Below are 72,089 nucleotides of genomic sequence, written 5' to 3' on the forward strand. Positions count from 1 at the left end.
TTTGAATTCCTCCATTTTAATGTTTAGTGTGGGGGCATGTTTTAGATTCAAACTAAGCTTCTGCAAATATTTGTCAGAACTGTACACATTTGTAAAGTGTGATTACCACTGCAGGGGGAAAGGAATGGGATTGTCATCTCTTAACATCAGTGTCTAATGCAGTTTACAGAGGCAATCAGACTCTGAGCCAAGAATGCAGCTGTTGGCTTCATTCACACACTAGAAATATTGCACCAAAATAAACTGGACTGCCCATTGCTAAAGGGTTGTATCCATGGTTTGAGAGACAAAGCTAATGAACCAATTAATCATTGCTTGGTCTCATAAATAAATTCTGTGGGAGGTGCATGGCTTCTGATTCATTTCCAAGAACATTCCTAGTTGTAGTTTAGCTGTCGAAGTAGCCTTTGAGAGTTTTATTGTCCACAGTTCTCGTTTGAAAAGACTCAAGGTTTTGTTTGTGTATTAGCCGACAATGAGTTTTTCAAATGTTTCAAAATAAGTTACATGCTTAAAGTGGTGTCATTTCTTATCGAATTTGAGTATTCTTCATGGAGTCAAAGGATGATATTACCCTGACAGGAAATGTTCTCAAGATTGTGTAAATCAACTACTTCTGCTCTCTCAAGAAGTTAAAGTGGTAACTGTGCAGAAAAATAGAAATAATATAAAAAAAATGGAAAGTTACGATGAAGTGATAGCTTTCCTGGGAGAATGGGGATATTACCAGTGGACTATTTTCTTTTCCCTAAGTTCCATTGTTATTCCAAATGGCTACTTAGCTCTTTTGATGGTGTTCCTGGCAGATACCCCTCAACATCACTGTCGTCTGAACAACTATTCAAATGTGTCCTTCACGAATCTAAGTTTTCAGCTGCCAATGGAGGAAATGGATGGAGAGAAAACTTACAGCAAGTGTACCAGGTACCGAATTGACAAGGACGCTCGTTTCAATGGCACAGCAGTAGAACATTGTGTGGATGGTTGGGTGTTCAGCACAGAGAGATACACTTCAACGATTGTCACTCAGGTAAGAAGACTTAAATTGACGCGTCACCCTTGCACATTTTTGCACAGTGCTTTACTTCCACGATGACCATTAATTAATCCACTATTTTAAAATAGTACCTAAAATTTACCTTACTCACAGATAACACCCAAAATGTGACTCACGTACATACTTAGTAAAGAGATTGTTGTGAGGTTGAGCAGAAATGATTAATGAGGTGCATTTGTATATGAATGTGAGTAATTAATGTGGCTAGGAATGAAGTGACATTACCACACATGTACATAATGCGAACACCACATGTAGAACATTCCTTGTGGATGGAGTTAATGAACTTTTATGAAGCTTTTGTTTCCTGTAGAGACATAGAAACAGATTCTTTGGCTCAACTCATCCATGGCAACCAAGCTGCCTTTCTGAGCTTGTCTCATTTGCCTGTACAGTATTTGGTTCATATCCTTCCAAACCTTTCCTTTCGAAGACCCCATCCAAATAACTGTTAAATGTTTTAATGGTATCTGTGTTCTTCCTTTGGCAGCTCATTCCATGTACCCGCCATCCTCTGTGTGAAATGTTTGCCACTCAGGTTCCCTTTAAATCTCTCCACTGTCACCTTAAAGCTATACCCTCGCCCTCTAGCTTTAGATTTCCCTACTCTGAGGGAGAAGACTGTGACCATTAACTTATCAATGCCCCTCATGATTTTATAAACTTCCACAGCATCAGGCCTTAGCCAGTTACACTCAGAGGAAAAATGCCCCAGACTCTCCTTTATAAGTCAAACTCTGCGGTCTTGCTAACATCCTTTCTGCATCCTTTCCACTTTGATGACGTCTTTCCTGTACCTCGGCGAGCAGATGTGCACACAACTTGTTTTGTCACTAACTGTGGAGAGGACTGGACTGATTTGTCTTGTGGCAGGCCTAATTGGAAGGAGATGGATTATTAAGGCAGCAGATCCAGAATACTTTTACCTTTCCTGAATTCAATGGAAAAATGGTGATTGTTGTGTTGGGAGAGATGGTTGAACAGTTTTGGGGCATGAACTACATGAAATGGATTGTGAAAGAAGTTCATGATTGCCATTTAGAGTCATAGAGCACTACAGCAGAGAAACAGGCCCTTCAGAACACCTTGTCTGTGTTGAACTATTATTCGGTCTTGTCCCTTTGACCTGCACCTGGACTATAGTTGTCCATACCACTCCCATCCATGTACCTATCCAAACTTGTCTTACATGTTGAAATTGAACCACTTCCACTGGCAGCTTGTTCCACACTCTCACCACCTTCTGAACAAAGAAGTTGCCCTTCATGTTCCCTTTAAATAGTTCACCTTTCACTCTTAACCGATGACCTCTTGTTCTCGCCTCACCCAGCCTTACTGGAAAAAGCCTGCTTGCATTTACCCTGTCTATACCGCTCATAATTTTGTATTCCTCTATCAATTCTTCCCTCATTCTCCTACATGCCGGGGAATGAATAAACATGAGAATAAATAAATATTCTACAACATAGACTCAGGTAAGCATGGAATGAGACACACATTCATTTGCTCATTCCTATCTCTGGATGCTGTTGGTTGGTTGTAAGGCCTGAAGAGAAATCAGAAGAAACTAGACAGCTTGCAACAGGAAGAACTTGGAAGCTTTGGAAAAGGTGCAGATGAGTTTTACTAGCACACTGCCAAGCTTAGAGAGTATGAGCTACAGGGAGAGGATGGGTAAACCTAGGAAGTCTAAGACCAGAGGCCACAGCCTCAGAGTAGAGGGATGTACATTTAGAACAGAGATGAGGAATTTCTTTAGTAAGAGAGTGGTGAATCTATGGAATTTGTTGCTGTGAAGGCCTAGTTATTGGGTATATTTAAAGCAGGGGTTGACAGATTTTTAATTCTGGGAGAAAGCAGGAGATTGGGGCTGAGAGGGAAATGGATCAGACATGATGAAATGGTGGAACAGAGCTGATGGGCCAAAATGGCCTGATTCTACTCCTAATCTTGTGGTCTTATGGGTTGTTTTCTCTGAAGCATCAGAGGCTGACAGTTTATAAGAGTGTTAGATACACGGATGATGGAGGGATATTGGTCAAATACAGACAGAAGAGATTTTATTTAATTAGGCATTGTGTTTGGCATGTACATACTGAGTCAAAAGGTCTGGTCCTGTGCTAGATTACTTTAAGTTCTGCTTATGCTCTGACTAGTTCACCACCATTTGTGAGGGTTTAAGCAAAAAGTCTGCTAGATCCCATTGAAAGAAAAAAATGTGTTTTCCGCCAACCCAAAGAATAAGTATTGGTCTATGGACTAACCTGCTGCCATTGGTGTTAGTGGGCTGGTGGTACTAACATGAAAATTTGCCTGAGTATCTGGATGCTCCACTGGCTAACCTCCCCTCCTCCACGGCCCTAAATGCCAACTCATTAAAACATACTACCTTGCAATGTACAGCATCTACAATGGAAAGGAGGGAATCAAAGAGCAAAAGTAATTGTATGTGTATGTGGGGGTTGCTGGGAGGAAGGAGGTATGGGACATGTTTTGCTCTTGTTCATTTATGGCTTGCTATGCTCTGTTTTGTTGTGTTCTGTGCCGTTCTGCTGAGCATTATGGGCACGCTATGTTGGCGCCAGAATGTGTGGCAACACTTGCAGGCTGCCCCCAGCGCATCCTCGGGTGTGTTGGTTGTTAATGCAATCAATGCATTTCAGTCTCAAAGCTCAAAGGAAATTTATTATCAAAGTACATATATGTCATCATATACTACCCTGAGATTCATTTTTTTGCAGGCATTCACTATAGAACAAAGAAATACAATAAAATCAATGAAAAAAATGATGTACATGTGATAAGAATCTGAAAAGCAATAGGTATTTCTGTGGCATCACATGTGACTCCAGGATGACATCTTACCTCCCTGGTTTCAGAGTGAAGGATGTTACTGGAGGACTACGAAATATTTGGAGGGGTTGGGAGAACACTCAGAGATTGTGATCCATATTGCTGCCAATGACATAGAAAGGGAGATGATATCACAGGAAAGGATCCTTTAAATATGGCAGCAAAAAGAGATCTTGGCATTATAGAATTTCATCTTCAGACTGTGGGTGACAAACAGGTTCTGAAACGTGTGTCCTAAATTAGAATAAAGGCAAATTATAATGGTGCAAGGACAAAATGGACTGGGAAAGTAGATTAAAAGGTAAAATAACAGATTAGCAGCAGCAGTTATCTAAGGAGATATTTCACATAAATCTCAGCAAAGGTATATTGTATCTCAATGAGACTAAAGTCCCATGAGATGATGAGCATCCCTGGCCAACTAAGGAAGGTAATAGAAGTCACATGATATTTGAAGATTAGTGATAGGCCAGTGGATAGGAATTTTAATTAGAAAGCAACAAAGAATGACGGAAAGTTGTAGAAATGGAAGAGATGAGTATCATGTACGTTGCAAATACATGATGGTATTTATGTATTTTAACCTGTAACTTTATTGTTATACAATTTATTCTTATAACTGATGAACTTTTATTTGTTACATGTTGTGCCAACACAACACAGCAAATTCCTAATACATTTAACTATATATGGTGAATAAAGTTGATCCTTAATTTTTGATCGTTGAAAAGTTAAAAGGTAAGGATGACAGCTGGGAACCAAAAATCCCAGTATGGCCAACATAAATATCATTGGCTCATTCTGTGGCCTAAATTTTTATGATTTCATAACTATAAGCATGAGCACCTCAATGAAATTCTGAAATCTGAAAGCAGGGATCTGTGAAAGAAGATTGCTATTCTTGAATGGGAGTGTAGGCTCGGTCCTTGAGCCTGTGAAATATTCTAAATATGAATGGACGTACAAAACATGCATTCATCATTTGGAAGGTTTCTCCACTGTACGCTTTTATAAAGCCAATAGTCTTGAGATTCCTGGCCACCCACTCCACCGGTCACATTTGAGCTATAGACTGATAAGGCATGAAAATGGCTACCATAGCCTGCCAAGTCTGTGATGACAATCAATATCTACCTACAGTGATCCTACATTTTATCAAATATTGAAACAAACTATGGAAAATATCCTAACTGGTTGCATCATGGCCTATGACAGCAGTCGCAATGCACCGGAGTGGAAGATGCTGCAGAAAGTAATGGAAACAGCCCAGAATGTGGTGGGCAAAGCCCTCTCTGCCACTGACACTGAAAGGAGGTGGCATGCATTATCTGCCATCTGAAGGCCATAGGTTTAGGGTAAGAGAGGAGCAGTTTAAAGGAGAACTGGGGGCAAGTTTTCACATAGAATGTGGTGGTTATGCAGAACTAACTGCCAGGAGAGGTGCTAGTGGCCAATTTTATTATAATTTCTACATGGTGTTTGGAAAGGCACTTGGGATAAGAAAGGAGTGGAGGGATATGGGCCCAGTGGGAGTAGTGTAGGTAGGGCCTGTTTCAGTGCTAAACTGTTCTGCGACTCTCTTCATACAGATATTTGAATTGCTATTAGTAACAACATTAGAAATCAACATGAACTAGTTTAAAAAATTAAATATTGGAATATATTAATGTTTCCTTGATGTGTTTTAGTAGTTAATAAATAACATAAAATGTTAACCTCTGTGCCTTAATTATCTTCAATGCCACTCTGTAGTGGGATCTAGTTTGTGACCAGAACTGGAAAGGACCATTTACCACATCAGTATTTTTCATTGGAGTGCTGCTTGGCTCAATAATCTCTGGACATCTTTCAGACAGGTACAGGATACAGTAAACAGAACATGGTGAAAATCCAATTTGCATTTGTTAATGTTTAATTGTTGGTGCTCTCTGAAGATTGCCATCACAGTGATGAATTATTGGAGCATGTCTTGGTTTATCAAAACAAGCGAGATTACCTGAACATAAATAAACTGGAGGAATACCAAGCAAGAAGTTTACTATATGCTGTAATATAATTCAAATTAATTTCTCAGGACTTCATTTATAATATGCATTCAACAGAAACAGGAAATAGCAACAGGAGAAGGCCATTCAGTCCATTAGGTCCAGTCCAACACCCAACATGGCTGATCATGGATTTTAGTACACTGTTCTGTTACAGTCTGCAACACCAAAACATAAAACTAATCGAAAGAAAAACAGAGCTGGGGATAACATGTCTACTTTATTTTGCTTTTTAGAGAGGTGCACAAATATGACGTGGTGGTGTAATGCCATTCATGTAATATTACATATAACCTGTAATGAATTACAGTATATGAGTAACAGAAGTGGTTAATTAATATATATTTACAATATTGCTCAAAAATTACTGAAATATTAAACACATAACACTCCTCCCTGCTTAGCTCTAGACTCCAACTCAATATACGATGCATCTCAACACAAATATATAACGTATTACTCCCTAGTCATCTTATATACACAGTATACTATATAATACAACTACTATATAGACATCCCCCGCTTAGTAAATTTTAAATTGTCCTACTCAGGCCTAAAGATGTAATTGTTGTACAGGATTTCTTACTCTTTTCTGGCAAGTGGGGGATCTCCCTGCCTGGCAGGTGAGACTTGTGGCTGAGAAACAATCTTACTTCTGGAGGTTTAACCAATGTGGTTGTAGGAGTTTCTTCTGGATCTGTAGTAATGAGTTCAAGGGCTAAAGCTCAGTAGCCAGGCTTGGTAGGAACCTGTTATAATGAATGACAAATCCTAAAAAGGATCACAACTGTGACACGTTGTTTGGTCTTGGGTGATCCAGCACTGCTTGAATTTCCTCAGCCCACTAGTGTAATGCTTGGCACCAATGGTGTGACCACAGTTAAGTGTGCTTGGATTAAAGAATTCACACTTATCATATGATGCTTTGAGCCCATAAACTTCTAATCTTTTTAGCACTGTCTGACGTTCCGGAGATGTTTCTTGTCATCTTTACAGCTAACAATGATGTCATCCAGGGTGAGTACCTGGGCAGCCGACTTTTTGTAGTCATTGCCATTGTCATGTTTTATGATTCCAAACTATAAATCTAATTGAAAGAAAAACACTGAGCTGGGGATAAGAAATTTATCTCATTTTACTCCTTAAGACCATAAGACCAGAAGACGAAGGAGCAGAAGTCGGCCATTTGGCCCATCGAGTCTTCTCTGCCATTTTATCATGAGCTGATCCATTCTCCCATTTAGTCCCACTCCTCCACCTTCTCAGCATAATCTTTGATGCCCTGGCTACTCAGATACCTATCAATCTCTGCCTTAAATACACCCAAAGACTTGGCCTCCACTGCCGCCCGTGGCAACAAATTCCACAGATTCACCACCCTCATGCTAAAAAAATTTCTTCGCATCTCTGTTCTGAAATGGGTGCCCTTCAATCCTTAAGTCATGCCCTCTCGTACTAGACTCCCCCACCATGAGAAACAACTTTGCCACATCCACTCTGTCCATGCCTTTCAACATTCGAAATGTTTCTATGAGATCCCCCCTCATTCTTCTAAACTCCAAGGAGTACAGTCCAAGAGCGGTCAAATGTTCCTCATATGTTAACCCTCTCATACCCAGAATCATTCTAGTGAATCTTCTCTGAACTCTCTCCAACGTCAGCACATCCTTTCTTAAATAAGGAACCCAAAGCTGCCCACAGTACTCCAAGTGAGGTCTCACCAGCGCCTTATAGAGCCTCAACATCACATCCCTGCTCCTATACTCTATTCCGCTAGAAATGAATGCCAACATTGTATTCGCCTTCTTCACCACCGACTCAACCTGGAAGTTAACCTTAAGGGTATCCTGCACGAGGACTCCCAAGTCCCGTTGCATTTCAGAATTTTGAATTATCTCCCCATTTAAATGATAGTCTGCTCGTTTATTTTTCTATCAAAGTGCATAACCATACACTTTCCAACATTGTATTTCATTTGCCACTTCTTTGCCCATTCTCCCAATCTATCAAAGTCTCTCTGCATGCAGACTCTGTTTCCTCAGCACTACTGACCCCTCCAGCTATCTTTGTATCATCAGCAGACTTAGCCACAAAGCCATCTATTCCATAATCCAAATCGTTGATGTACTACGTAAAAGGAAGCGGCCCCACCACGGACCCCTGTGGAACACCACTGGTAACCAGCAACCAACCAGAATGGGATCCCTTTATTCCCACTCTCTGTTTCCTGCCAATCAGCCAGCGCTCTATCCACGTATGTAACTTTCCCATAATTCCATGGGCTCTTATCTTGTTTAGCAGCCTCATGTGCGGCACCTTGTCAAAGGCCTTCTGAAAATCCAAATACACACCATCCACTGCATCTCCCTTGTCTACCCTACTTGTAATTTCCTCAAAAAAATTGCAATAGGTTTGTCAGGCAGGATTTTCCTTTAAGGAAACCACGCTGAGTTCTGCCTATCTTGTCATATGCCTCCAGGTACTCTGTAACCTCATCCTTGGCAATCGACTCCCATCACTTCCCAACCACCGATGTCAAACTAACGGGTCTATAATTTCCTTTTTGCTTCCTTGTCCCTTTCTTAAATAGCGGAGTGACATTTGCAATCTTCCAGTCCTCTGGAACCATGCCTGAATCTATTGACTTTTGAAAGATCATTGCTAATGCCTCCGCAATCTCTACAGCTACTTCAGAACACAAGGGTGCATTCCATCAGGTCCAGGAGATTTATCTACCTTTAGACTATTCAGCGTCCTGAGTACTTTCTCTGTTGTAATTGTGACTGTGCACATTTCTCTTCTCCGACATCCTTGAGTGTCTGGTATACTGCTGATGTCTTCCTCAGTGAAGACATGCAAAATACTCGTTCAGTTCCTCCGCCATCTCCTTATCTCCCATTACAATTTCTCCAGCATCATTTTCTATTGGTCCTATATCTACTCTCACCTGTCTTTTACTCTTTATATACTTGAAAAATCTTTTAGTATCCTCTTTGATATTATTTGCTAGCTTCCTTTCATAGTTCATCTTTTACCTCTTAATGACCTTCTTAGTTTCCTTTTGTAAGCTTTTAAAAATTTCCCAATCCTCTGCCTTCCCACTAATTTTTGCTTCCTCTCCTTTACTTTAACTTTGTCTTTGTCTCTTGTCAGCCACGGTTGCGTCCTTTATCCATTCAAAAATTTCTTCTTTTTTGGAACATATCTGACTTAGAAACATAGAAACATTGAAAATAGGTGCAGGAGTAGGCCATTCGGCCCTTTGAGCCTGCACCGCCATTCAGTATGATCATGGCTGATCATCCAACTCATAACCCTGTACCAGCCTTCTCTCCATACCCCCTGATCCCTTTAGCCACAAGGTCCATATCTAACTCCCTCTTAAATATAGCCAATGAACTGGCCTCAACTGTTTCCTGTTGCAGAGAATTCCACAGATTCCCCACTCTCTGTGTGAAGAAGTTTTTCCTCATCTCGGTCCTAAAAGGCTTCCCCTTTATCCTCAAACTGTGACTCCTCGTTCTGGACTTCCCCAACATTGGGAACCATCTTCCTGCATCTAGCCTGTCCGATCCCTTTATGATTTTATACGTTTCAATAAGATCCCCCCTCAATCTTCTAAATTCCAACGAGTATAAGCCTAGTTCATCCAGTCTTTCCTCATATGAAAGTCCTGCTATCCCAGGAATCAATCTGGTGAACCTTCTTTGTACTCCCTCTATGGCAAGAAAACACAGCGATATAGGGGAAGGTATGAGAGGTGCGTGAAAACACGGCGATATAGGGGAAGGTATGAGAGGAGCGAAAAAGAGACTTGCACCTTCTTCACTTCTCGGATAAACTCCAGCCACTGCTGCTCTGCCATCCTGCCCACTAGGGTCCCTTTCCAGTCAACTTTGGCCAGTTCCTCTCTCATGCCACTGTAATTTCCTTTACTCCACTGAAATACCGACACATGGGATTTCGGCTTCTCTTTCTCAAATTTCACAGTGAACTCAATCATGATATGATGACTGTCTCCTAAGGGTTCCTTCACCTCAATCTCTCTAATCACCTCTGGTAAATTAGACAATACCCAATCCAGTACAGCTGATCCCCTAGTGGGCTCAACAACAAGCTGTTCTAAAAAGCTATCTCGTAGACATTCTACAAATTCTCTCTCTTGAGATCCAGTGTCAACCTGATTTTCCCAATCCACTTGCATGTTAAAATGCCCCACATTAAATTATCACAACACTGCCCTTCTGGCAAGCCTTTTCTATTTCCTGTTGTAATTTGTAGTCCACATCACTGCAGCTGTTAGGAAGCCTGTATATAATTGCTGTTACCTAACCAGCAACAATGAATATTAATTGAGACAGGTTATATAAAAACAACCAAACATTTACTAAACACGTATAAACGATAAGGAAAAAAAAAAGGAAAACTTTTAACCGGGGGTTAACAGGTACACAGCTGTTCACCAACTCGCCACTCGGCTCTAGTTCTTAAAGCGTTAAATGCGAAAACAGTTCTTAAAGCGATACAGTCAGATATAGTTCTTAAAGCGATAACTTCAAAACTCCAACAGTTTTACACATTCAATTGGGAGACACTTCTCTAGAGAAAGATTTCTTCACCGACGCACCTTTACTGTTGGTTCTGTCCACAGGATTCCCGATGCCAAAAATAAACAGTTTAAATCAACTGACCTTAAATTCCTTGAGAGAGAGAGAGCGCCTTTTTGCATGAACTCATTGCCCTATTGCAAGAGTTATCTCAATGCAGTTTCTCTCCAATGAAGACTCAATAAGGTCGATCCTTTATTAAACTGCCAAATGATGCCGACTTCTCTCGATCCTTCACTTCGATGAATTCTTCACTCTCCCTTCAAAACTGTCGGAATTGAGTAAATTGGCACTTCCAGCCACAAATTCCCAGTCCAAGTAATATGGAATCTTTCAACAGAATGTACAACCGTTTTAAAAATGAAACTGCGTCACAAAAACAAACGCAACAGAAACGGAGATACAGCACGTTCTACCTGGAAATCTACAAACTCAGAAACTAACTGCGTCACCTGGGTCGACCCTTATATAGTCACGGGGCACATGTCATCACGTGACCTCACACCGGTGGGAAAATTACATCAGGTGACCCCCAAAAGACCATTACATCATTCTCACAAAAAAAAACAGATCTCTTTGAACATGTAACACTGCCATCAGGGTCTTTTTACCCCTGCGATTTCTTAGCTCAACCATAAAGATTTTGCACCTTCCGATCCTATGTCACCTCTTTCTAATGATTTAATATCATTTCTTACCAATAAAGCCACGCCACCCCCCTCTGCCTACCTGCCTATCCTTCCGATACACAGTGTATCCTTGGATGTTCAGCTCCCATGAGGCATGCATCCTTTAGCCACGTATCAGTGATGGCCACAATATCATACCTGCCAATCTGTAGCTGTACGACAAGATCATCCACCTTATTCCTTATGTTGCGTGCATTTAAGTATAACACCTTAAGTCCAGTATTTGGTACTTTTGGCTTTGTTTGCACGGCAACTTTATTGCACTGTAACTCATCCCAATGGCTGCAAATTTGCCCCATCACCTGCTTGTCCTTCCAGATATCTTTACTGCTCACTACCTTAGATTTATTTCTGTTTTCCCCCTCCTCTACTCTATCATTCCGGTTCCCATCCCCCTGCCAAATTAGTTTAAATCCTCCCTAACAGCTCTATTAAACCTTCCTGCCAGGATATTGGTCCCCTTCGGGTTCAGGTGTAACCCATTCTTTTTGAACAGGTTCAAGATTCTTCTTGAACTTATAAGAAAAAACACGGATCTTGATTTTCTAAAGTGATGTTTGTTTGTTTGTTTAAAGGCATGGAAGAAAGCCGGTTCTCTTTGGAGCTATAGCCATGCGGTCAACTGCATGCTTCCTGCAACTGGCCTCTCAGAGTTGGGAAATGTTTTGCATACTGCACTTTTTTGTTGGCCTTGGAGATGTCTCAAGTTACTTAACAGCTTTTGTTCTAGGTAAGAAAGTGTCGCATGTACTGCAAAGATAATAAAAACAGGAAATGCTGTCGGTACTCAGCAGGTAAGGCAGCTTCTGCAGAGAGGGAAACAAAATGAATTTTAGTGACCAATCTCCTCTCAGAGAGTTTTCCAGCACAGAAACAAGCCCTTGGGCCCACCATGTTCATGCTGTTCGCCGTGTATCTATCCATACCAATACCATTTACTAATGCTTGGTCTGAAGCTAGTGCTCATCTTGATGTTGTGAGAGTATCTATTTCCACCTACTCAGGTAGTCCGTTCAGATTCCAACCATTCTCCAGGTGAAAAGGTCACACACTACCCCAGCAATGCGTTCTTTTCTTGCAGCTGCAGCCATGTGTATGCTGAAATATATTGTGTGTAAAGATAAGGAACAATTAGCTTTATTTTCACATGTACTTTGAAACATACAGTGGCATGCATTGTTTGTTTCAAGTCTTGTACTGGATTTGTGCAAGTGTCGCCACACTTCTGACACCAACATAGTATGGCCATAATTCACCAACCCTAACATGTAATCTTTTTAACGTGGGAGGAAACAGGAGCACCCAGAGGAAACCCATGTGGTTTCGGGGAAAATGTACAAACAACTTACAGACAGCAGCAGAAATTGGAACCCCAAAACACTGATTGCTGTAACGCAATTGTGCTAACCTCAACGCTCCAAGAATAAAGAGTATATCAATTGCTGACGTCACAGGTTGTACAATAATATAGATCTACATGTAGCATTTAACATGAAATGTTTTGAAATAATTGTTCTGGCTGACACTGGGCTAGAAATTTCATTGGACTTTCCTCAGCTGCACTGCAATTCCTAATGTTTCGTCTAGCATGCTGTCTCTTCAAACTTGCAAAATAGTTGACTAGCATTTTTGATTACCAGCGTAGTTTTCATTGTACTTAAGCTGGTAATTGAAAATTTGTAAAAAGACATTAAGCTAAATGGCTAATTCAGTTTCTTTTCCAGTTTATATTTGGCTAATGAAATATGAATGCTTCTAACATTTTCTGTGTTGCAGTACTGTGCAAAAGTCTTAGGCACATATATATAGCCAGGGTGCCTAAGACTTCTGCACAGTGCTGTAGAAGTTTCATGTATTGCACTGTAGTGCTGCTGCAGAAAAAATTACTGACACATGTGAGCGATGATAAACCAGATTCTTATATGTGTCTCTATTGTGGACTGAGAGTGGGAAGGGGGCAGGGAGAGGGGAATCATGGTTGGGAAAAGGGGAAGGGAGAGGAGAGGGAGTGGGAAGCACCAGAGAGACATTCTGTAATGATCAATGAACCAATTATTTTGATTCCAATGACCTTGCAGATGTCTCAGGGCTGTGTGTGTCTGCATCTGTGCCAACCCCTGCTCCTTGCATTCCTTCTCTGCCACCTGTCCCACATTCCTCTGACAGAGCACCACCCTCACCACTCCCAACATCATTTGCTCCCGCCAGATTACAGATCTTCACTTCATGGTGACAAATACGGTACTACGCAAAAGCCTTAGGCACCCTAGCTATATGTATATGCATAAGACTTTTGCCCGTACTATACTTGCTGCATATGAGGTGATAGGCATGGCCAACTAATCTGACAAAATAGTGTAGCTGTCAGTGGTGGATCTCTTCTAATTAAATTTCAGTTGAGGGTTCATCATAACACTAATTTAGAGAAAAAAACAGGGTTCTCCCAGTATCTTAGCTGTTATATGTAGGTACTCAAATGATCAAAACACCCAATTAATGAATGGTGTCTTCAACTCTTGCTTGTGGACTGAATCAGATGGTTTCCCCATTTTGTCCACAGAACAGTCTATTCTTTATTCTGATCTCTTTAGCAAAGAGAAAAGGCAAGCACTCACATTTTGCTTAGTATTTACAATTCATTGTAACTATGAATCAGAGAATAGTTGAAAAGCTTTCCCTTGTTAGATACTTGTGATAACCTACCAACCTTGATTAGAAGGGTGGTTAAGAAGGTGTATGGTGTGTTCACCAGTCGGGCGACTGAATTCTAGAGTCGTGAAGAAATGTTGCAACTCCTTAAAACCTGGTTAGACCACATTAGGAATATTGTGTTCAGTTCTGGTTCTCATTATAGGGAGGACGTGGAAGCTTTAGAGAAGGTGTGGAAGAGATTTACCAAGATGCTGTCTGGATTAGATATCATGTCTTATGAGGATGGGTTGAGTGAGCTAGGGCTTTCTCTTGAGAATGAAGAAGGATGAAGATTGAGCTGATTGAGGTGTACAAGATGGTAAGAGGCATAGGTCAACTGGATTGCCAGAGACTTTTTCCCAGAGTTTAAATAGCTAATACTGGGGGCATGATTTTAAGGTGATTGAAGGAAATTATAAGGGGGATGTCAGAGGTAAATTTTTTATACAGAGAGTGGTGGGTGTGTGGAACACGCTGTCAAGAGTGGTGGTAGAGGCAGATACATTAGGGGCATTTAAGAAAATCTTAGGCACATGGATGATAGAAAAATGATGTGTTAGAGGGAAGGGTTAAATTGATCTCAGAGTGGGAGAAAAGCTCAGCACAACAGTGTGGGGTGAAGGACCTGTACTATGCCGTGGTGTTCTGTGCACTATGTTCTAACTAAGATTTTGGTTATCAGCTTAATATCATTATTACACTCATTTTTCCTGAAGTGGATATTACTGCAAGGCCTCCTTTTCTTACAAATTCCTACTATCCCTTAGGACTGTGTCTTCCTGGGAGTCCATTTAAGTGCCAACAACGTGGTTGGGTTAGAAACACCCAAGAGACTGAGTAAGAATACTAGTTTCCTCTCCAGAAGAGAACTATTGAACATTGTTTCCTTCATATACACTCAGTGGCTACCATATTAGGTACAAGGGTGGAACCCAGGGTGATCTTCCACTGCTGCAGCCCATCCACTTCAAGCTTCGCCGTGTTGTTTATTCAGAGATGCTCTTCTGCAGACCTCAGTGGTAACCCGTGGTTATTTGAGTTACTGTTGCTTTTCCATCAGCTTGTACCTGTCTGACCATTCTTCTCTGACCTCTGTCATTAACAAGGTGTTTTTACCTACAGAACTGCTGCTCACTAGATTTTTTTTGTTTTTCACACCATTCTCTGTAAACTCTAGAGACTGTTGTGCATGAAAACCCCAGGAGGTCAGCAGCTCCTGAGATAGTCAAAACACCCTGTCCGTCACCAACAATCATTCCATGGTCAAAGTCACTTAGATCACATTTCTTCCCCATTCTGATGTCTAGTCGGAACAACAACTGAACCTCTTGACCATGTCTGCATGGTTTTATGCATAGAGTTGCTGCCACGTGACTAACTAATTAGATATTTGTATAACAAGCAGGTGTACTGGGATACCTAATAAACTGGCCACTGTCTACATTTAAGGTCAGGACATACAAACCGCGATTGAAATACCTGAAAAATTCCTAGAATTTTATTCTGTAAGTAGGCCTATATAAGGAATATTCTGAACAAATGGGTTTCTTCATGACCGCTGTATCAAATCATCAAACTCAAGTAACTTAATTTTAATTTACTGAACGTCACTCAATCTCAAAAATGTTATATTAGGATGCAGATCAATTTTCTGTAAACTGAAACAAACATCATATTACTATGATTTAATATCTACCTTTTAATGTCCCAGCACCAAATTTTGGTTGCATTTCTGGACCTTCCACATGGTCTTGAATTAAACATGACTAGCATAAGCTGCCGATAGTCAGACTCACGATGTGCCATGCTCAGTCTTTGGACAGGACCTGTTTCTTATGTAATGTTTCCATGAACACTTGATAATAGAAAGTCCACTTGCATTAAACCTATATTGATCACTGCCTGGTGTGGGAACTGTACTTCCCTCGATCACAGGACTCTGCAGAGAGTGGTGCAGACAGCCCAGTCCATCTGTAGTTGTGAACTTCCTGCTATTCAGGGCATTTACAGCGACAGGTGTGTAAAAAGAGCCCGTAGGATCATTGGGGACCTGAGTCACCCCAACCACAAACTGTTCCAGCTGCTACCATCCGGGATATGGTACCGCAACATAAAAGCCAGGACCAAAAGGCTCCGGGACAGCTTCTTCCACCAGGCCATCAGACTGCTTAATTCATGCTGACACAACTGTATTTCTGTTATATTGACTATCCTATTGGACATAATATTTATTATAAATTACTGTAATTGCACATTGCACATTTAGATGAGGACGTAGCATAAAGATTTTCACTCCTTGTGTATATGAAGGATGTAAGTAATAAAGTCAATTCAATTCAAGCATTATGATCTTTGGCATGTTATGTCATTTTGGGCTATATTGTACCAAGAAAGAACTGGAGAAGAAACCCCAGACCAAGGTTATGGTTTATTGGTTAATTGTGATTTGCTTACTTTTTACACACTTTTCTTCTGGAATAGGGATAGAAATCCTTGGCAAGTCTGAGAGGGCTGCTTTCTCGACACTTGGCATCTGTGTATTTTTTGCCATTGGCTACATTCTTCTACCCGTCCTTGCTTATTTAATCAGAGATTGGAAGATGCTACTACTCACTTTGACCCTTCCGGAAATCCTATATGTTGCTCTATGGTGGTGAGTACAGTTATTATTCATTGATTGGACTTGTAATGGAAGTATAGGAAGGGATGTGCTGACATTGGAGAAGGTTCAAAGGAGGATTGCAAAAATAATTCTGGGAATGAAAGGCTTATCATATGAGGATCGTTTGATGACTCTGGGCCTGTATTCACTGGAATTCAGAAGAATGAGGGGGGAACCTATCAAACGTTGAAAGGCCTCAATGGAGTAGATTTGGAGAGGATGTTTCCTATGGTGGGGAAGTCTGAGACCAGAGGACACTACCTTGGAATATGGGGATGTCCATTTAGAATGGAGATGAGGAGGAATTAATTTTGCCAGAGAGTACTGAATATGTGGAATTCATTGCCACAGGCAGTTGTAGAGGCCAAGTCACTGGGTATATCTAAGGATGAGGTTGATAGTCAGGGCATGAAGGGATATGGGGAGAAAGAAGGAGATTGGGGCTGAGAGGGAAATGGATCAGCCATAGTGAAATGGTGGAGCAGACTCAATGGGTGAAATGGCCTTCTGCTCCTATAGCTTATGATCTTATGGTCTTATAATGACAGGAAAGATGCACCAAGTCTTCTTTGATAGTTCTTTCCAAACCCTTGGCCCAACATTGAGAAGATGGAAGTAGCAGGTACTTAGATCCATAACCAAAATTAAGTGCCCTTCTAACTCGCACACTACTCTGACTTGGAAATACACTCAGAGGCCACTATATTAGTATACTTGTACACCTGTTTGTTAAAGCCAATATCTAATCAGCCTATCGTGTGGCAGCAACTCAATGCCTAAAAGCCAGCAGACATAGAAACATAGAAAACCTACAGCACAATACAGGCCCTTTGGCCCACAATGCTGTGTCGAACATGTACTTACTTTAGAAATTACCTAGGGTTACCCATAGCCCTCTATTTTTCTAAGCTCCATGTACCCATCCGGGAGTCTCTTACAAGACCCTATTGTGTCAGCCTCCACCACTGTTGCCGGCAGCCCATTCCATGAACTCACCACTTTCCGCGTAAAAAAAACTTAAACCCGACATCTCCACATCTCTTCTGTACCTACTTCCAGGCACCTTAAAACTGTGCCCTCTCGTGTTAGGCACTTCAGCCCTAGGATTTCTAGCGAATACAGCCCATGGTAAAGAGGTACAGATGTTGTTCAGACTAAACATCAAAATGGGAAAGAAATGTGATCCAAGTGACTTTGGCCATGGAGCAAGACAGGGCGGTTTGAATATCTCAGAAACGACCTCAGGATTGAAGGACGTCCATTTAGAACTGAGATGCAGAGAAATTACTTTATTCAGAGAGTGGTAAATCTGTGGAATTTGCTGCCATGACAGCTGGGGAGGCCAATTCATTGGGTGTATTTAAGGCAGAGATAGATGGGTTCTTAATCAGTCAGGGCATCAAAGGGTATGGGGAGAAGGCAGGGGAGTGGGGATGACTGGAAGAATTGGATCAGCCCATGATTGAATGGCGGCGCAGACCCAATGGGCCGAATGGCCTCCTCTTCCTGTACCTTATGGTCTTATGGAAACTGACGATCTCCTGGGATTTACACATGCATAATAGTCTCTAAAATTTACAGAGCAAAAACAAAACAAAAAGAATCCAATGAGTGGCAGTTCTGTGGGCAGAAATGCCTTGTTAAATGAGAGGTCAGAGGAGAATTACCAGACTGGTTCAAGCTGACAGGGGGAGACAGTAACTCAAGTAACCACTCATTGTAATAGTGGTGTGCAGAAGAACATCTCTGAATGTGCAACATGTCAAACCTTGAAATGAAGGGCCTACAGCAGAAGAAGGCCACACTGGGTTCTATCCCTGTACCTAATAAAGTGGCCACTGAGTGTGTAAAAAATGGCCTAAATTTTGAAGAGTGAAATCTGCCTCTCATTCTCAGTGTTTGGGATTTTCCAATTCTCCTGCACTTGTCAGGTTCTGATCTCTAAGAACAATTGTACTATTTGAAGGAATTGAGCAACTCGCTACCAGTAATGAAGGTTTGGAAATTGCTTTCTTTCTCATGCAAATTGTAACATTTATCAATGAAATAAATAACCATTGATGGAAATTGCATTCTGTCTCCTCTGCATTCAGTGGCCAGTTTATTAGGTACACCTGCTTGTTAATACGGATATCTAATCAGCCAATCATGTGGCAGCAACTCAAAGCATAAAAGCATGCAGATATGGTAAAGAGGTTCAGTTGTTGTTCAGACCTAACATCAAAATGGGGATGAAATGTGATGTAAGTGTTACCACTGGAGGCAGATGGAGTGGTTTGAGTATCTCAGAAACTGCTGACCTCCTGGTATTTTCATGCACAATTTCTAAAGTTTACAGGGAATTTTCATGCATAATCTCTAAAGTTTGCAGGGGATGGTGCAAAAAAAAAATTTGAATCCAGTAAACGATAGTTTGTGAGTGAAAATGCTTTTTTAATGCACAAATTCAGAGGAGATTGGCCAAACTGGTTCAAGCTGATAGGAATGCAACAGTAACTCGGATAACCAGGCATTACAACAGTGGTGCGGTGGAGAGCACCGCTGAAGACACATGTCGAACCTTCATGTGGATGTGGCCACTTTATTAGGTACAGGAGGTTGCTAATAGAGTGACCACTGAGGGTATATCTTTGTTTCTTTATTCTTGCTGGGTCTAAGCCTTGACAACTTCATTACAAGGGCTGAAGAAAAGAAATCATTCCAGAAGTCATCTCATCACTATCTTCTCAAGGGCTGTTAGAGATGGTCAATAAATGGAGCCCTTTCCAGCAATGTCCACATCTCACGTATGAAAAAATATGACAAGATACATCATAGTGATATCATGAATTAAAATTCAACAGAAGCATACAAGAAGATATTAAGGACCAGCGGGAAAAAAATGTATTAGGTCAAAGTAGCAATTTGCTGCTTCCTTCCAGGAAACAGAATCAATTCACATCAAATCACATCATAAATCTCAATTTGAATCCTGATGAATGGTGTTAAGATAATTGACAGTAGTAAGCTAACAGTTTAGTGTAAGTGGTGGGGGATGCAAGGTATATTGCAACATTTAAGTGAAATTTGGATAAGTGTGTGAATGTGAGGAGAATGGAGATCTAGGTTGATGAGACGAGGCAGAAGATACATTTGGCACGGACCTGACTGGCTGAAGAGCATCAGTGCTGTAGTGCTCTATGACTCTAACTCAGCTGTTTTTGCTTAAATTGCAGGATTATCCCTGAATCCCCCAGATGGTTGTTCACTCAAGGCCGAAAGGAAGAAGCTGAGGCAATATTGAAAGTGGCTGCCAGGAGAAATGGAATCACGCATGTTGGAGCAATATTCAATACCACTTATATTACTGTGGTAACTCGGTGTTTTGTTTATTGATTTTACTTTATTGGCTTTGTTGTTACCCTGTGCTAGTTTGAAAATAGTTATTCTGTTTCCATTGCTATGTATGTCAGAATATTCTTCAATGGATTAAGAAACTTTGGGTTGTTGACCAAGTGCTGACAAGGCTAAGGTGGATTAAACAAAAGACGAAATAGTCCAACTTACTATAGTGCCATAGAATAAAGCAGCAGAGAAGCAGGTTCTACCGCCCACTGAATCAATGATGACTATTTGTACTTCTCCCATTTACCAGTACTTGATCCGTGATTTTAATATTGCAATATCTGCCTCCACCACACAGTCACGCAGGATATTCCAGATTCAAACAATTATCTAGGTGACAATACTCTTCCTCAGATGCCCTCTAAACTGTTCTCCCTTACTCTAATCAATGCCCTCTAGATCAAGTTACCTTTGCTATGGGGGAAAAGCTTTCTACTATCGATCTGTTCTATACTCCTCATAATTTTGTATACCTCTGTCAGCCTTGCTCACTCCCAGCCAAGCAGTCTCTTCTCGTAAATGAAGTGCCCCACCCCAACAAAACGCTGGCATACCTCCTCTGTACTTTATGATCAGCATGTATGCCTTCTTGGTTAATGTATATTCTGTACATTATCTCCACAGGATACCACTGATACAAGAAGACATTCACAGAAGTATTTGGACTTAATTACCACAACCAACATAAAAAATGTCACCGTCATCTTGTTATTGATATGGTGAGTGAAAACTTCTTTAGAAGATAGTGCCATAACAACTTAATCCTATGAGAATCCTTGTTTGAAATAGCAGTAAACTTGTTATTGTGACATTATTCCTCTTTTAATGGAGGTTATTTAACCCTCACAAGAATGCACTATTAGAAACTGTGCACCTTATACCCAGGCATCCTACCAGTTTAGTGGAAGTGAAGGAAAGAATGTGGTCTTGCCAGAGAATAAGAACATAGAAGAGGATATGTGAAGAGCAAGAGGATAAGACATGAGAGAATAGGACCAATCAAGTGTGACAGTGAAGTATGTATGGAACAGGAGGAGGTACTTAATGAATACAGTACAGGTATCCCCCGCTTTACAAAAGTTCACTTTATGCCACTTCGCTTTTACAAAAGACCTACATTAGTACCTGCTTTTGTTAACCGAAAAAAATCCGGAGGATTTTCGCTTTTACGAAAAAAGACGAAAAGTGAAAATAGCCTTCACCGTTTGTTTTGCAACGAGCCTTTATAGAGGCAGTGTGCACCCCAAGCAGCGAGAGTGGCGCCACCAAGCTGCTTCCCTGGGAACTACACTCAGCATCAAGCCGCCATAGCTTTGAGCAGCGTGAGATTTTCGCTACAATTGACAGTGCTGCAATGATTGCAGAAAAGTATGACTTTAATTTTGAAAGGGCACGCAGGTTTAGGGCAGGTTTGCAGGATGTTTTGAGGGCTTACAAAGAACTGTATGATAGAAAAATGTGTGAACTTTCCAGTGTGCTCGCTGCCTTCCTGATTCTGGTAAGTGAAACTACACTGTAATTACATTATTTCTACTTTATATAGGTTGTGTACTTACAATATCATTCCTGCTTTTACTATATGTTAGTGTTATTTTAGGTTTTATGTGTTATTTGGTATGATTTGGTAGGTTATTTTTCGGGTCTGGGAACGCTTAAAAACTTTTCCCATATAAATTAATGGTAATTGCTTCTTCGCTTTACGCCATTTCGGCTTACGAAAGTTTTCATAGGAATGCACTACTTTTGGATAGCGGGGGAAACCTGTACGTATGCGTCTTTATTCTCCAGGTGTTCTAAGCAGGAATGTAGGGCCAGAGAGATGGCATCTGCCGTTGACCTGTTGCTCCGGTAGGCGAATTGCAAAGCGTCGAGGTTGACCGGTAGGCTGTGGTTGATGTGTGCCATAACCAATCTCTCAAAGCACTTCATAGCAATTGATGTCAGAGCCACAGGTCGATAGTCATTCAGGCATGCCACCTTGCTCTTCTTCGGCACTGGGATTATCGTTGCCTTCTTAAAACACGAGGGGATCTTAGACTGAAGCAAGGAGCAGTTGAAGATGTCAGCAAACACTCCAGCTAGCTCGCTTGCACAGGCCCGGAGAACCCGTCCCAGACACCATCTGGGCCTGTTGCCTTCCTTGGATTTATTTTCAGGAAGGCCCTTCTAATGTCCTCCTTGGGGACGATGAATCTCGATGCCACCAGGTCTGGTTCATCCGGAGGGAGCAGGACACTCCTCTTCTGTTCGAATCTTGCGTAGAATACGTTAAATTCGTCAGGAAGAGAAGCGCCACAGTTATTGATATTCCCAGCCTTTTCTTTGCGCCCAGTGATCTCATTTAGACCCTGCCATAGTCTACTGGCATCCCTTTGGTTAGCCAGGGCTTCCAACTTGGCTTGATATTGCCTCTTGGCGCCCGTAATGGCTTTCCGGAGTTCACGCCTGGATTCCGTGTAGCGACTGGTATCCCCGGACCTAAAAGCCGCAGCTCTAGCCTTTAAAAGGGACTTGACCTCATAATTCATCCAAGGTTTCCAGTTAGGGAATACCCGGATCGTCTTGCGAGACACACAGTCTTCCGTGCATTTCCAAATAAAGGTGCCAGAGACTGGTTTCTTCTTATTCATTTAATGTACAGGTTACGTACTGCCGGCTTGTTCAATGACACAACCCTTTTGAATCTGGAATTTCTCAAGATCTTTTATCTGCTGCTTTTTTTAATACACTTTTATAGAATGCAACCCAGTCTCTGTCAATGTCAGGATGGTGTCAATCTATGCGAGTAGCCCAGGTGAGAAGAAAATTCGTATGTCAAGGTCTGGAGAACTTTATCAATGAATAAATTGACACAGACTAGATAGGCCAAAGGGGCTGCTTGTGTACTTTTCTGTGACTCTAACAGGTATTTTGTTTTCACTCTCAGACTTTTGCTGAGCTTCAGTTGCAATGCTTGAAATGTCATCCACGCCATAACTTTCAGCCTTCTCAACAATATAATGGGGGAAAACTTGATCATTTTGAATCATAAATCTTCAGTTAATTAAATATATTCATTATGTAAGAAATCACAACATTAAATTACTTATTATGTAACGCTGCGAACAATAAATTACCTAAGTATGGGTCACTGATATAGAGATTGGTCCCTCATTTTCACTTGATAATCAAATGAAATGCGAGCTGTGACATAAAATGGTCACATCGATATAATTGAGTGGAAAGTTGAAAGTAAACTGATGCCGTCGAGCTACTGGAGAATGTGAAATGATACATCTGACTTTGGCATGACTGCACTAGTAACTACACTAATGAGTATTATTACTATATAATTGTATTCAAAACAAAGTGGAGTTCATGTTGTATAACCTTAGTCACAAAATGAGCCCTAAATAGTGCACTGCTCTCCTCTTGGGTCCAATTGCTGAAGCAATCAGATTAGAATATATTTCATTGGAAAATAACCTCCATATCATTGGCAAATTCATATGTTTGCATTTTTAATAAGATATTCCAACTTCTGCCCATTTATTTTTTTTCAGCCTGAACATAGCAAGGATGTCCTTTAACTGGCTTCTGTCAAGCTGGACCATGGCTTTCAATTTCAAGCCTTCAGTACTTCAATGAATATTTAAAGAATTATGACCAATATTTATTTTCTTGTAGGCTGATCTGCACCATTGGTTACTATGGATTATCCCTCAGTACTCCAAACCTACATGGAGACCCCTACATTAACTGTTTCATCTCTGCAGCCAGTGAAATTGTAGTATATGTGATAGTTTGGCAGCTGATACATGCCTCGCCTCGACGGATTGTCATTGCTATCTTGTTACTACTTAGTGGCTCCATGTTGCTTTTCATTCAGCTCGTTCCTTCAAGTAAGTATTCAAATAATATATTTTATCTTAAATGAGGAGTTTGGCTCCTCTATGTTTCTACATGATTTCCCCATCTAAATCCTTAAGCCATTGTTTTTGTCCTTCACCCTACTGACTGCTGAGAACCCCACTGTATTTAAGCAACCCAGCTGATCGCTGTGTACCTCTGGAACCAACTCCCCACCTTCTGTAACAAACAGCTAAGTTGATCTCTAAGCCTACCCAAAATAGGTATTTAGTCCAATTCCACATTCCAGTCCTTGATAACCTTACACCAACTGGTGGAGCATTGAACAATTACCGTGGAATGTGTCCAATATACAATCTGTCTATGGACTGCCGCAGCGACATTTGGTGCCGCACAAGGATCGAAGAGAACTTGGGTTTTAGTGTGTTCCACAGCGCAGCAGTCTGTGTGGGTATTGGTAGTCGTATGGAGGTAGTAGGATTGGGGGTGGGGGTGGTGTTGGTGGTCTCACTGGATTTGTGATTTGTTGCCATTTCTCAACATATGGGTACAGCTGGGTGACATCTTAAGGGGGAGTAAGAGGGTGTCTATGCATGTTGTAAGAATGGGGTGAAGGTCATGAGCTTGTGGATAAGTTGAGGTCATCACTATGTGCAGGGTCGGCTTAGATGTTCAGTGGCCCAAGGCAAATTATTACTTTAAGGGACCTATCTGAGCAAGGCTTCCAGCACTGAACTGGGACCTGCTTAGAGGAGATCCTTCCTCAGAAGCAGGTTTCAGAGGGATGTTGAAAGCTTATTTCGGCATGATTAGTTTAAGGACCATACAGGCCTCTCAGAACACACGGAACAATTGCACATCACTGGATGGTATTGCTGATGTCTCCGGTCTTCCACTTGTCAAGCTTGTCAAATGCAAGGATGACCGGGAACAGTAATGATGAACTTGCAATCTCATAAGTAAAGCTTGGACTTTCTCCTACCTTTTTTTTGCATTTCCTTTGAGGCAAGTACATCCTTTCTCAAGAATGGAGTCCAAAACTGCCCACAATATTCCAAAATTGATTAACATTTACACTAAAGTATGAGAGTGTCCCATTGTATAACTCTACAACTTGCTGAATTTGACACAGATTTCATGACATTGGGGTAGGAAAGGGTGAAAAATTTAGGTCAGTTTTTTCACCAACAATGAAGAAAGTTCTTCCCTCTGTTCCTGCTGCTTTTTTTTTTTTTGCAGTCATGTAATTTTCAGTACACACTAAATACAAAGTATTTGTATTCTTCAGCTCTTCAACTTGTGGTCACAATATTGGTGATGATTGGTAAATCTGGTGTTACAGCAGCCTTCACAATAGTCTACATCTACTCATCTGAGCTGTATCCCACTGTGGTGAGGAACATGGGAATTGGCATATGTTCCATAGCATCCAGAATCAGCAATATCTTCTCCCCCTACATTAGTTACACGGGTAAGTGAAACATTCAGATTCTATGTGTATTTTCTTCTTTTTAATGGGTAAAACTCAAAAATAAGAAAGCTACAATCACTCTGACTGGATTGTACTACAGACACGCCAATAGCCATTGAACATTGAAGAAGAGATATGCAGGCAGATTTGGAAAATGTGTGTGTATGTATGTATGAATAAATAAATAAATAAAAACAAGCTTGGTGCCATGGATGACTTCAACTTCCCTGATAGAGACTGCAACTTCCTTGGTGTAACAGGTTTAGATGGGGCAAAATAAGTTAGATGTATCCAAGAGGGTTTCTTGAATCACTATCAGTATCAGATGGTCCAACTAGAAGAGGGCCGTACTGGACCTGGTATCAGGAAATGAGATTGGCCAGGTGGTTTACCTTTCAATGGGATAACATTTAGGAAACAGTGATCAAAGCTCCATAGTTTCAAGACAGGTATAAATGAAGTGTGGATCTCGCAGAAAAGTTTTTGTTACTCCAAAAACTAATTGAAAGTTAAAGATGGGAGCCTGGGAAAACATGATGTGCTGGCATAATGACATGTACCATTCATTTACTTTTACGCATAACCCATAATGAATAAGCTAAGAATGCTTAGTCAAGCAATATATTTACAATGCTACTGAAATATTAAATACACAACACTCCTCCCTGCTTAGCTATAAACTCCAACTCAGTAGACAATGCACTTCAAATATCTCAAATATCTAACACATTGTGCTCTAGTCATTTTATATACACAGTATACCATATAATATAGCTACTATATATCCATCCACAGCATAATAAATTTTGCATTATCCCATTCAAGCCTAAAGATTTAATCACTGTGGAGGATTTCATACTCTTGTGGGTTAACGTCTTTCCTGACAAGGTAGACCACTTTGCTAGGGCAATGTGGGCCATGCCCAGGGATGGAGAGGGGCTGCTCTTGGTATCTTCTGGACGTATTAGCATCTCAAGCAGTGCATGGCAATCTGCTTGATCTGCTGATGTATCCCAGGGCACTTGACAAAGCTTCAAGCCAATGCTTTCATTTTGACCATAGCTAGACAACCAGCATGTAAATCTTCCAACACTTTAGCTCTCAGCTCGGAAGGTACGATAACCATGGTACAACTCTCAAGCCCCACGGAACGCAATGCCACTCCAGGGCAAATTCAGCAGATGCTGGTGAAAATGGGGGGGATCTGGAATTTCTTCTGCACATTCCAGCCATTTTGGGTTGCTATGTTGTCTTGAAACAGTGTGGGGTCCTTTCTGGTTTCCCTAAGGATCATCTCTGCTGTAAAAGGGAGACATTTGATTTGCAATAGGGAGAATACTTCAGGAGGAGTGTCCTCTTTGAATATTTTCAGGTACTTCCTTTTCCAAGGGTAAATGGGACAATCCATCATCAATTCTATGAATAGTTATCCTCTTGAATTTGATGTGGTAATTGTGTCCTTTTAAAAAATAAAGCTCATCTTTTCATCCATACTGTGGATTGAAAATGGACACTAGTGGTGGATCATCACTACTAAAGGAAAACTAGCCCACACAAGTACTGGTTTAAATGTTTTACACCCCAAACCAGACTCAAAGCCTCTCTGTCAATCTGTGCATAATTTAACTCTGCAGAGGTAGGTGAACATGATACAAAGGCCATGAGATGTTCACTTCCATCACTCATAACATGTAACGTGACTGCATCTATAACATAGCGGAGGCATCACAAGCAAGCTTGAATGAATCTCTAATCATGTTGTTGTCTCAGCCAATTATGTACCCACAAAGCTGACCCTCTATTTTTTGCAACATACAAGCCCAACGTGGCTTGTTGGTTGATGTATTTCACTGTTTTGAATGTACATGATTCTCACAGAAGTTATCTTTTCTCCATTATAAGTTATTAGTTGTATATCAGCAGGCTTCAGTTCAGTAGCTTGAAATGCTATTCAAACTCATATTGTGGAATGAATAAAACAACCAAGTTGGTGTCCAATTCCATTTTAATTAATTTGCCATTCACTTCTGGTGTAAGTCACATTGCACGTCTCTCGTTAGAATTCACATTGTAAATCTCAAGACTACTCAATCCCGTGTCACTCATTATTATCAGATTTTTCATCAACAGTATGCAGATTAAAGAACTTTTTGGAACAGCAATTCGACTTTTTTTTCCCCTTTCCCCGTGAAGTCCATTTATTTTTGTCTACCTGACATGCTCTTTGTATGTGTTCTACTTTGTTGTATTTTCTGCAAGTTTCACCTTTAAATCATTCATCTGGTATTCTTTGAGCCCCTACTACAATGGTAACACAATTTGTTTGGCCAGGCAGATTTCTGGTTAGACATTGTAATTTTGTTCACATTTACTTTCTTCCTGACTGAAACTCACTTGCCTCTCTGGCTGCTGTTTCCATTAATACAGCAATTTCAACTGCTCTTTTAAATGTGAGTTGTGCTTCAGTTAGAAAACATTTTTGAATGCTTTCCTGTAAGATTCCACAAACTAAACAATCTCTCTCTGCTTCATGAAACTCATCACTGAACTGATGATGCTTGGACAATCTCTTCAATTCAGCCACATAAACTAAAATGGACTCCCTTTACTTTTGATTCCCTTTATGAAATTTGAAGCATTTTACAATCAACAATAGTTTTAGTTCTAAATGTTTCTGCATTTGCATTCACAATATCAGCAAATATCATTTTGGCTGGTTTGTTTGGAGCAATTAAACTTCTGAGTAAATTGTATGCTTTTTCACCAATTGCACTCAGCAAAACTGGCACTTGTTTCTTATCAGCTATTCCATTTGTTTTAAATTACTGCTCTATTCATTCAATATACATCAGCCAGTTACCTGTGGTGCAATCAAACACATCTACAGTATCTTTCCAATGTAATCAGCCATTTCTGCTTTTTAAAAATTATTTTTATCATCTATAAACTCGCTGTTTATAGGCCCATGAATTTTGTCCATTTCCTGCCATTTTTACAACTCAAATATTTCTCTCCCCTTCCGAAGAAAAACATGCTGCATTCCAACAAACAGTTAGTCATCTCGGGTTTGTTTTAATTCTTACTTGTTACTATTGTTATGTTTCGTAACTGCAAAAATAAATCAAAAGAAAAACACGGGAGCTGGGGTAGTGTCTACTTAGTTTCTCTTTAGTGGGGATGCTCACCCCTGACCTGGTGGCATAATGACGTATGCCATTCATATATTTTTACGTATAACCAGCAATGAATTATGTAAACAAGCAAAAAGTGCCTCATCAAACAATATATTAACAATATCACTCAAATAATATTAAATACACATCTGTATTGTATTGGGGTACAACAAACGAAAAGAATGAGGCAGGAATTAAGGAGAGCTAATTGGGAATTGCTTTCTTGGGCAGGTCCACATCTGACTTATGAAGTGGGTTTAAAGTCAACTGCACAGAGTACGGGAAAGATGTGTCCCAGTGAGAAGAAAGGACAAGGATAGCAAAGTAAGGGAGAGATAATGAATTTAGTCAAGAGGAAAAAGGAAGCTTAAGTAAGACTTAGGAAGCTAAGATCAAACGTGGTCCTTGAGGATTATAAAGTAAGAGATGAAATCAAGAAGGGAATTACAAGTGTCTGAAGGGATTATGAAAGATCCTTGTCAAATAGGAATAAAGAGAATCTCAAGGCATTCTGCATCCACATTAAGAATAATAAGGGAGAAAGTAGATCACTCAAGGATAAAGAAGAAAATATGTGCTTGCAGGTGGATGATATTGGCAAGATCCTAAATAGATACTTTTCATCATCACTTACTGATAAGAAGGACATAGAAGATAGGGAGGTCATTATAGAGTATGATTATTGAGAGAGGCAAGGTTAAGATTTCTGTCATCTGATTATCCAGTCTTTTTCCTTATCTAGTACTCTATTTCTGATGAATGTTCCAGGAAATTCGTCATTTATCAGGTTTAGTACCTATTATTGTGACTGAGTGAGACTGTGTCCAATCAGTGAGTGGGAGCACAAGAAGAAGTGACAATTTCATGGAGGTTTGTAGCTGAAACATTTTAAAAGCAGCAGTTTTCAGAGCTGGACTGAGCCCAATCAGTGAAGGGATTCATTAGAAAGGGCAAATAAAAATAAGGCAGGGACAAAGGGCAAACAGAGCAGCCATTGTGTGAATGGGGCAGTGTTGGAGTGGCTTTGGCTCACCAGGCTTGGACAAGGTAAGTATCTTGTAATTTTCTTCTTTTTCCTTATATTTTGTTCCTCATCTGTTAAGGCACAGTTAGTGCACCGAAAATGGCTCCAGGGTCTGTGTTTTGTTCTGTGTGGGAGACGCGGGAATTCTGAGAGACTTATCGCCTCTTGGATAATTACATCTGCACCAGGTGCACAGAGCTGCAGCTACTTGGCGAACATGTTAAGGAACTGGAGCTGCATCTCGATGACCTTTGGCTCATATGGTAGACTGAGGAAGTGATAGCTAGGAGCTACAGGGAGGTAGACACCACTAGGTTGCAGGAGGCAGGTATTGGGGTGACTGTCAGGAGAAGGAAGGAAAATGGGCAGCATACCCATGTGGCTGTTCACTTCAATAATAAGTACACCACTTTGGATACTGTTAAGGAGCCAACCTACCAGGGAGGAGCTGCAGTGACCGGGATCCCAGCACTGATTCTGGTGCTGTGCCTCAGAAGAGAAGAGAGGTGAAGAAGCCTGCAGGACATGATAGAAACACCTGGAGAGTATGTTGCCTCCCAGGTGCCAGGGTCAGGGATGTGTTGGTTTGGGTCCACAGCATTTTAAAGGGGGAGGGTGAGCAGCCAGAAGTCTTGGTTCATATTGGCACTAATGACATAGGCAAGAAAGGTGAAGAGGTCCTGAAGAGGGATTTTCGGGAGCTAACTAGAAAGCTGAAAAGCAGCACCTCCAGGATATTAATCCCTAGATTGCTGCCTGTGCCATGCACCAGTGAGGGTGAGAAGAGGAGCATTTGCCTCTGTGGCTGAGGAACTGGTGCAAGGAGTAAGGCTTCAGAATTCTGGATCATTTGGGATCTCTTCTAGTGAAGGTACGACCTGCACAAAAGGAGTGGGTTGTATCTGAACCCAAGGGGGAGGGGCGCAATATCCTTGCAGGCAGGTTTGCTGGAGCTGATTGGGAAGGTTTAAACTAATTTGGCAGGGGGATAGGAGCCAGAGTGGTAGGGCTGAGGTCGAGGTGGTTGGTTTACAAAGAGGCAGTGTATAGTAAGACTGCTAGAAAGGAGAGGCTGATGATAGGGCAAAATTGCAGTCAATGGGACGAGTTGCAATGTAAAAGGGGGACAAAATTGTAAAGGGTGATGAATACAGGACTGAAGGTGTTATAAATGAATAGACACAGTGTGCAGAATAAGGCAGATGAACTCATAGCGCAATTACAGATTGGCGTATATGACTTTATTGGCATCACTGAATTGCCGCTGAAAGAAAATTATAGCTAGGAGTTTAATGTCCAAGGATGCACACTGTATTGAAAGGACAGACGGGTAGGCAGAGAGGACGGGGTGGCTCTGTTGGTAAAAAATGAAATCAAATCATTAGAAAGAGGTGATATTAGATTGGAAGGTGCTGAATCATTGTGGGTAGAGCTAAGAAACTGCAAGGGTAAAAAGACCATGATGGGAGTTATATACAGACCTCTGAGCAGTAGTAAAGATGTGGCTTACAAATTACAATGAGAGATAGATAATTCATGTCAGAAGGACAATGTTATGATAGTCATGGCGATTTCAATATGCAGGTAGATTAGGGAAAATCAAGTTGATCCTGGATCCCAAGAGGGGGAGTTTCTAGAATGCCTACGAGGTGACTTTTTAGAGCAACCCCTGACTGAGTCCATGAGGGAATCAGCTATTCTGGATTGGGTGTTGTGCAATGAACCGGAATTGATTAGAGTGCTTAAGGTAAAGGAAGCCTTAGGGTGCAGTGATCATAATATGATAGAATTTGGCCTGCAATTTGAGAAGGAGAAGCATGTATCCATTTTACAGTGGGGAAAAGGGAATTACAGAGGAATGAAAGAGGAGCTGGACAAAATTGATTGGAAGGGAGCTCTAGCAGGATGATGGCAAAACAGCAATGGCTGGAGTTTCTGGGAACAATTCAAAAGGCATAGAATACATGCTTCCCACAGGAGAAGTAGTATTCTAAAGGCAGGATGATGCCAAAGCCACCATAAAAGCCAAAGAAAAGGCATATAATAGAACAAAAAATAGTGCTAAATTAGAGGATTGGGAAGCTTTTAAAAGCCAACAGAAGACAAATTTTTAAAAAAGCATAAGGAAGAAAAAGATGGAATGCAAAGGTAAGTGAACCAATGATGTTAAACAGGATGCCAAAAGTTTCTTCAGATATATGAAGTGTAAAAGAGTTGTGAGAGTAGATATCAAATCATTGGAAAATGATACTGGAGAGGTAGAAATGAGGTACAAGGAAATGGCAGATGAAGTGAATAAGTATTTTGCATCCGTCTTCACCATGGAAGACACAAGCAGTGTGCCAGAAGTCTGAGAATGTCAGAAGAGTGTGAAGTACTAGGGAGAAGGTACTGTACTTGGGAAACTGAAAGATCTGAAGATAAATAAGTCAACTGGACCAGATGGTCTACAGCCAAGGGTTATGAAAGAAGTAGCTGAAGAGATTGTGGAGGCATTAGTAATGGTCTTTCAAGAATCAGTGGATTCTGGTATGGACAGAGGACATGAAAATTGCAAATGTCACTCCACTCTTCAAGAAGAAAGAGAGGATGGAGAGAGGAAGTTATTGGTCAGTTAGTCTGACCTCAGTGATGGGGAAGATGTTTGAGTTGATTGTGGTTTCAGGGTACTTAGAGGCCCATAATAAAATAGGCTGAAGCCTGAATGTTGTGTACTTGGAATTTTAGAAGGCCTTTGACAAGGTGCTATACATATGACTGATTAACTAGTTAAGAGCCAATGGTATTATAAGAAAGATACTTGCATGGATTGAGCATTGACTGATTGACAGGAGGCAAGAGTGGGAATAAAGGGAGCCTTTTCTAGTTGGCTGCTGGTGACTAGTGGTGTTCCACAGGGGTCTGTGTTGGAACCGCTTCTTTTTACATTATCTGTTAATAATTTGGATGATGGAATTGATGACTATGTGGCCAAATTTGCAGCCGATATGAGGATAGGTGAAGGGACAGGTAGTGTTGAGGAAGCTGAGAGGCTGCAGAATGACTTAAACGGATTAGGAGAACAGGCAAAATGGCAGATAGAATCCGGTGTCAGGACATGTATGATCATGCACTTTGGAAGAAGGAGCAAAAATATAGACTATTTTCTAAATGAGCAGAAAATTCAAAAATCAGGAAATGCAAAGGGACTTGGGAGTCCTCCTGCAGGTTAACTTGCAGGTTGATTTGGTGATGAGGAAGGCAAATGCAATTGTTAGCATTCATTGCAACAGGGCTAGAATATAAAAGCAAGGATGTAATGTTGAGGCTTTAGAAAGCATCGGTAAGGTCTCAGCTGAAGTATTGTGAGCAGTTTTGGGCCCCTTATCTAAGAAAGGATGTGCTGACTTTGGAGAGGTTTCAAAGAAGGTTCACGAAAATTACTCTGCGATTGGAAGTCTTATCATATGAGGAGCATTTGATTGCCCTGGGCCTGTACTCACTGGAATTCAGAAGAATAAGGGGAGGATCTCATTGAAACCTATTGAATGTTGAAAGGCTTCAACAGAGTGATTGTGGAGAGGATGTTTCCTGTGTTAGGGGAGTCCAAGACCAGAGGACACAGCCTCAGAATAGAAGGACGTCCATTTAGACTGGAGATGAGGAGGAATTTCTTTATTCAGAGAGTAGTGAATCTGTGGAATTCATTGAGTCGGGCAGCTGTGGAAGCCAAGTCTTTGTGTATATTTAAGGTAGAGTTTGATAGATTCGTGGTTAGTCAGGGCATGAAGGGATACTGGGAGAAGGCAGGAGACGGGCTGAGAGAGAAATGGATCAACCATAGTGAAGTCACAAACAAGAGAAAATCTGCTGATGCTAGAAATCCAAGTGAACCACACAAAATGCTGAAGGAACTCAGCAGGCCAGGCAGCATCTATAGAAAAGAGTAAACAGAAAATGTTTTGGGCTGAGACCATGATGAATGGTGGAGCAGACTCAATGGGCCAAATTGCCTAATTCTGCTCCTATTTCTTAGGGTCTTATTACTCACTTCACTGAAAACAAGGAAGAGCTAGCCCTTCTAGAATTACAAATGCCTGAATATTTATACTTCACAATCAGCCCTTGAAACGTGACTCATTGGATGTTCAAGTGTTTGAAGGTACAAACTAGACAATCATTTTAATTCCCTTAAATCAGCTCAGCTAAACTGGTTTATCAACATGTTATAAACAATAGGCAATTAAATCCACTCATATTTTCTATGAAAGCAATGCAGTTGCCTGAACTGCAACAGTATCTGCAAAAGGAAACACAAATACAGCTGGATATCAGGATACTGAAATGCGTTTACTGCAGGAAGCAGCTGCTGAGGGTGTCTAAGATTACTGTAAACTGATAAATGCATTTGCGAAAGCACAAAACAAATTAGTAATGAAAGGGTAAAGGAATTCGTATTTACCTGGGGGCTTCCATGGCTTCAGGATATGTCAATATATTTTAAAGCCAATGAAAGACAATTTAGTTTAATGCAGCAGCCATTGTTTCACACAGCAAATTTAGGGACATGGCTGTTAAATAAATCAATTGATAACATGTTTTTATTTCTCTCGAGTTTTAGCAGATGGATAAATAATAGCCATCTGGAAAAGTTTAAAAAAGTTAGGAAAAGCTGTATGTTTTTCTTTGAGTTGGTACTATGGGGGGCAGGTCATGGCCTCAGTTTAATATGTAATCTGAGAGACTTGACCTCTGACCCTGCAGCTCTCTCTCAGTATAGTTCACTCTAAGGCTGAATATGTGAACATCTCTTGAGAGCAACTTCTAAATCTTACAGTGAGACTAGATTTAAATTTATTTATTAATCACAAGTACATCAAAAGATGCAGTGAAATGTGTCATTTTTAGGTTAACAACCAACACAATCTGAGGATGTGCTGCGGGCAGCTTGCAAGTGTTGCCTCACAATCCAGCACCACCATAGCATGCCGCATTGTGTTCAGCAGAACATCACAGGACCAACATACACAACAACAAAACAAACCCCTTTCCCTGAACTGAAGTCTATATTAAACTATTGCCTTGTCAAAATACTTAGAATTAGTCTTGCATTTTTGTGAAAAAAAAGTATTGGTGATAATTAGAATGCTCTCAAAGATACGTATTATTTTGTACTCCTGGGAGAAAGTTCAAAATTCAGAAGAAGTAGCTGGCTGATCTGAATTTGAGCAAGACAATTCAGGCTTCTCTGTGCACCAGTTCTCATTATTGTGATAATCACAAAAGGCCACAAACAATCAAGTCCCAGTCATTCTGCGGGTAGGAGAAAGGAACAGGAGTATCTAGCTCTACGTGAGGATTCAGGAAATTCTGGGAACACTTGAGTTCCTGTTGGGTGTAAAGGCATAGCCTCGCATTTTTTTTACTATCTTCCTCTCTGAGCAGACTGACAAATTGGCAGGTTAGTCAGCTGCTGTGATAAAGTTGATGAGCTGCTGCAGAATGAAGGTCATGGTGGCATACATGTGTAAAGGTGATATGTAAGAGGAAATCATCGGTCAGAATAGGTGAGGGCCAGACTACCCAGTTGAAGGAAGATTGCCAGGAAGCATCATGGGTCAGAAGTAAGGAATATGAATTGGTAATCAAGATGGAAGGATTGACTGGGGACCTGAGAGATTTAAGGCAAGGGAGATGATAATGGAATCTATGCTTTCAGCAGATCTGACAACTCCAATATCTCTTTAAATCGGCTTCCAGCTATTTAGTACTTAAATCAATTCAATACTGGGGTACCAATTTATGCAATGTGTTCATGACCAAGATCTCAATCTGATAAAGTTGGGAATCTGCCCTAAATACTATCCCAGATAGCTTGTGTACTAATGGTAACCTATGAGAATCAAATACAATTTATTTGTAAAATCATAATAAATTGGGTTATTATTCTCACATGTACAGTGTGACAAAAATACACTGTACAAGGTACACTGACAAACTTTGTTTTGCATGCCATCCATTGATAATTTCATCACATCAAGAGAATGAGGTAGTAACAAGAGAAATCAATAAAAATTGCTGAATAAAAAGCGTTATAGTCACAGAGAAAATGCAGTGCATGCAGACAACAAGGTACATAACGAGATAGATTGTGAGTTCCTGAGTCCATCTTATCATACTAGAGGATTGACTGTTCAGTTTCCAGGAAAATACATGAAAATTTCAAAACGTAACATTTTCTTGATATTTCACTCATGAAGAGAATCCCTCTGCTTTTTTAACATCCTAATGAGTCTATAATCATACTATAAGTAACAGTAGGATTTCTAAATTGATTTCCACTCCTTTCCACTGTCGACCTAAAATGTCAAATATCCTATTCCTTCCATAAATTCTGCCTAACCCGCTTTACATTTGCTCCAGATTTCAGCATCTGTGCTCTCTCGTGTCTCTGGATAAAATTTGTCATTGGCAAAGTAACAGATGGAATCAATGTACTAAGCCTGGACGTCCAAACCATGTTTTATAAAGTCCCGTAACCAGATTAAAGACTAAACAGGAAAGGGAGCATTCCAGAAAAGATAGAATTTTGTCTAAGTTACAGAAAGCAGGGAGTAGCAGTGAGAGGAAAAATGAATACATTTGGGATTTACTTAGGGAGGATACCAAGACCCACAAACCAGAAATAAACGATGGGATATATTCATATATATTAATTGTGGTTGGACTAACTATGGAGCAGGACTTGCCACCAATAGAATGTTTAGCAAGTCACACCACTGGTACATAAAGGAAGGAGGCAGGTGGTCACCAGGAATAGTGGTAATTCCAAGCAGGTAGAGGAGGAGTCCCCTCTTAAACAAGTATACTGTTGGAAAAGGGAGGGTGGGGGTGTGGCCTCTTGAAGGAAATCGACTTCAGCAGCCTAGTTTGTGGCATTGCAGTTGACTCTGATGCAAAACAGGAGAGTGGAAGTTCCAAGCAAACACTAGTGAAGGGGGATTTGTATCCGAGGGGAAAAGACAGATGAGAGTGAGATTTCAGAAATGTATGTTTCCTTCCTGGTGCCTCAGATTGGGTACTAAATATTCTGATGGGAGAGGAAGAACTGGCACATAGACTAGGCATAGAGGGTGTTGGTGTTCTGCGGGCTATTGGGATTTGTGTGGATGGTCAAAAAGTTTGGCATCAACAACAATACTGTACAAAAGTCTTAGGCATATATATACAGCTAAGGTGCCTCAGACCTTTGTATCTGTCAATGTGGAATTGAGAGCAAGTTTATAAATTTAACAGGAACAAAGGATGTTGGGATGGACTTGGACTCCACTGCAGTCTGTGGCAGAGCATTGCACAGATTCACCACTCTTTGGCAAAAAACAAATCCTCCCTCCTGCATTCTAAAAGGTCGCCCCTCAATTTTTAGCCTCTGCCCTCTAGTTCTGGATACCCCCACCATAAGAAACATCCTCTCTACATCCATCCTATCTAGTCCTTTCAACATTCAGTAGGTTTCAATGAGATCCCCCACCCCCAACCCCGCATTCTTCTAAATTCCAGTGAGTACAGGACCAAAGCTGCCAAATGCTCCTCGCATGTTAACCCTTTCATTCCCGGAATCATCCTCGTGAACCTCTTCTGAACTATCTCCAATGACAACACATCCATTCTGAGATATGGGGCCCAAAGCTATTGACAATACTCCAAGCATAGCCTGACTAGTGTCTTATAAAGCCTCAGCATTATCTCCTTGCTTATATTCTATTCCCCTTGAAATAAATACCATCATTGCATTTGCCGCCTTTACCACAGACTCAACCTGTGAATTAACCTTCTGGGAGTCTTGCACAAAGACTCCTAAGTCCCTCTGCGCCTCTGCTGTTTGAATCTTCTCCCACTGAGATAATAGTCTGCACTATTACTCCTTTTGCCAAAATATATTATCAAGCATTTCCCAACACAGTATTGCATCTGCCACTTTTTTGCCCAGTCTTCCAATTTGTCTAAGTCCTGCTGCAATCGCATTGCTTCCTTAGCCCTACCTACCCCTCCACCTATCTTTGTATCAACCTCAAACTTTGCCACAAGGCTGTCAATTTCATAATGAGATTTATCATCACTCACATATACCATGATTTTTTTTTTTGCAGCTGCAATGCAGTGTAATACATGAAATACTACAGTACTATGCAAAACTCTTAGCAACCCTAGCAGTATATACTGTATATATTGTATGATTGTATGTGTATATGTATGCACGTGTATATATAAATATGCATAATGTATGTGTGCTTAAGACTTTGCACTCTCATGTATTAGGCTGAAGGGCTTGTTTCTGAACTGATAACTCTGTGACTGCAGGACAGAATTTCCAGACCCTTTGATGGCATAAAACTTAATGTGGTGGTGGCGTCCGTCAGTCTCGCGAGACCATGTAACTGCGCCTGGAAGGTTTCCAGGGCGCAGGCCTGGGTAAGGTTGTATGGAAGACCAGCAATTGCCCATGCTGCAAGTCTCCCCTCTCTACAACACCGATGTTGTCCAAGGGAAGGGGAAGGGCAAGGGCCGATACAACTTGGCGCTGGTATCATTGCAGGAGTTGCCAGAATGAGGTTAGGGTCAACGTCGGACTGCCTTAGAGACACCAGCTCTGGATTTGTCCTCAGGGTTTACTCCTGAAGCCTCTCCCATGAGTGGGTATGGCCGCAAGGCAGTGGATCTTTGAAATCAAAGTTTTCCCTCTCTTAGATGGACAGCCTTGCCAGGCTGACGGGCTCCATCTACCCGAAGCACTGGTTTTAAAGTGTCAGGACCCGTCTTCGCCCCTTCTCCTGTCAGTAGAAACAGTTCCACCAGGCTTAGAAGCTAAGCCACACGAGAAGGCCAGGAGTTGGACTTGGTTGTCAGAGGCTATTTGAGTCGCATGCCGTGAGGAGTTCTTTTAGGTAGTGCCAGCTTGTCCCCACTACCACTCCTCGGCTTGACAAACTTAATGTAGTGAACTATAAAAAGATAAAGAACAGCATTAGAGTGGGTGGCTTGGTGCCAGATAAAATTTAATACTTGGAAAAGCAAAGTGTTGTATTTTGTATGTAAGAATGAAAAGAGACAATATAAACTTGGCGGCAATATTCACAAAGAGGCACAAGAACAAAGAAGTCTGGAGGTTTAAAAACATAGTTCATTAAAAGCAGCAGGGCACGTCATGCAGTGCTGATGGAGGCTGTGAGTACAAGAGCAAGGGGAGACAGGATCAACTTCTATGAAACACTAATGGACTTCAGATGGAGATTTGTGTCCACACTCTAGGCAAGATGTGTAGGCTTTAAAGAGAGTGCAGGGAAATTTACTCAAATTATTCCCAGGTTGGGCATCTTTTGTTATGTAAATAGACTGGAAGGTTGTAGCATGAACATATTTTGTTATGGCTGAGAAAACAGCATTCAGTGAACTTAGACTTCAGGTTGGATTATGATGCCTCTTCCTGTTTTTCAGTCGTCCATAGTGGTGTTTTGATCTTCATTCTAATGGGCAGTTTCATGATAATATCCGGATTAATAAGCTTATTGCTGCCTGAAACGCACAACCAGCCTCTTCCAGAGACAATTCAGCAGATGCAGCCAATTAACTGGTAAGTTAGGCATGTGAAGAAAACGTATGACATGGAGACATGGAGAGGGGCAACATGGAAACTGGTACTTTGATCTGCTGAGTCTATGCTGCCCATCAACCAACCACTTACACAAATCCCTTGGTAAACTTGTTTGAAACACGAAACATTTTAAGGAAGACAGACATCCTGGATTTTGAGATGGGCTGGAGAATAAGTTATGTTTCCATGTATATTATGAAAAGGTCATTTTAAAATAAGGATAAAAACCAGACTCAGTATGCCCAAAAGCACGAGGAAAAAAAACAAGTCGAAATCTGGGCAGAATGAAGATAGTTACCTGCTGGCAAGTGTGATCTTGCTTTCATGGTATAAAATGCAAATTAAATTCTGACAGCGCTTGTCAGAGTAGATGTAGAACTGATGTCTCTCCTGGGCGGAGTAACTGAAATCAGGGGTCACAATCCAATTGGAAATAGAAAGAGGAGTAGAACATTCAGCCTACTGATTCTGCTTTAAATTAATTAAATCCATTTTTTATATTTTTAAATGTTTCTGAGTATCAAGAACAATAAAAATTAAGTCAAAAGGCTTCTGTCAGCAATAAAGTGTTATAAGATCAACAGAGCATTCCTGAAGCAGGCCCCAGGAAATTCTTGACGTTTAAGGACAAGTCTGCCTACAAAATGGATGAAGCGACCATATATTAAAGACGATCAGGCCCATAAACTGTGAAAATTAAGTATCATTGTAAGAAATGCACAGAGGCTGTGTGGTGGGCTAAATCATGATTAATCTGTCAGCGCAGACGCCTAGTGGAGATAATGGACTACCCTCATGCAATGCTTTCGGCAATTGTGTTCTCCAAATCATCATTTTCATTGTAACGTTCAAGATGATTGTCGATACCTCCAAATTCTTCGTAGTTCCTAACTTGCTGAAGTAGTGAAATCATTTCATTTTCACTCCTGGCCATTTCTGGCATCTCCAGCACTCAATGCTTGAAACCACAGCGAGCAAAACAGTTCTGAATTGTCTTATTGCTTATTTCTTCCCAACATCAGTGAAAAAAATCACAATTGACCCTATTTAAAAGCTGTTCTCTCAAAGCATGGTGTAGTGTCGAACAGCATCACAAGTACATGCGACTGCTGCTAGCTGGAAACTGTTTGGCCAACAGTCACCTGTCCCAACTAAATAACATCGTATCCTAAATAAATGAAGGTAATTCCACCTATTTTCTTGATTAGATTTTGTACCTTAAGAGTTGTCCCAAATAAGCTGGTATCCCAATTAACCAGTGGTTCAATTAATCGGAATCTACCTCTATTTGTGTAACTGGTACATAACTGGTTTCCTGCAGAAACCTGGTGCATAAGTTTTCTATTCCTCTTTGTGGTTTTGGAGGACCATAAATACTCGAGTCAGCTCCACCCAAATAATTAGTACCTGAAAAATAAAACTGAAAGAAATCTCGTCAATTTTCAATTGGAAAATTTAAGATTAGGACTCAATTAGTATATGGAGGACCTCCTAAAGGGGAGGGGATGTACCTGTCAACAGCATGCAGCACAAATACAAAATATCACATTTCATGTCTGAGTTATATATGAATATAACTCAGATATTTAATTTTATTATATATCTTTTGCTCTTCAACAAATACCCTTCTAAAATCACTTCTATTTGAATAAGCTTCAGTAATGGAAGATGATTTTTTTCCTAAACAATTGCAATATTATTCAGAGTCCGTGGACAATGGAAATTGAACAGAAGCACTGGACATCTAACTAGTAATGCCATACTTAATGTGGAAGGGCGCATTCTTACCCTGAAATCAATCATAAGGTTCCACTTTATGAATATAGAACATAGAATAGTACAGCACATTACAGGCCCTTCAGCCCACAATGTTGTGCCGACCCTCAAACCCTGCCTCCCATTTAAACCCCCCACCTTAAATTCCTCCATATACCTGTTTAGTAGTCTCTTAAACTTCACGAGTGTATCTGCCTCCACCACTGACTCAGGCAGTGCATTCCACACACCAACCACTCTCTGAGTAAAAAACCTTCCTCTAATATCCCCGTTGAACTTCCCACCACTTACCTTAAAGCTATGTCCTCCTGTATTGAGCAATGGTGCCCTGGGGAAGAGGTGCTGGCTATCCACTCTATCTATTCCTCTTATTATCTTGTACACCTCTATCATGTCTCCTCTCATCCTCCTTCTCTCCAAAGAGTAAAGTCCTAGCTCTCTTAATCTCTGATCATAATGCATACTCTCTAAACCAGGCAGCATCCTGGTAAACTTCCTCTGTACCCTTTCCAATGTTTCTACATCCTTCCTATAGTGAGGCGACCAGAACTGGACACAGCACTCCAAGTGTGGCCTAACCAGAGTTTTATAGAGCTGCATCATTACATCGCGACTCTTAAACTTTATCCCTTGACTTATGAAAGCTAACACCCCATAAGCTTTCTTAACTACCCTATCTACCTGTGAGGCAACTCTCAGGGATCTGTGGACATGTACCCCCAAATCCCTTTGCTCCTCCACACTACCAAGTATCCTGCCATTTACTTTGTACTCTACCTTGGAGTTTGTCCTTCCAAAGTGTACCACCTCACACTTCTCCGGTTTGAACTCCATCTGCCACTTCTCAGCCCACTTCTGCATCCTATCAATGTTTCTCTCCAATCTTCAACAATACTCTACACTAACTACAACACCACCAACCTTTGTGGTGCCAACCCAGCCTTCTACCCCGACATCCAGGTCATTAATAAAAATCACGAAAAGTAGAGGTCCCAGAACAGGTCCTTGTGGGACACCACTAGTCACAATCCTCCAATCTGAATGTACTCCCTCCACACAACCCTCTGCCTTCTGCAGGCAAGCCAATTCTGAATCCACCTGGCCAAACTTCCCTGGATCCCAAGCCTTCTGACTTTCTGAATAAGCCTACCGTGTGGAACCTTGTCAAATGCCTTACGAAAATCCATGTAGATCACATCCACTGCACTACCCTCATCTATATGCCTGGTCACCTCCTCAAAGAACTCTATCAGGCTTGTTAGACACGATCTGCCCTTCACAAAGCCATGCTGACTGTCCCTGATCAGACCATGATTCTCTAAATGCCTATAGATACTATCTCTAAGAATCTTTTCCAATAGCTTTCCCACCACAGATGTAAGGCTCACTGGTCTATAATTACCCGGACTATCCCTACTACCTTTTTTGAACAAGGGGACAACATTCGCCTCCCTCCAATCCTCCGGTACCATTCCCGTGTAATGCCACCCTTCCTCCCCTTTTCCCCCCTCTCTATCCCTTTTAAAGCACTGAAGTCCAGGAATATTGAAAATGCATTCCTGCCCTGGTGCCAGCCAAGTCTCTGTTACAGCCACTACATCATAATTCCATGTATGTATCCAAGTTCTCAGTTCATCACCTTTGTTCCTGATGCTTCTTGCATTGAGGTACACACATTTCAGCCCTTCTGCCTTACTACCTTTATTCTGCTTCTCTTTCCTCAAAGCCTCTCTGTATGTTAGATCTGGCTTTACTCCATGCACTTCTTTCACTGCCGTATCACCCCGGGTCCCATCCCCCTTGCAAATTAGTTTAAACCCTCCCGAACCATGCTAGCAAACCTACCTGCAAGGATATTAATTTCCCCTCGGGTTCAGGTGAAACCCATCCAATCTGTACAGGTCCCACCTTTCCCAGAAGAGATCCCAATGATCCAAAAATCTAAAACCTTGCTCCCTGCACCAACTCCTCAGCCATGCATTCAGCTGCCATCTCCTCCAATTCTTACCATCACTGTCACATAGCACTGGCAGCAATCCTGAGAATGCCACCCTTGAGGTCCTGTTCTTCAGCCTTCTACATAGTTCCCAAAACTCACACTTCAGGACCTCACCCTTCTTCCTGCCTATGTCGTTGGTACCAACATGTATCACGACTTCTGGCTGCGTTCCCTCTCGTACCAGGATGTCATGCACCCGGTCAGAGACATCTCGGACCCTGGCACCCGGGAGGCAACAAACCATGCGGGTGTCCTTCTCACGTCCACAAAATCTCCTGTCTGCTCCCCTGACTATAGAGTCTCCAATGACGACAGCTCTCCTCTTCTCCATCCCACCCTTCTGCACCACCGGGTCAGAATGCTGGAGGCCCTGCCACCGTGGCTCACACCTGGTCAGTCGTCCCCGCCAACAGTGTCCAGGACGGTAAACTTATTATTCAGGGGAATGTCTACAGGGGTGCTCTGCACTACTTGTCTGCTCACCATAGCATTCCCCCCCCCGACTGTCACCCAACGACCTGCTTCTGACAGCCTAGGTATGACTACCTCCCTGTATCTCTTAACAAAAAATGATTCAACAAAAAATGTAAATCCATTGGTAAGGAAAGCTGCAAAGTCAAAGGACAATGACAATACAATTACATTTACTGAAGGAGAGGTGTAAACATAAATTATGTCCTAAAAATCTTTAAATTAATTTCAGATTTCTTGCAGTTAAAATCAAATTCTGCTCCTGTGTCATATGGTCTTATAAACAGTATTGAAATGATATTCTTTACATGGAGAGGAAGAAATAAAATTAAGAGGGAGAAGTTTTATTTGCAGGATGAGTCACTGAAGCAAGGCACAATCCACATTTAAGTATTTTACGAAAATATTGTAAAGGCCTTCATCATAATAATTTGGCTATCTCCATTAAAATAACTATTAGCAAATGAAAAAAGCAAAATAACACAGGTGACTGCAAATCTTTAAATATCAAAATATTTCTACACTGTTGCATGAAAGAGAAAATTAATTGATGTTAATGCACGTCTGTCAGATGGTAAGGTGTTTTCATTTTTTTCTTTCAGCCCAACAGCCATCAAAAGAATCAATTTTTGCACTGTGTCATGTGATCACGCAGCTCCACGGCAGGACTAGGTTATCCAGTGGGAAGAATCACTGTTTCACTCCATACAGGTAATTTTTTTTCATTTTTATTCTTCATTGTTCGCATCCTTCTTCCTCCATCTTTGCATAAATATATTGATGGAAGATACAAGAGAAAGTTATGAACTGAGGAGAAGAGAAAGTTATTGTGGATCCCTTCGAGCTGGGGTCCACAGACCCCTCGGTTAATGGTAAGGCTTGATGGCATTAATAAAGTTGGGAACCTCTGGCTTCGAGGCAGAACCAGGCAAAATCATAATTGATGAATAATAAAATATTAGAGACATTAATATTCTGTGTTGGCTAAATTCATGACCTAATGAGAAACATAAATGTGAAAATAGTGAATCAAATCATAGGATAAAAGCTGACAGGAATAAGTGATTAAATAACCATGCTAGAATCAGGAGGTCTAGACCACTGAACTACAGACGTGATTCTGAATTCTACTTTGGAAACTGGGGAATTTACTTGTAAGTGATTATATCTGAACATAGAACATAGAATAGTACAGCCACAGTACAGGCCCTTCGGCCCACATTGTTGTGCCGACCCTCACACCCTGCCTCCCATATAACCCCCCACCTTAAATTCCTCCATATACCTGTCTAGTAGTCTCTTAAATTTCACTAGTGTATCTGCCTCCACCACTGACTCAGGCAGTGCATTTCACGCACCAACCACTCTTTGAGTAAAAAACCTTCCTCTAATATCCCCCTTGAACTTCCCACCCCTTACCTTAAAGCCATGTCCTCTTGTATTGAGCAGTGGTGCCCTGGGGAAGAGGCACTGGCTATCCACTCTATCTGTTCCTCTTAATATCTTGTACACCTCTATCATGTCTCCTCTCATCCCTCTTCTCTCCAAAGAGTAAAGCCCTAGCTCTCTTAATCTCTGATCATAATGCATACTCTCGAAACCAGGCAGCATCCTGGTAAGCCTCCTCTGTACCCTTTCCAATGCTTCCACATCCTTCCTATAGTGAGGCGACCAGAACTGGACACAGTACTCCAAGTTTGGCCTAACCAGAGTTTTATAGAGCTGCATCATTACCCCACGACTCTTAAACCCTATCCCTCGACTTATGAAAGCTAACACCCCATAAGCTTTTTTAACTACCCTATCCACCTGTGAGGCAACTTTCAGGGATCTGTGGACATGTACCCCGAGATCCCTCTGCTCCTCCACACTACCAAGTATCCTGCAGGAGAAAACATGTTTGCATCATTAATGGTGACCATGGGATTCTGGATTATCTTTCAACTGGTTCACTGGCATTTTTCAGTGAAGGGAATCCATTGTCCTTATTTAGCCTGCTCAAGCATGACACCAGAGCAGCCTTTGGTGCTCCTGCCTTCCCAGCCCAGGAGGAACTAGGGATTAGCAATAAATGCTGACCTTGGCAGTCACATCTCCATAAAATGGGTGAATAAATAATAGTTTTTTTTTAAAACTCTTGTTCTTGCTGTCCAAATCACAAGGAATTAGGTGGCTGAAGATTCAGCCACAATTCTAATTTACCATTCCCTAGAGTTAATGACAATTCCCATGGATTGTTATCTAACAACTATAATCTATTCATGAAAGTAAGAGAGAATATAGTCCGGAGCAATATCCATAGTAGAAAATATTAGAATCAACTATGAAGGGAGTGGTGAAAAGCACTTGGGAGCAGGAGGGGGAAAATCACCATTTAATGAGGTAAATTGAACACAGTTTTACGAAGGACTTTTCCTGTGTCTAACAAGCAGAGTGGATAAGAGGATCCAGCGTTTCCAATGAGAACAATAAACATAAAATAATTAATAATAATGTGACAAGAATACACATAGATAAGATGTTAGCTGTCCTGTGTGATCAGCAGTTGGTCTGCCACCTGTCTTCAGGAGAGAGAGAGATAAGAAAAACAATGGAGCAGCATTTGGAGATGTTAATGAAGGGACGGGAGAGAGAGCTGTCTAGAGCGGCTCCCCCCTTTGAACCCTGAATTGTTTGAAGTGATGGACAGGCGATACCCCAGCAGGGGGATAAAAAGGGACAGGTTCGCTAAGGCAGGACACACACGACACCCGAGGTAACGAGACCCTGGAAGTGGTACACCTCTCACAAGTCGGTGGGAAGCTTTTGGACGGCTGATCGCGGGATCAAGCCATAAACGCACAGGGTGGAAAGGCACGATTGGCGGGAACCTGGTGTGTGTCCACCCTTGCCTGGGTGCCAGGTTCAGCGCAGGGAAACGATCGTATCTGGAAATGGAGGGGTCACGGTCGATGACCTCAGATGACATCACAAAGGACTCGCCCGACAGCTGACTGCAAAGGTCTGTGTGTGGAAGCTGTGTTGAATATTCATTCGTTTTGCTCTCTCTCCTCCCCCCCACTGTCCATCGCCACGGCAACGATTACTGCGAACTGAACTAAATTGAACTGAACTTTGCGTCACTTTGAAACTGGTCATTTGCCCTTAGACAACGATAGAGCTTGATTGATCCTGTTATCTGAATTCTGTGTACATGTATGTTTATCATTGCTGAACTGTTGCATTCATTATCCTTTTGATTACTCTGTTGCTTGTTTCTTTAACAAAACTTTCTTAGTTCTAGTAATCCAGACTCCAACTGAGTGATCCATTTCTGTCGGTTTGGCAACCCAGTTACAGGGTACGTAACATAAATTTGGGATGGAGTAAATTGATTGGGTCAAAATTCCCGAAAGAAAGAAAAGACAAACAGCAGAAATGGAGGCTGAGGAATTTATAAAGGCGCCGACCTTGGAGGCACTAGAGGATGCCAGGAAATCGGAATTGGTAGCTGTGGCCAAATTGTTGAATCTTGCTAAGGGGAAGTCGAGAATGAGGAGAGAGGAGATACACAGAGCTATCGTAGAGCACTATGCATCTAAAGGTGTGTTTCCCCAAGGCGAGCTGGGTGTGGTGTCTATTGAAAAACCTGCTGGAGACGCGGTACAGGTGCAGCTTGAAAAACTGAGACTCAAGCACGAGTTCCGGGTACGGCAGCTAGAACACGAAGAGAAGCAGTTAGAAAGGCAGGAGAAAGAGAGAGAGTTAGAAAGGTGGGAGAAAGAGTTAGAGAGGCAAGAGAAAGAGAAAGAGTTAGAAAGGCAGGAGAGAGAGAGAGAGAGAGAGACAGTGGGAGCGAGAGGAGAAACAGAGGGAAAGGGAATTCGAGCTGGAGAAGTTAAAGATAAGGGCAGAGCAGGGGCTTGTGCCGAACCAAGGTGGAGGGTTCAGGGCGACCCAGGAGGTTCGGCTGGTTCCCCCATTTGACGATACCGACGTGGATCGGTACTTTCTCCATTTCGAAAAAGTGGCTATAAGTCAGGACTGGCCGAGGGATAAGTGGGTTGTTTTGCTTCAGAGTGTACTGAAAGGGAAAGCCCAAGAAGCTTACTCAGCTTTGTCCGCGGAAGATGCCCAGAGGTATGAGGTGGTGAAAGAGGCCATCCTCAGGATTTATCAGTTGGTCCTGGAGGCATACCGGCAGAGGTTCCGGAATGCGAGGAAGCAGTGGGACCGCACGTATTTGGAGTTTGCCCGTGAGATGCAGACATATTGTGAGCGTTGGTGCGCCTCGAAGGGGGTAGAGAGGGATTATGACAGACTGCTGCAGCTGATCCTGATTGAGCAGTTTAAAGGTTGTGTCCCTGAGGGTATGAGACCCTACCTAGATGAGAAAGAGGCAGCCACATTAGCCGCAACTGCTAAGTTAGCGGATGAGTATGCGTTGACGCATAAAATGAAGTTTGCCCCAAGTAAAGGCTACCAGAAGGGTAGTCAGGACTGCGGGGAGAGTCCGCTGGAAAAGTCAGAAAGTAAGCCGGGGACTAGTGAGAAGGATAAGGTAGACCGGGAGCAGTCTGGTAGGAAGTCTCCTGGGGTCGTCTGTTATAATTGCGGGAAAGTCGGACACTTTGCGTCCAGGTGCTTTGCCCCAAAGAAGGAGACGGGAAAAGGGAAAACAGCTATTTTGACTGGCTGTATCGAGCTGGTAAACGAACTGCTAGGGAAGGACAGGTCTGCCAAAGTTCAGGAAGGGCGCTAGAAGTTTATCTCGGCCGGATTGGTGTCAGTGAAGGAGGGGTTAAAACCAGTTCCAGTGCGGATCTGGAGAGACACGGGAGCGTGTCAGTCACTAATACTGAAGAGTGTATTAGAGTTTAGCTCAGAGACCCAGACTGGGGAGGTAGAGCTCAAAGGTGTTGGGGAAGGGACAGAGTCAGTCCCTTTGCACCAGGTGCACTTACAAAGCAACCTGGTCTCTGGACTAGTCACGATCGGGGTGAGGTCCGAATTACCGATGAAAGGCGTGGAAGTCTTGCTCGGTAATGACGTCGCCGGGGGAATCGTGTTCCCAGTCTTGAGATTGACAGGTCAGCCTGCCAGCATTGAGGCCCCGCCCATGGACTCACAGGTTCATCATGGGGCTGCGGTGGTAAATTTAGCTGAGACGTTTCTGCCAACCTTGTACGAGAAGGGAGTAGAAAGTGAAAAGAAGGAGTGTAGTGAGGCAAGAGGAGTGAGGGAGCTGAGAGAGACTTAGCATTAGCCAGGAAAGAATTTGTGCAGGCGCAGGAGCGAGATGAGGGGCTGATGGTTTTGGCAGAGACAGCTCCCTCTGACACAGAATTAACAAGGGAACTAGTAGGCTATTGTGTAGAGGAGGAAGTGCTAAGGAGAAAAGGGAAATCCAGTACCGTACCCGCAGATGAGGAATGGGGGGTGGTGCAAAGGAGTTATGAGGATGAGATTCTTAACCTGGCCCACGAGGTACCCCCCGGTGGACATTTTGCGGTGCTGGAGGAAACAGTTGGTGGAATCATGAAAGAGGTTTACCGGCTGCCCAGGGGGAAGGATGTTATTGATCATGGCCGACGTGAACTGGGACGGTCACAGGCTTTTGATATGCTAACAAACCTAGTTGGTGTTAGCGCGAAAATCAATGAAGCTAGGGGCCCCCTGATAAGAGAAAAAACCATTTTGAAAAGATTAGTATGGTATCGATCAGATGGGAGAAGGCTATTGTTTTGGCCAGGTCTGCTGATAAGGTCTCTCCCTTAATCCCCGAACAAAGCGACTCTTTAGGAGAAGTAATTAAACGACTCGCACCCGGGGGTTTGATTGTCCCGAGGCGATGCAAAGAACTGGGACGTTGGGTGGTGTCTGTTTCAATAGGTTAGCCTAGTAAGCAACATCCGTATAGAATGAGTAATTCAGTGACTAAAGGGCTGATGAACACAGAGGTGTGTATTGGCAATTTAATACGGCTGTCTGAAGCCAGCTTGATAGTGAACCTTGAAAAAAATGAGTTCGGCCACACGAAGGTCACTTACCTGGGAATTGTGGTGACACAGGGGCAGCTGGCAGCGATGCAAGCTACAGTGCAGGCTATCGCTGACCTCCCTACCCCGACAGACAAGAGGGCCCTGAGAAGGCTCTTGGAGATGGTGGGTACTGTAGGAAGTTTTGCAATAACTCTGCGGTCACTACCCCGCCCCCCCCCCCCCCCACTAAGCCCTTGCGAGAGAAAACTAAGTCGGAATGGGACAACCCTTGTTATTGTGGTCCGGGACAAAACCAAATGAGAGGTTATATTGATCACAATTCATCAGTGTTTTTGGCCACTATGAAGTTTGCTAAATTGGAGCCTGGTCTAAGGGATTATTAATAACACATATAAAAAGAACAGAAAATGTGATGGCTGACTGTCTGTCAAGGTGTTGACAACTTCAAACTCGCTGTATTAGCCAAATAGCTGATAAAGATGTATATTTGTGTGTGTATCAAATAATGTGTTCATGTTTGTAATTTTTACCCCCCGGTAAAAATCCTTAAAGGGGGGAAGTGTGACAAGAATACACATAGATAAGATGTTAGCTGTCCTGTGTGATCAGCAGTTGGTCTGCCACCTGTCTTCAGGAGAGAGAGAGATAAGGAAAACAATGGAGCAGCATTTGGAGATGTTAATGAAGGGACGGGAGAGAGAGCTGTCTAGAGCGGCTCCCCCTTTGAACCCTGAATTGTTTGAAGTGATGGACAGGCGATACCCCAGCAGGGGGATAAAAAGGGACAGGTTCGCTAAGGCAGGACACACACGACACCCAAGGTAACGAGACCCTGGAAGTGGTGCGCCTCTCACAAGTCGGTAGGAAGCTTTTGGACGGCTGATCGCGGGATCAAGCCATAAACGCACAGGGTGGAAAGGCACGATTGGCGGGAACCTGGTGTGTGTCCACCCTTGCCTGGGTGCCAGGTTCAGCGCAGGGAAACGATCGTATCTGGAAATGGAGGGGTCACGGTCGGTGACCTCAGATGACATCACAAAGGACTCGCCCGACAGCTGACTGCGAAGGTCTGTGTGTGGAAGCTGTGTTGTATATTCATTCGTTTTGCTCTCTCTCCTCCCCCCCACTGTCCATCGCCACGGCAACGATTACTGCGAACTGAACTAAATTGAACTGAACTTTGTGTCACTTTGAAACTGGTCATTTGCCCCTAGACAACGATAGAGCTTGATTGATCCTGAATTCTGTGTACATGTGTGTTTATCATTGCTGAACTGTTGCATTCATTATCCTTTTGATTACTGTGTTGCTTGTTTCTTTAATAAAACTTTCTTAGTTCTAGTAATCCAGACTCCAACTGAGTGATCCATTTCTGCTGGTTTGGCAACCCAGTTACGGGGTACGTAACAATAACAAAAGAGAAAATCTGAAAAATCGGCCTAACGGTTTCAATTTATGTTGTATTATTAATATAATGTGAGGACAGGGCCTCTAAACCACAGTTTCACCTAGCAGGGGTCGGGCTGCTAAGTGAGCATCAGGGCCGGTCCAGAGATGATCTTGGTGGGCTGGGAGGTGTGGACTATATACATGTATTTTCTACATTGCTGTATTTTTACTAATATCCTATATGCACTTGTATATTTAAAGAATGGGCGTCAAAGCCACGGATTTGCCTAGTGGGAGTCGGACGTAGGAGCAAGGACTGGGCCTCAAAACCATGTTATCACCTAACGGGTGTTAGGGTGGGTCAACAGATGATATGGGTGGGCTGGGGATTCTGGGCTATGTATGGTATATGCATACTCTGTGTCACTGTATTTACCAGATATTCTGTATGGGTTTGTTGACTGTGTGTGCAAGGGCTAGGCATCCAGCCATGGTGTCGCTAAGAATGTGTTCTTGTGTATGTCTGTCGGTAATGTGTTTTAGCACCTTGACCCTATGCTAACGCTATCTCATTTGGCTATATTCATGAGTATTCATGTATGGTTGAATGACAATTAAACTGGATTGAATTGAATTGTCTTATTTTGCTCTTTACAGCTCTTGAGGCCAATCTCAGCTCTGCTCTCAAGTTGACAAGCAGGGGATAGGTGAAAGCAATTTAGCATGACTCGCTCTGTGACGCACACGAATGCACAAGCATACAAACCGTAGAAAAGATTATCAATCTGTTAAGTGAAATGGTAAAGAATTTTATTAACAACCTGTTGTTCTTGTAGTTATACAGACAGAATACTGGAGGGACTCAGCAGGCCAGGCAGCATCTATGGAAAACAAATACAGAGGCTGGGTGGGGGGGGAGGAGACGAAGAAGTACAAGTTAGTAAGTGGTAGGTGAAACTGGGAGAGAGGGAAGGATGAAGTAAAGAGCTGGGAAGTTGATTGATGAAAGAAATAAAAGGATGGAGAAGAGGTAATCTGAAAGGAGAGGTCAAAGGACCAAGGAAGAAAGGGAAGGGGGTGAAGCCCCAGAGGGAGGTGATAGACAGGTAAGGAGATAAGGAGAGAGAGGGAAATGGGAATGGAGAATGGTGAAGGAAAGGGAGGGCAATTACCAGAAGTTTGAGAAATTGATGTTCATGCCATCAGGTTGGAGGCTACACAGACGGAATATAAGGTGTTGTTCCTCTAACCTGAGTATGGAAGAACAGGAGGCCATGGACTGAACTTTTATTCCATCTGGGAAACCTCTAACCTCCCTCTGGTCTACTACTCCTTCCCTTTCTTCCATGGCCTTCTGCTTCTACCAGATCCCCCCTTCTCCAGCCCTGTATCTCTTTCACTAATCAACTTCCCAGCTCTTTACTTCACACTTCTCCCTCTCCCGGTTTCACCTATCACCTACTATCTCGTACTTCTTCATCCCCTCCCCCCTCCCCACCTTCTTACTCTGACTTCCCATCTCTTTTTTCCCCATCCAGATGAAGGGTCTCAGCCTGAAATGTCGACTGTTTACTCTTTTCCATAGATGCTGCCTGGCTTGATGAGTTCCTCCAGCATTTTGTGTGTATTACTTTGATTTCCAGCATCTGCCGATTTTCTCTTATTTGTTCTTACAGGTAATTTATGTGATCTATTTTCAAACTGCTTCATGCAGGCCAGCTTTTACTTCAAAAATGTAAACTTAGGCACGTGAATATGGTAAAATGCTATTGAGTTGAGCAGTGGCTGGAAGCCAAAGGAAAACTTCTGTTTTATATCTTCCAATTATTTAATGCTTTCAATTCAAAAAGTGGATTTGAAAATAAAAGTAAAGGTAACTGGTCCTGGTAAGACCATATCTGGAATATTTTGCACTAGTCTTGTTCTCTACCTAGTAAACAGTACAACTATAATCGAAGAGTGCAGTGAAGATTCGCCGGATTGATGTCTGGGATGGCATGCTTGTTGAGTGAGGAGAGATAAGACTGTTGCCCTAATGTGGAGATATGTTTACATATGAACACCTGAATTAGGAAGATATGCAGACTACTTGCCCCATTAAGCCTACTCCATTCATTCAAGAAAAGCATGACTTCAACGTTCCCTCTAATTATTTTTACATTTACATATTCTAACCATAGCTCCGAACAGGAAATTTTTACACGGCTTGAAAACTGTGTGGCGTTTTAAATTGTGTTTTTTTTTGTAATATGCATACTGTGAATATTTAGAATGAAGATTTAAAAATCATATACATTTGATTTTATTTATTAATTGAAGGGTATAATGAAATACAAAGGCAGCTGGTGGTGTAGCAGCATCCGCACTCGATTTTGAGGTGAGTGGTCCGAATCTGGTCGCCTCCTTGAACGCTTTCCATCTGTGCTTGGTTGAGGATTGGGCTAGCAACTCGGCCTCATAAACAAAAAAGCAGACAAATGCTAAAGAAAGAGCAAGGTTGCTACTTGATGCACCACAAGGCACAAAAACAAACAACAATACTGAAAAACAGCACAACAGGGGTCCCCAACCTTTTTTGCCCTGCGGACAGGTTTAATATTGACAATATTCTTGAGGAACGGCCGACCGGGGGGATGTTCAAGTAGGGTTAAACTCACCTCAGCATGTCTTTTACAGTTAGGGTTGCCAACTTTCTCACTCTGAAATAAGGGACAAAAGTAGCAGTCAAATCCCGGGACACTTTACTCCAGGAAAGACTACCATGACCATGAAGCCTTGCGCGGGCACCTGTGTGCGCATGCGTGACATGCGCATCTGATCTGCGCATGTGCGTACGTGCCGATTTTTTTCCTACTTGCTTTCATCTTCCCAACATTACTGTACATATATTATTTCTACTTTACATAGGCTGTGTATTTATTATATCATTTCTGCTTTTACTATATGTTAGTGTTATTTATTTTTGGTTTTATGTGTTATTTGGTATGATTTGTTAGGTTATTTTTTGGGTCTGGGAACGCTCAAAAGTTTTTCACATATAAATTAATGGTAATTGCTTCTTCACTTCACACTATTTCGGCACAAAGGGCTTCAGAGGAACATTCTACCTTAGCGGGGGAAATACGGGACAAGGGCGGTTCCGTATGGGACAAACCAATTTAGCCCAATATACGGGATGTCTCGGCAAATACGGGACAGTTGGCAACCCTATGTTCAAGTTCAACAATGCGTGACAGGGAATGAGGAAAGGTGCAGCTGACTCATATCGTTTCCTCACAGCCCGGTATCACATGCTTTGCAGCCCGGTGGTTGGGGACCACTGCAGTACCGCATAGAAGATCTTTCACGTTTTGTAAAAGTTTTTCTAGCTGTGTCCAATTCCAGCTGTGTGGCAACAAAGGCTGTGTGCAGGGGAATACTTCAGTTACTGCGTGGCCGCGCACTCATGCAGCTTAGGGAGAACAGTGGTTGATTTAACTGTAACCTCGTCTCCATACCCCTACTCCTGGTAACCTTTTATAAAAAATAGATTGTATTTGGCAAGTCTGATACAATTTAACCTAGATGAATAACTTAAATTTTAAGAGAAAGCAGGTACTACTATAGGTAAAATGGTTTGGTGCAAATGAGAATGTGACACCACGGGAGTAGATAAACTGATGTGTATTCCTGTTGTTTGCGCTTAAATTCACTACTGCGAAGCCTCTTCTGGTGATGCCTACACCGAAGAAGTTTAGATCCTCTCTTCGACGGGAGTTCAGTGAAACCATCTCTCACTGCTCCCCATCTGTAATTTCTTTGGCTCTTCAACTTTCACCTCCCTCCCCTTTCTAGATATTTCTGTCTCTGTCTCTGGAGACAGCTTATCCACTGATGTCTACTATAAGTCTACTGACTCTCACAGCTATCTGGACTATTCCTCTTCTCACCCTGTCTCTTGCAAAAACGCCATCCCCTTCTCGCAATTCCTCCGTCTCTGCCGCATCTGCTCTCAGGATGAGGCTTTTCATTCTAGGACAGGGAGATATCGTCCTTTTTTAAAGAAAGGGGCTTCCCTTCCTCCACTATCAACTCTGCTCTTAAACGCATCTCCCCCATTTCACGTACATCTGCTCTCACTACATCCTCCCGCCACCCCACTAGGAATAGGGTTCCCCTGGTCCTCACCTACCACCCCACCAGCCTCCGGGTCCAACATATTATTCTCCGTAACTTCCGCCACCCCCAACGGGATCCCACCACTAAGCACATCTTTCTCTCCCCACCTCTCTCTGCATTCCGCAGGGATCGCTCCCTACACAACTCCCTTGTCCATTCGTCCCCCCCCATCCCTCCCCACTGATCTCCCTCCTGGCACTTATCCGTGTAAGCGGAACAAGTGCTACACATGCCCTTACACTTCCTCCCTTACCACCATTCAGGGCCCCAAACAGTCCTTCCAGGTGAGGCAACACTTCACCTGTGAGTCGGCTGGGGTGATACACTGCGTCCGGTGCTCCCGATGTGGCCTTTTATATATTGGCGAGACCCGACGCAGACTGGGAGACCGCTTTGCTGAACATCTACGCTCTGTCCGCCAGAGAAAGCAAGATCTCCCAGTGGCCACACATTTTAATTCCACATCCCATTCCCATTCTGACATGTCCATCCACGGCCTCCTCTACTGTAAAGATGAAGCCACACTCAGGTTGGAGGAACAACACCTTATATTCCGTCTGGGTAGCCTCCAACCTGATGGCATGAACATCGACTTCCCTAACTTCCGCTAAGGCCCCACCTCCCCCTTGTATCCCATCTGTTACTCATTTTTATGCACACATTCTTTCTCTCACTCTCCTTTTTCTCCCTCTGTCCCTCTGAATATACCTCTTGCCCATCCTCCGGGTCTCCCCCCCCCCCCCGTCTTTCTTCCCGGACCTCCTGTCCCATGATCCTCTCATATCCCCTTTGCCAATCACCTGTCCAGCTCTTGGCTCCATCCCTCCCCCTCCTGTTTTCTCCTATCATTTTGGATCTCCCCCTCCCCCTCCAACTTTCAAATCCCTTACTCACTCTTCCTTCAGTTAGTCCTGACGAAGGGTCTCGGCCTGAAACATCGACTGCACCTCTTCCTAGAGATGCTGCCTGGCCTGCTGCGTTCACCAGCAACTTTGATGTGTGTTGCTTCAGTTTCCAGCATCTGCAGAATTCCTGTTGTTTGTGTATTAATGGTGATCACGTCCATGGTATTGGGAGCACTGGAATAGTTGAACATGAATTTGGAATCTAGTATTATACATTTTCCTTCAGGAGTTCAGTGCAATTTCTTCATCTACTAATTATACTTCCTACCAGACAATACTGTACTGCAGAATACAGACATAAAAATTTCCTCCCATTCCCTCTCTGGTTAAATGTAGTTTTCACCTTTTTTTTAAATAATTGATCCAAAAACACAAACTATTAAAGAGGAAAAACAGTGCAAGCATATTCAAAGGGGAAAAAATCTAATGAATGGGATATATTCCTTGAAAGCACTGTTTTATTTGAAAAAAAAATGTTTCTTTAACTTTTTAATGACTTAGAAATCAGTCTTTAGCTAATTATAATGAAAGAAACCATTAGACTGGACTTTGGCATATAATGATGTGGGTGACAACTTCATAATGTAACTTGGATTGTGGAGATTATGTTAGTGCATTAAAGCACTGAATTGCCGAACATGTTAACCATGGAGGCAGATTCATTCCAGTAGGCTTGGGGTTTGGAACTGTAAGGAGTCATAAATATTACTTCAATGAAAGAGATTTGAAATGAAAGCATTATAAAGAAAGACAACAGGCAACGCACACAGCATCGATCCAGGCATCAACTGTAAACACAACAAAGTCACTTAATGCCCTGTTGATCTTACAAGGTCCTCCTCTGGGTGGCTAACTTGGAAATATATCTCATCAGCTGACCAAGCAATAGCTTGCACTCTCAGAATCATTCTTTATAGGTAAGTGCCTGATTCATCCTTTACTGGGTATATTCTGAATTTGCCTGAGTGATGATCATAAAGAAATATAAAAGTATTTTTAAGAAGTTTCAAAAATAGTGATTACTTTAAAATACAAGAGAAGAACAGGAGGGTTTCAGGTCAAAATAAAACAAAACACAGGAAGTATATCAAGTATTAACAAGAAAAAATCTGCAGATGCTAGAAATCCAAGCAACACACACAAAAAGCTGGAGGAACTCAGCAGATCGGGGAGCATCTATGGAAAAGAGTAAACAGTCAATGTCTTGGGCCAAGATCCCGATGAAAGGTCTCAGCCCAAAACGTCGCCTGTTTACTCTTTTCCATTGCTGCTGCCTGGCCTGCTGAGTTCCTCCAGCATTTTGTGTGTGTTGCTAATATCAAGTATTGACTTCTCTAGACAACTGATAGCCTAGGGTTTACTTCCAAACACAATAAATGATATGACTAATTTCAAGTTGATCTATCGGGTGTTCCCAACCTGAAATCCACAGACCCCTTGGTTAATGGGAGGGTGTCCATGACATATAAAAAATATAGGGAGATCAAAAGACCAGTAAGTCTGTAATTTTCTACGTAGGAGAAAAGAAAAATTGTGTTTTGTTAAATTGTCCTATGGTCATATCTATAACTTCAGGATACTCTTTTGAATTTTAATGCATGTTATGATATTTTCCATTAAAATTTAACTTAGATCCCTTTCAGTAAGTAAAAATCCTGTTCCGTAGTCAATTACCAATGGCTTTTTCAATGCTTTGCATCATAGCTTATGTGAATTGTTGTTAGACAGGAAAATTAAGATGTAGATTCTAGTCCAGTGTACTTCTGAGCTGGTAAATTAAACTGGTTGAGTTACTTATTAATTATTAACTTTTAAACCTGAGTACAATAATTCAGTCATGACACAGAAACATTTCCTTTCAGACTTCTGCCAAAATAAACGAGATACCTTGTTTGACTGCCTAATTGCTCCAAAATCCAATTTCCTTATATTATTATACTTTCATAATATATTAAACAACAGCAACTGTAATTAGCATTAGTCTTAAGAACCAAACTTCTTGTATTATTCCTGACGTTCCAGGTGCAATGATAGTGAAATTAACAATGTTTATCCATTGAATTTCATTGCTTCACGTACATGTGTGTTAAAACTCAACTATCTGCAAATTTTATTTTATTTATTTGTAGAGATACTGCGAGGAATAAGCTCCTCCAGCCCTTCAAGGTGTGCCGCCCAGCAATGTCCCTGATTTAATCCTCGCCTAATGACAGGACAATTTATAAGGACCAATTAACCTACCAGTCAATATGCCTTTGGATTGTGGAAGGAAACTGGAGCACCTGGAGGAAACCCATGTGGTCACATGGAGAGTGTACAAACTACTTACAGTCAGTGGCAGGAATTAAAACCGGGTCGCCTGTACTGTAAAGCGTTGCGCTAACCAGTATGCTACAATGCTGTCCCAATGATAAACTAACTTCTCCACAGGTGCATTCATGAAGTTCTTACAGACGGACAGCTTTTCAGAAACTGTTGAATGAGATGCAGTTGGTTTTACTGGTCCATTTAGCCATATTACATATGAGTACTACGTGATATTAAGGAACCCAAGGGAGAGGAGTGTGAAGGCAACAAAGTGTCCCTGAGCAGTGTTGAGTTAAAAAGATTAGCTGAAGTTTTTTTGAAGAGCAGAGAAGGCACAACTATTTCAGGTGAAAGATCACAGCCCAAAATGTTGGCTCAATATTTCTCCCTACCTAACCTACTGTTTTCCACCATTAGTTTAATTTTTGATCTAGATTCCAACATCTGCAGTCTCTTGTATCTCATTTCTCTTTCTAATTTTCTTGCATTCAAATGCTGGATGACTAATGGATAAAGGGATTCAAGGAGACTACTCAACATTGCATTCAAAGGGAAAAGCATCACATGCTATTCTTGTCAGAACTCTTGACCCGGATCTGGGCCATGCTGTCCAAATATCCGGACCTGCCTCTCAGTTTTTTTGCACTACCTTACTTTCCCTTTTCTATTTTCTATTTATGATTTATAATTTAATTTTTTAATATTTACTTCGATTTGTACTCCAGGGAGCATGAAGAGCAGAATCAAATATCGCTGTGATGATTGTATGCTCTAGTATCAATTGTTTGGTGACAATAAAGTATAAAATAAAGTAAATACACAAAATTCATTAATTTAAAAAATGTATCTAATACCAAATTACATGATTTTACAAAGAATTATTTAAAAATGTTTTATTAGCCTGTACTGTATTGTTTTAATCATTCACATGTTCTATAGTGCTAAAACATTGTTAAAAAAGGATGGAATCTGTTTCATGGATTATCTAAATGGGGAGAAAGTTCAAACATCAGAGGCACAGGGGGACTTAGGAGACTTCACGCAAGATTCCTAGAAGGTTAATTCACAGGTTGAGTCTGTGGTAAAGAAGGCAAATGCAATGTTGGCATTTATTTCAAGGGGAATAAAATATAAAAGCAAGGAGATAATGCTAAGGCTTTATAAGAGACCAGTTAGGCCACACTTGGAGTATTGTCAACAGTTTTGGGCCCCATATCTCAGAAAGGATGTGTTGTCATTGGAGAGAGTCAAGAGGAGATTCATGAGGATGATTCTGGGAATGAAGAGGTTAACATATGAGGAGCGTTTGGCAGCTTTGGGCCTGTACTTACTGGATTTTAGGAGAATGTGGGTGGATCTCATTCAAACCTACCAAATGTTGAAAGGAGTAGATAGGGTGGATGTAGAGAGGATGTTTCCAATAGTGGGAATATCCAGAACTAGAGGGCACAGGCAAAAAATTGAGGGGCAACCTTTTAGACTGCTTAGACTGCTTGTTGATGTCACCTTGGTAGGATGCTGGACATCCAATGATAACTGAACACCAGAACAAAATTAACGTTCCAAGACATGACAATTGAAAGCAAAAGAAATGCAGATGATGGAAATTTGAAATAAGAACAGAAGCTATAGGAAATAATCAAAGATCATTGGATTTCTCTGAGGATAACAATGAGCAGGAACAGATTACAGCAAGTTGTCTGTATTGACTCCATCTCATTATATATATCTCATGCCACATTGGTTGCCACATAAACCTAACTATATTCATGATTATTTTAATTAATTTCAAAAAATGGAAAAGATGGAACAGCCTAAACATTGATGCACAATAAATTCATTGTTACTGAATAGATCTGCATATATAACATCAAAACATGGTATCCTTGATGGGTTCCCAAAACAGACAAAAAAACAAATGCTGAAGCAACTCAGCAAGATCGAGGCAAGTGATAGATGTTGCTCCAGATTGAGATCTTACATCAGTTTGCATCCTCCAGCAGTTTGTTCTCTCATTTCAGATTCCAGCATCTGCAGTATCCTGAGTCCTCAAATATTCCAATGCAATTATTAAGTTAATATGTAACAAGCAAGATGGTTACATTACTGAACATCTTTCTGTCAAGCTGTTTTGAATATACAGAATTGACTGCCTGGAAAAAGAATAATAAGTCTGTCTTATGAGTTGGAGCTTACTTGCCTCAATATGAAAGGAGGCAATTCAGCCCATCAGATCCATGCCAGTCCCTTACAGAAAACCTGTCATCTGTCCTGTTCTTATTTCTGTATCCCTCAGTAACTTATTCTCTCTTATATGCATTTCTTTGGCCACTTACAGTAATCAGCCAATCTAGTTGTGGATTTTTTAGGATGTGTGAGGAAAAGTTGAGAGTGCAAGGCAGAAAACTATACAATTACTGGGAGAACGTGCAAGCTCTGCAAGAGCAACATTGAAGGATGTGGACCAAACTCAGACCACTGGAGCCCTAGAGTTGCCACTGACCTCTGTACTCCCATATTAAGATTCAAGTATATTTGTTTGAGAGAGAGCGAGATGGTATGGCCATGTAACAAGATCCAGTGGCCTTGCAAAGGCCACTCTGCACGGAACTGTGGAGGGGAAAAGAAGGAGATGTAGATGGAGGAAAGATGGACAGACAACATTAAAGAACGGACAGGGAAAACATTTGCAGTTACCCAGGCTCTGGCACATGACCGCGACAGATGGAACAGACAGGTGCAAAGCTTGTCATGACAGCACCCTGACGACTCCGCCAGGAGTTAAGGGCGCAAGGAAGGAAGGAGGGATATTTGTTATCAAAGAACATATAAATTATACAATCTTGAGATTTGCTTGTTCACAAAGCAAGAAACCTGAAAGAACCCAATTAAAGAAAAAAAAACACAAATCATGCAAATAATTGAAATGAACGATAACATTCTGAACCAAAATTGAGTCCTCAGATCCAAAACCCAGAATAGGACTAAAACCTCACTTATCAGTTCATCATATTAGCAGGCACAGCAGCCAGGGCAGTCTTCATAACCTTAGCACCATGGAGAGAGGAGTGACTATTGTGGAAAATGAATGAAATCAGCTCTTGCCTCCGATCCTGACCTCCTGTCTTCGCAGTCTATCTGGGCTGGTGTTTAAATTGGCCAAAAAATGGACAGCAAAAGGGTCTGGTGCCCTGGAGAGAGGGGAGCCCATCGTGGAGAGCTCTTGCTTCTGATCTGGGCCAGCATTTAAATTGTCTAAACAACGAATCGTACCTTGCACTAGGACCCAGCAGCAGTGAAAGTCTCTGGGCCTCGACAACGCTGCCCAGTGACTCACTCCATGCCCAGATTTTACCACCCCACCCAAAGCTGCTCTCGAGCTCTTCAAATTGGCATGGTGCCCAGAGTGATCTAACCTCGCACCCGAGCCAGTTGTATGGGCACGGATCTCCTCTGATTAAAGGAGTAAATAACGTGCAGGGTCCTGGTTACGAGACCATAAGCAGAATTAGGCCACTCTGAACATTGAGTCTGTTTAGCCATTTGATCATGGCTGATTTATTATCCCTCTCAATCCCATTCTCCTGCCTTCTACCATAACCTTTGATGCCAGTACTAATTGAAACCCTATCTACCTCCACTTTAAGTAAACCCAATGACTTGTCCTCCACAGCCATCTGTGGCAATGAATGCGACAGATTCACTACACTCGGGCTAAAGATATTCCTCCTAATCTCTGTTCTAAAGGGGTTCCCTTCTTTTCGGAAGCTATGCCCTCTGGTCCTCGACTTCCTCACCATAGGAAAACTCTTCTCCATGTCCACTCTATCTAGACAGTTCAATTTTCAATATTCAATATTCTTCAATGATATCTCCCCACCTCCCCCCCCCCATTCTTCTAAATCCCAGCAAGTAGGCCAGAGCTATCAAAAGCTGCTCGTACGTTAACTCAGTCATTCCCAGGATTATTCTTGTGAACTTCTGCAATGCCAGCACATTCTTTCTGAGGTAAGGGCTTCAAAACTGTCCACAATACTCCAAGTGTGGCGCATTATATCCTTTCAGTTATGATTGTTGCCCAGTGATTCTCAAAGAAGAGTTAAGGGTAGGACTGAAATTGCCAGTTTACACCACCACTCGTGATCAAATATACTACTGCCTTTCATTTTTGAGGCTCTCAAATAAATATAAACTGAATTGGAAGTTACCTTTGGAAACAGTCAGGAAACAGGGGAAAGAGAAAAATTAGAATGGGAATTAATGTATTTTTTTCTGGTTTTGAGCTTTCATCCTCATTATCAAAATTGGATGCTGTGCCAACCACTGAAAGAGGCTCAAAAGCTCTCCGTCTCCCATTCCCCCTTTTTCTTTTTATTACTTTGAATTTCCAACATCTGCAGTTTTTTTTTGCTTTCAGTTGCAGCAAAAGGAGAATTAATTATGTCATGGGGAATACCAAGGTTTTTTCCCAGCACTGATTGTCAAACGTCTCCTCACATTGAACTGAGAGAGCAACGAGATTCCAGACACCTCCCCAAATCAAATTATGGATGATCACCTGGCACATTGCTCGGAAGATGATAAATCACATTAATTTGTTTGCTTGAATGTGGAATTTGCTCTAAGTGTTAAAAAGGTAGGAGGACAAGTTCTTACAAGCAGAAGCTACTGTGCTACTGGTGGCTACATGGGTTGAAATTGGACTCCTGAAACTTATTTAATTGTTTGCGTAATCCCAGATGGATTTCCCAGCATCTGTGTCCAAATTGATCCATTTATTTTGTACTCCTGCCTGCTGTTTGCTCCTTTCAATCAGATGCAAAATACTCACTGCCTTCTCAATTATTTTCTCTTAATTTTGAGTTGCAGTGGGCCAGGAATTCTTCTGAGCTGAGCGTGATCAACATTTTAATCAAAGATATATCCTGAGAATATCCCTGAAGCACTTCTGTCATTGTGGTAATTTGTCGCTGAGGTCGAGTTCAGAAGAAAGCATTTGTCTTGGGAGCTTAGTGTTGGGCACGTGGGTGATATGGTCAGCGTAGTAAAAGTCTTGGTCCTGGGGAATTTAGCCTTGGAAAGGATGCTGACATTGCTTTCCTTTTTCAGATTCAGATGAATTTCTTTATCACATGTACAATGAAGCATAAGTGAAACACATCATTTGTGTTAACAACTAACACAATCTCAGGATGTGCTGGCAGAACCCCCCAAGTGTTGACACATATTCCAGCACAAACTAGCATAGAACAACACAAGCAACAACAACAAAATTATAACAGCAAAACAAACACCTTTCTTCCAGCACACCCATCTACTCACACACACGGACAGACCTCCAACTGCTAATCTTCACGTATTTTGCAGAGATGGCTGTAGATTCTGCCTGACCTGCTGAGCTCCTGCAGCATTTTGTGTGGGTTGCTTTGGACTTCCAGCACCTGAAGACTTTCTTATGTTTTATTTTGAGATACCTGCTGTAAGGTGTCAATGTCTCTGAGAAAAGTGAGACCACAGCTGTCCCATTGACTATGAATGTAGGAACATATTTAAAACCTCCCAGGAGCGGGAAGAAGATGGCAATGCGACCTTCATGTCCGTTTCGCTGCTACTGTGTGGCAACCGGAATCTCCGGAGCTGAAGGCCTCGAAATCCTCGGTTTTGCGTGTTTCAGCGGCCAGGGAGAGGTTGAAGGTGCTTGGCAGAGGATGGCGCTCGGGAGGTTTTATCGGAGAGGTTGGTCAGAAGCTCGAAGTTTTCGGACAGATGGACTCAGTGTCAGCTGTGGTCAGCTGTTTCCAAGGTATCGGCAAGTTGACGGTGCCTGGAGGTTTATGGCAGAGAGTTTCTCCCTTTTGCCGCCTGCTATCGGGGACTCGGGAGTCGATCAACTCGGGACTTCGAGACTTTTTTTTTACTGTGCCCATGGTCTGTTCTTCATCAAATTATGGTATTGCTTTGCACTGCTGTAACTACAGAGTCTAGGGTCATCTGCTTTGTTTTTTCAAAGTCTACCATGGAGCAAAGTAAAAATACTTGTATTAAAAATTCCTCCTTGATGTACCTAAGAGTCTACATGCACATTATTCAAAGTACCTGTATAGTCTAATCAATGTTTGGAAAGTTGAAACTTTACATCTTAGCTTGCAATCTATGGACATAGGTTGATTGGATTAGGGTTTTTCTCTTTGGAGTGAAGGAGGATGAAAGGTAAGAGGTGAATTAGTAGGATCTACAAGATGATAAGGGGCATACATTGAGAGGATAGCCAGGGTGCAAATGGCTAACATAGCACGGGGTGGGATGGGGGGTTGGGGAAGCATGATTGGAGGAAAGTATGGGGGGAAATGTCCGAAGTAAGATGTTACACACAGAGTGATGGGTGTGTGGAATGTCTGCAAGGGATGATGGTAGAGGCAGATACATTAGGGACTTTAAAAAAAAACCTTTTGTAAGCTTTTCTTTTCTTCTTGACTAGATTTATTACAGCCTTTGTACACCATGGTTCCTGTACCCTACCATAACTTCCCTGTCTCATTGGAACATACCTATACAGACCTCCACACAAATATCCCCTGAAGATTTGCCACATTTCTTCCGTACTTTTCCCTGAGAACATCTGTTCCCAATTTAAGCCTCCAATTTTCTGCCTGATAGCCTCATAATTCCCCTTACTCCAGTTAAATGCTTTTCGAACTTCTCTGTTCCTATCTCTCTCCAATGCTATTGTTAAGGAGACAGAATTATGATCACTATCTCCAAAATGCTCTCCCACTGAGAGATCTGACACCTGACCAGGTTCATTTCCCAATACCAAATCAAGTACAGTCTCTCCTCTTGTAGGCTTATCTACATATTGTGTCAGGAAACCTTCCTGAACACACCTAACAAACTCCACCCCATCTAAACTCCTTGCTCTAGGGAGTTGCCAGTCGATATGTGGAACGAGCTTCCAACAGAAGTGGTTGAGGCAGGTTTGATGTTGTCATTTAAAGTTAAATTGGATAGATATATGGACAGGAAAGGAATGGAGGGTTATGGGCTGAGTGCAGGTCGGTGGGACTAGGTGAGATTAAGAGTTCAGCACGGACTAGAAGGGCCGAGATGGCCTGTTTCTGTGCTGTAATTGTTATATGGTTATATGGTTATTTATTTTATACAACATCGATGAAGCCCATGAGTGCAAGTTAACCAAGTATGCAGAGTTAAGATCAGAGTGCAGGGACAGAGGGTGGAAGGTCTCATGCTTTCCATTCGAAGTAGGCTGCCGTGGGTTTATTGCGTTCACTCTCCAGAAGTGGCTGCGTGACCTTGGCTTCACTAGAAGAGAGATCAAGTCAACCAGCAGGGCTGTAGCTGAGGCAGCAGAGAAAGGATCAGCATGGGTGTGGACCAAATATGTCCAGAGGGGTAGATAGTCAGACAGTGTATACATATCTTGCAAACCCTTCAGTAGTTGCATAGACACCTGAAGAGCAGACTATCTGTTGGATGGAAGTGACCGATAGAAGCAGATACCAAGTTTTTAAGCTCACCAGTGGGAGGTGGTGCTTTAGCACTGCTGGCCCGCCAGTTTGAGGGAGCCTTGATCATAAGCGGGCTGAAACTCCTGAAGGCAGGTGGCAGATCAACTGATGATCCCACTGGTGATAGCACAGGACAGTTAACATCTTAGTCCACGTGTATTTTGTAACTCTGTGGTTCTGTCAGTGTTAGTCTTTGGTCTGTCCTGTTTTCTGTGATATCACTCTGGAGAAACATTACATCATTTCTTAATGAATGTATGCATTTCTAAATGACAATGAAAGAGGACTGAGTGTTCTCATAATCTAAAAAAAAAGATACTTTTCAAATGGTCCAGTCAGGGGTCACAGATTTAAGATGAGAGGGAAAAAATATAAAGGGGACAAGTGACAAGTTTTCACAGTGGGCGGTGGGCATAGAATGAGTTGCCAGAAGAAGTGGTAGAGGTGGGTATAAAGTTTAAAATGCATACAGGTAACTTCAAGGATAGGAAAGGTTTAAAAGAACTTGGGACAAATGCAAGTAAGAACTTTGGTCAGCATGGGTTATTTGGGCCAAAGTGCCTGTTTCTATGCTGTATAACTCAATAACTGTAGGTAACAGGTGCTCTAATTTCCTGCCACATCCTAAGGCTTATTGAGCACTAGAAATTGCCCCTAGTATAATGAGTGGAAGGAGAATCAGGTTAGGGTTGATGGGGGTCCTTAATGATGGATCATTAAGGACCCCCACCATCCAAGCCATGCTCTCTTCTCCCTGCTGACGTCAGGAAGAGGTACAGGAGCCTTAGGTCCCACAACACCAGGTTCAGGAACTGCTAATACCCTTCAACCATCAGACTAGCAGCTGAGGATAGCAGACACCAACAGAATCAACAAACTCATTCATAAGGCCAGTGATGTTGTGGGGATGGAACTGGACTCTCTCACTGTGGTGTCTGAAAAGAGGATGCTGTCTAAGTTGCATGTCATCTTGGTCAATGTCTCCCATCCACTACATAATGTACTGGTTGGGCACAGGAGTACTTTCAGCCAGAGACTCATTCCACCGAGATGCAACACAGAGTGTCATAGGAAGTCATTCCTGCCTGTGGCCATCAAACTTTACAACTCCTCCCTTGGAGGGTCAGACACCCTGAGCCAATAGGCTGGTCCTGGACTTATTTCATAACTTACTGGCATAATTTACATATTACTATTTAACTATTTATGGTTCTATTACTATTTATTATTTATGGTGCAACTGTAACGAAAACCAATTTCCCCTGGGATCAATAAAGTATGACAATGACTATGACAATGACACCGGAACCAGAGCAGATAACTTTACTCACCTCAACACTGCACTGATTCCATAACCTATCAACGCACTTTCAAGGATTCTAGACCTCATGTTCTCAATACTATTTATGACTTATTATCTATTATTACTATTTTGCTTTTCTTTTTTGTATTTGCTTAATTTGGTGTCTTTTGCACATTGGTTGTTTGTCCATCTTCATTTGTGTGTAAGTTTTTTATTGATCCTATTGTGTTTCTTCTTATTTACTATGTATACCCGCAAAAAAAAGAATCAGGGTTGTATATCATGACATACATGCACTTTGATAATAAATTTTCTTTGTACTTCGAATTTTGATGAACATTTGAGAGAGGTCATAATTAGAGGACTCAGATTGATGGGATGGCTTTGAAAACTGTTATAGACTTGATGGTTCAAAGAGTCATAGAGCATCTTTGGCCCTTTAGACCATCTAGTCCATGCCAAGTTGTTCATATGACTTCATCTCCTGCATAAGAACCTCTGGAAAATAAACATAAGAGGACTTATGTCTCTTAACATCTGACTTATCAATTACTGACCAAAGTACCATATTTGCTGACCCAAGAAATAACAACATCTAAAACACATTTGGACAGGTGCAAGGGAAAGAAAAGGTTTTTGGGGATGTGAGTCAAATATGCGCAAATCTTACTAGTTTAGTTGGATTTCTTTGTTGACATTGATGAGATGGGCCAAAGGGCCTGTTTCTGTGCTATATGACATAGCAATCTTTCAACAGTGCTCCCACCAAATGTACTAGATTGAAACCGCACCCATCCTCTAAAAGTTGCTTCAAAAGGTGGAAGAACAAAATGCACAATATTATCTCCAATGAAATAAGAAGCAGCATGTCCTAGTGCTTAGCTGATAAAATACTTGGAACAAATAGAAAAACTATTTTGCTGATGCAAAAGAGCTTCACTCAAAAGTGTTCAAGGAACATCTTGTTCATGTATACTCATTAAATGATAAGCAGCACAACCTCAATATCCACCTTTTGTTATTGTGCTGTATTATTTTGGATAATTCTCAGTGCACTGTAGAAATTAAGCATCTTGTATTTATTGAACGAATGGTGTGTGAATGATTTCAATATAAGGATAATTCTGCAAGCTGTGCACTAATGTGCCATGTGTGATGCATTTTATATGCATTTTCTCTTGAACCATAGGCAACCCGGACAAGATTGTACTTAATTGTCTACTTAGAGTTGCTTTATGGATGTTAACAGGTAACTATACGGTCTAGAAAATACCGGCACTCATGTTCTGTTCCTAAAATAGATCAGTGATTATCTTTTTTTTTGGAAACAATCTAGCAGCTTTCATCATTATTGGTGAACTGTTGACCTCACCATCTACCTTGTCATGTCCTTTCCACTTTATTGTCTACCTGCATGGCACTTTTTGTGTAACTATATTCTCACTCTGTTATTGCTTTTCCCTTCTACTACCTCAATATATTCATGTTTTGAAATGCTTTGTATGGATGGTTTGCAAAACTAATTATTTCAGAATCAGAATCATTTATATTATTATTGCCTTGTATGATGTAAAACTTTTTTTTCAACAGCAATACTGTGCAGTTACAGTACTATAAATTACAAAATATATAAATAAATAGTAAAGCAAAAGGAATAGTGAGGTACAGAATGTCATGCATTTATCAGCCATTCAGAAATCTGGCAGTGGAATGGAAAAGGCTGTCAACAGGAATTCTGCAGATGCTGGAAATTCAAGCAACACACATCAAAGTTGCTGGTGAACGCAGCAGGTCAGGCAGCATCTGTAGGAAGAGGTGCAGTCGACGTTTCAGGCCGAAGTCCTGACGAAGGGTCTCGGCCTGAAACGTCGACTGCACCTCTTCCTACAGATGCTGCCTGACCTGCTGCGTTCACCAGCAACTTTGATGTGTGTTGCTGGAAAAGGCTGTTCCTGGATTACCAACTGTGGGTCCGTAGGCTCTTGTATCTCCTCCCCAGTAGTAATGAGAAGAAGGTCCCCGATGGATGCTGCCTTTTAAGGATATCCCCAATGGTAGGAAGAGTTGTGCCCACAATGGGGCTGGCTGGGTGTACAATGCACAATGCACTTTGTGTGATCCCATGCATCGGAGCCTCCGTACCTGACTGTGATGCAACTATTAGAGTGATTTTTGGATTGAGGTCATTTACATTTAGCAAATGGCTTTGGCTACCAGTCTTCTGTCCCTTGAAAATGTATTGTGGACTTAACTTGGAACAATGCATTCCTAAAAGCTGTGAATCCCAATCCAGACGATGCTGGCATCTGTGAGATGGATGCGAATCAGGAGTGTGAAGTCTGCATGTAGTTTCAAAAGAAAGCAGTGCCTATACTTGTAAATATGGAATTCTCCTTTGTGTTTAGAATTTAGAGCATAAATATCGAGCCCCACTTTGGGCCAGCAGACCTTTCCACCGAAAGCGTCTCTATATGATGTTTGCTGTACCTTGTCTTGTCAAATAAAGAACCTGCTTTTTATCAACCAGTAATTTTCTCTGGCAATTTCATTCATGCAACAACACAACTAAACAGCATGCTTTAACACTATACATTATAGAAATTTGCAGAATCTTTGGTGATATACCAAATCTGCAGGTACAGAAGCCCAAGTTTACAACTTGGTGACTAATACAGAGGGGTTGATGGTATTGAACATTAAGCTGTAATCGATAAACAGCAACCTGATGTATGTCTTTCTGTTGCCTGGGTGCTCCAAAGCAGAGTAGAGAGTCAATGGGACTGTATACTGACTATAGCCATAGGCAACCTGCAGCACACCCAGGTCCTTGCTGAGGCAAGAGTTAATTCTAGCCATAACAAACCTCTCAAAGCATTTTGTTACTTCACTACAGTAGATGTGAGTGCTTCTGATCATTTGGGCAGCTCACCCTGCTCTTCTTGGGCACTGGTATGATTGGTGTCCTTCTGAAGCAGCTGGGCTTCTCAGAGCAGAGTAGTGAGAGGCAGAAGATGCCCCTAAACTGTATCTTGGCACATGTGACAATAGTAAACTACTTCCAATTCCAATTCCAAATCAGCATAATTAATCAATTTCCCAATTTGCTATTATGAGATTAAAACCTGAGAATCAGACCTGTTGGCAAAATTGGAATCAGAGTGCTGAGAAAGCAGCTTGTGACAAGTAGAATCAGAATCAGTTTTATGATCACCGGCATGTGTCATGAAAATTGTTAACTTAGCAGCCGTACAATGCAATACAAGATAATATAGAAAGAGAAAAAAGTAAATCAGTTACAGTAAGTATATATATGTATATTAAAAAGATTAAAAATAGTGCAAAACAGAAGTAATATATATTTTTTAAAAATGAGGTAGTGTTCATTGGTTCAATATCCATTTAGGAAATGTATGCAGTGGGGAAGAAGCTGTTCCTGAATTGCTGAATGTGTGCCTACAGGCTTCTGTACCTCCTTCCTGATGGTAACAGTGAGAAGAGGGAATGCCCTGGGGGATGGAGGTCCTTAATAATGGACCTCGCCTTTCTGAGGCACCGCTCCTTGAAGATGACTTCGATACTATGGAGGTTAGTACCCGAGGTGGAGCTGACTAATTTTATAACTTCGTGTAGCTTCTTTCAGTTCAGTACAATAGCACCTCCACCCCATACCAGATAGTGATGCAGCTCTCCACAGTATATCTATAGAAGTTTTTGTATGTTTTAGGTGACAAACCAAATCTCCACAAACACCTAATGAAATAGAGCTGTTGTCTTGCCTTCTTTATAGCTGCATAGATATGTTGGGACCAGGTTAGATCCTCAGAGATCTTAACACCCAGCATCCTGAAATTGCTCACTTTCTCCACTCCTGATCCCTCTATGAGGATTGGTTCGTGTTCCCTTGCCTTACCCTTGCTGAAGTCCATAATCAACTCTTTCATTTCACTGACACTGAGTGCAAGATTGTTGCTGCAACACCACTGAACTAGCTGGTATATCTCACTTCTGTACGCCCTCTTGTCTCCATCTAGGATTCTACCAACAATGGTTGTATCATCAGCAAATTTATAGATGGTATTTGAGCTATGCCTAGCCACACATTCATGTGTATATAGACTGTAGAGCAGTGGGCTAAGCACACACCCCTGAGGTGCTCCAGTGTTGATTGTCAGCAAGGAGGAGATATTATCACCAATCTGCACAGATTGTGGTCTTCCAATTAGGAAGTCGGGGATCCAATTGCAGAGGGATGTACAGAGGCTGAGGTTCTGTAGCTTATCGATCAGGACTTTGGGAATGATGGTGAGCTATAGTCAACGAACAGCATCCTGACGTAGATGTTTGTATTTTCCAAGTGATCTAAGGCCATGCGAAGAGCCATTGAGATTGCACTTGTCGTAGACATATTGTGGCACTAAGGAATTTACAGTGGGTCCAGATCCTTGCTGAGGTAGGAGTTCATTCTAGCCATTCTCAAAGCATTTCATCACTGTAAATGTGAGTGCTACTGGACAATAATCATCAGGGCAACTCACACTACTCTTCTTAGGCACTGGTATAATTTTTCCTTTTTTGAAGCAGGGGGGAGCTTCCAACTGTTGCAGTGAGAGTTTGAAAATGTCCTTGAATACTCCCACCAGTTGGCTGATACGAGTTTTCAGAGCCTTACCAGGTACCTCATTGGGGCCTGCCACCTTGCGAGGGTTCACCCTCCTTAAAGACAGCCCAGCATTGGCCTTTGAGATAGAGATCATGGGGTCACCAGGTGCAGCAGGGATCTTCACAGCTGTAGTTATGTCCTCCCTTTCAAAGTGAGCATAGAAGCTGCTGCCACTCATGCGATTGGGTTTCAGTTTGTAGGAAGTAATGCCCTGCAAACCCTGCTAGAGTTGACATGCATCCGATGTCGTCTCCAACCTTGCTCAGAATTGATTCTTCACTCTTGAAATAGCTCTCCACAAGTCACACCTTGATTTTTTGCACAGACCTGGGTTACCAAACTTAAAAGCTACATATCTAGCTCTCAGTAGATGATGAAACTCCTGGTTCACCCACAGCTTTTGTTTCGGGATTCTACAGCAAGTTTTCATAGACACACATTCTTCCACACGGGTTTTACTGAAGTCGGTAACAACTGC

General features: G+C 41.8%; 1 protein-coding gene across 4 annotated transcripts; it reads left to right on the forward strand.

Moving 5' to 3' along the window:
- The first annotated feature begins 419 nt into the window (after positions 1–419).
- On the forward strand, positions 420–58,856 carry LOC140197578 (organic cation/carnitine transporter 2-like). Of its 4 annotated transcripts, XR_011885968.1 has the most exons (13): positions 420–1,030; positions 5,663–5,766; positions 11,827–11,981; positions 16,424–16,595; positions 19,820–19,955; positions 20,613–20,707; positions 23,655–23,869; positions 25,126–25,308; positions 38,980–39,115; positions 43,985–44,093; positions 51,410–51,552; positions 53,072–53,129; positions 57,945–58,856. XR_011885968.1 is itself a non-coding variant. In XM_072257712.1 (11 exons), exons 1-10 carry the CDS (start codon positions 677–679, stop codon positions 44,052–44,054), a joined length of 1,620 nt encoding a protein of 539 aa, XP_072113813.1. In that variant the 5' UTR covers positions 420–676; the 3' UTR covers positions 44,055–44,093; positions 51,410–51,585. The 4 variants fall into 4 exon arrangements, 3 of the variants coding, with proteins under 3 accessions (XP_072113813.1, XP_072113814.1, XP_072113816.1); XM_072257712.1 differs by lacking the exons at positions 53,072–53,129; positions 57,945–58,856 and having other exon boundaries at positions 51,410–51,585; XM_072257713.1 differs by lacking the exons at positions 51,410–51,552; positions 53,072–53,129; positions 57,945–58,856 and adding an exon at positions 45,928–50,663.
- The last annotated feature ends 13,233 nt before the right edge of the window (positions 58,857–72,089 follow it).

The sequence above is a fragment of the Mobula birostris genome, chromosome 5 (genome assembly GCF_030028105.1).
Source record: "Mobula birostris isolate sMobBir1 chromosome 5, sMobBir1.hap1, whole genome shotgun sequence".
Taxonomy (NCBI): domain Eukaryota; kingdom Metazoa; phylum Chordata; class Chondrichthyes; order Myliobatiformes; family Myliobatidae; genus Mobula; species Mobula birostris.

Coding starts and splice junctions, on each gene's coding strand:
- LOC140197578 (XM_072257712.1), top strand. CDS start 677: ATGGAAAGTTACGATGAAGTGATAGCTTTCCTGGGAGAATGGGGATAT. Junction 1,031..5,662: donor CTTCAACGATTGTCACTCAG/GTAAGAAGACTT, acceptor GCCACTCTGTAG/TGGGATCTAGTTTGTGACCA. Junction 11,982..16,423: donor CTTAACAGCTTTTGTTCTAG/GTAAGAAAGTGT, acceptor CTTCTGGAATAG/GGATAGAAATCCTTGGCAAG.